Source organism: Camellia sinensis, chromosome 12 (assembly GCF_055761805.1).
Source record: "Camellia sinensis isolate YWXY chromosome 12, ASM5576180v1, whole genome shotgun sequence".
Taxonomy (NCBI): Eukaryota; Viridiplantae; Streptophyta; class Magnoliopsida; order Ericales; family Theaceae; genus Camellia; species Camellia sinensis.
Genome location: NC_138972.1, coordinates 25,904,955 through 25,977,043, shown reverse-complemented (window position 1 = coordinate 25,977,043; position 72,089 = coordinate 25,904,955). Strand labels below are relative to the sequence as shown.

General features: G+C 40.1%; 1 protein-coding gene and 2 long non-coding RNA genes across 3 annotated transcripts; 2 read left to right on the top strand and 1 right to left on the bottom strand.

Moving 5' to 3' along the window:
- The first annotated feature begins 15,461 nt into the window (after window positions 1-15,461).
- Window positions 15,462-18,626, top strand: LOC145804411 (uncharacterized). Its single transcript, XR_014346082.1, has 2 exons — window positions 15,462-17,383; window positions 17,491-18,626. It is a non-coding gene; the product is annotated as an uncharacterized LOC145804411 (long non-coding RNA).
- A 9,702-nt stretch (window positions 18,627-28,328) lies between these two features.
- LOC145803454 (uncharacterized) lies at window positions 28,329-35,011 on the bottom strand. The gene is made up of 9 exons (XM_082896725.1): window positions 33,439-35,011; window positions 33,159-33,300; window positions 29,922-33,069; window positions 29,403-29,726; window positions 29,215-29,305; window positions 29,039-29,133; window positions 28,619-28,951; window positions 28,446-28,507; window positions 28,329-28,353 (listed from the first exon to the last, which is right to left on the bottom strand). The coding sequence occupies exons 1-9, from the start codon at window positions 35,009-35,011 to the stop codon at window positions 28,329-28,331; spliced, it is 5,793 nt and encodes a 1,930-aa protein (XP_082752851.1).
- A 32,182-nt stretch (window positions 35,012-67,193) lies between these two features.
- LOC145804103 (uncharacterized) lies at window positions 67,194-71,021 on the top strand. Its single transcript, XR_014345704.1, has 2 exons — window positions 67,194-67,322; window positions 70,550-71,021. It is a non-coding gene; the product is annotated as an uncharacterized LOC145804103 (long non-coding RNA).
- The last annotated feature ends 1,068 nt before the right edge of the window (window positions 71,022-72,089 follow it).

The following is a 72,089-nucleotide window of genomic DNA, read 5'->3' as shown; positions in this document are numbered from 1 at the left end:
TTAGGCCCAGCACGTGCGGGACGCCGATTTAATAAAAAAAAAAAAAATTCACGAGGAGTTGCAAATCGCCGCATGTGCGGCCATGTGCGGAAAAGTTGTGCATCTGGTTTTGTTTTTCTTATTTTTATTATTATTTTTTTTTCTTTTCTTTCATTTTTAATTTGTTGAAGTAAATAAATACATAAATAAATTTTAAAAATAAATAAATAAATATACAATTATTTTATTTATAATTTTTTATATAAAAAAAAATTCGACTTTTATTTATTTTTATTTTCTATTTTCTATTTTCGAAAGAAAAAAAAAACTCAGAAAGCATGGTGCTAACAATAATCTTAATTTTGTTTTTTTTTATTTGCTATATTTGTTTAGTTTAAATTACTTCGTAGTAATTCTGGTTAGTTTAATTAGTTAGTCGATTTTGGTTTTATTTTTATTTTTATTATTATACTTGTGTAGTTAGTAATGTTATTTTTATTTTTCTTCTATACTGTAATTGTTCATTTAATGAATAAGCAGTTTAGTTTTTATTTTATTTTATTTTCTTCTCTTCTTTTAAGTAGTTTAGTTTATCATTTAATGAATAAGTCGTTTCGCTTAGTTTAGTTTACAATTTATTTAATTTATTTTAAGGTCATTTTCATTCATTTTTTTAAATTATTTTCGTTTTTATTAACAAAAAAAAAAGACAAAGAAAAGTGTAAGTGTATATATGTTACTCTCTGCCTACCTGGATGTGCACCTACAATTCTGGTAATTTTCTCTCATTTCTCTTTACTTTTCCATTGAGGACAATGTCATATTCAAGTTGGGGGATGAGGGTTATATTTTATTTTGTGCATTCCTATTTGGCTCATAATTCATGCTTATACCTGTTTCACTTGACTGCATTACTTCACCTGATGTGACTTTTTGCTAGTAGGGTGATGATATTTGCATATGTTATTTGGAGAGCATAGTAGACTTGTATGAAAAGGATTTATTGGGTAGATACTTGCATGCCATGTTTGCACGAGGAGAGTTGTCTATGTTTGTGGTATTAGTACACTTGTCATGAGTATGCCTTAATTCACATGAGCACACTATCATAGCAGTGATCTTTTTATTATAATCCCTGGTGTACATCATTGATAATAGCTAGAGTTGCAGAAAAGAATAAATGAGGAGCCAAGATTCTTAAAAAAAAAATAAAAAATAAAATGCTTGACTAGTTTGGGTCTGTAGCCTTTTTAACTCGAGTTATTAAGCCCGTAGGGGTGTCTCTACAACTAATGCCCTAAAACCGTCTGGTTTGGGAGTCATTGGCCCAATGCTTGTTACATGGGTTAATTAGAAAGCTTAAGGGACATGGACATTGCACAGTTAAGGAAAAATAAGAAGAATGACTTGTTCGGATTCGTAGCCTTTTCAACTCAAGTTATTAAGCCCGTAAGGGTGTCTTTACACCTAGTGCCCTAAAACCGTCTGGTTTGGGAGTCATTGGCCCAATGCTTGTTATATTGGTTGATTAGAAAGCTTAATGGATCAGGACATTGCACAGTCATTTAAAAAATAATAATAATAAAAAATAAATAAATAAATAAAATAAAAAATAAAAACAACTTTTGAAAATCTTGGCTGCAACAGGTTAGTTTTTCTGTATATGATAGGTGTTATTATGAGTTACACTGGGCTATTGTAGTGGATAGTTAACTAATATGGAGATTGCACTTTACACCGAGGGTACTCATGACTTGTCTACTAGCATGCACAAGTGTAGGGAACTTTACTTTTGTATTAACTGAATTGTGATTTTGACTCAATAGGTTCCTTCATGCTTGTCCACTGTGTCTTTAATGACTCATGATGTCTAAATATCACACTGTAGTGGCACATAAGTTGATTGTTAGGTGGAGTAGTGTGGTCATTTGTTATTGAGTATATATGAATATGTTAATGTTTGTGGGTATCATTTCTGGAAACCCCCACGAGACTTTACCCGTCTACCTGGGATAACCTTGTAGTTTAAAGGCTTGTTGCATATGCTAAATGCAACTGTTTTCCCACGAAAGAGGAAATAGATAGATTTTGTTTAATTTTATTTTATTTTACTTGCTTGAGGACTAGCAAGTGGTAAGTTGGAGGATGTGATTAAGGCTGAAATGTACATCATTGAGGCCGTTAATTAGAATCTCTTAATTTCACTTGTTGGTCAAATTGTATATTTTATGTGTATTGAGTGTCAATCGGGTTGTACATTACTATCGTCGGAGCATAAAATGAGCAAAAAGACAGAATTTGGGCAGAGTTGACTTTCCCGCACGTGCGTTAACTTTTTCCACACGTGCGTTGACTTTCCCGCACGTGCGTTGACTTTTTCTGGGAAAGTCAAACCGACGTTTTAAACCTATTTGGACGAGATTGAAAGTATAAAAAGGTAAGTAAAAGGCTGGATTAGGGTTCGGAAGTTGTTTTGACCTAAAGAGAGAGGCTAGGGTTTGAAAAAAAGATGAAGAAACAAGAAGCTTCAAAGATGTCTCCCATGGTGGTTCCTTCTCCATCTACCTCCTCCCACTCCTCCAAGAGTGGCTAGTCTCCTTTTCTAGGGTTTTGAAGAAACCCTAGCCATGTGATAGGTTTTACTTTTTTTATTTTATATTATATAAAGGTTTGAACCATTGTATGGTGTTTTAAAAATTCTTTATATATAATTTTCATTATCTTTTCAAATATTTGACTTTCTGTGATTGTTGAATATTATCCATACATGAGTTTTCTATTCCTTTACATTTAAGGTATGGGACGAACCATGCTACGAGAAACGAGTCGTATCACTACCCTAGTTTAGAGTGAACGATTCGTATTACTTGAGATGGTTCGTGCTCGTACATTGAATGTGATGATCTTCTTGTTAAATGTTTTGAGCTTGTAGTTGCGAAGCATTAATCCGTTCAAACCATAGCATAATTAATTTCAATTGCAAACCCTAATTATGTGGTTAGTGGTGAATTCTCTACCCTAGAATTTTTCCCTAATTTAGTAAACCCAATTTCATTTATTATTGATAATTTAATTCCTTAGTTTAATTTATTCGTTATTAAATTAGGTTATAAACAACCAATCTTTTTATCAAAATTAATTTAGGAATTTGACAATTAAATTAGTTTAATTTCACAATAGTCCCTGTGGATCGATACTTGGACTTGCCATTATTCTGATAGAATTTGGTATAGTTTAGTATTTAATTTTGGTGTGTTCAACGACCCATCAAATTTTGGTGTGTTCAACGGAATGCCGTCTTAAGAATATCCTCCTCCCTGACCCTCAACTGGTGGTAACCCGATCTCAAGTCTATCTTAGAGAAACAACGGGAACCCTTCAACTGGTCAAACAGATCATCAATACGGGACATAGGGTACTTATTCTTGACCGTAGCCCGATTCAACTTCCGGTAGTCTATACACAATCTCAAGGCACCATCTTTCTTTTTAGCAAAGAGGGCCGGTGCTCCCCACGGCAAAACACTAGGGCGAACAAAACCCTTATCTAGCAATTCCTAGAGTTAAATGGGACAGCCAAGGGATGGACTTCAGTTTTTTTGTTAACTATGGCTGCTGGAAATGCCCAGGACGTGATGAACCTTTTGTTTTTTATTTATTTTATTATTTGGTTGTCAAAGCCTGATGAATGCATGTTGTATTTTTTGGTCTTATGCTTTAACTGCGGGATGTGCATGTTTAAGCTGGTCTGTATGGTCCCGAACCTATCTGATTGTGTTCATCTATCCCATATGTTTATTATGGGACACATGAACATTTTTGTATGTTCGGGTCTGTGTCGTTGTGTGTGGACTGTTCATTAGGCTTGTTTGTTTTTTTGGTATTTTGGATCGCTTTCAGTTTCTTAGCTTGTTGATCTAGGTTGGTTTTGTTCCTTTGTTTTCTTTGCTTCTTTGGTTAGGGCCTGGGGCATGCCCCTTGTATATGTGTAATTTTCTGTGTTTTTAATTTATGACTTATTCACCCAAAAAAAAAGAATCTTCAACTCACTCAACTCGGCTGGGGCAAAAAGATAAGGTGCCATAGAAATCGGCGTTGTGCCGGGCACTAAATCAATAGAGAACTCTATCTCTCGATGAGGTGGTAAACTAACGAGATCCTCGGGAAAAACATCCGAATACTCACAAACCACCTTTGGTAATACAATCTGGGTCTCATCACACTCACCACTCATAAAGCTAGCAAGTAGACCACTAAGCTCATTTCGCCCTCGCGGATTATACATCGGTGGCAACACACTACCAACCCGATCCCCCAAGAAATGGAAACACTCCCCGCTCAAGGTACAAATCGTGACCCTCTGACGGTAGCAATCAATAACGGCCCGGTATGACGATAGCCAGTCCATACCCAAAATAACATCAAAATCCTTCATGGGCATGACAACAAAAGGAAAAGGAAGCCTATGGTCGGCGACCTCTATATCACAACCTCTAACACCTTGTTTCAAGATCAACTCACCTCCAACAGGCGATACTACACATATAGGAGATGCTAACTGTGCCAACTCCAATTCCAAAACAGATGCAAATGCTGCAAACACAAAAGAATGAGATGCACCTGTATCAATCAATACACTAGCAACCGAGTTGCAAAATACAAAAGTACATCTCACTACTGATGGAGCCGGCCTGAAGGCCCCTGATCTACCTGCTCACCTCTAGGAGCAAAGGACTGCTGTACTGACTGGGACGCCGAAGCTCCCAGATTTGCCCTCGAGGCCTGCACAGACTGAGCTGGCTGATAACTCTGCGTTTGCCTAGAACCAGACGCTCCTGAAGTAGCACTCAACTGCGGGCAATACCTCTTCAGGTGCCCAGACCACACTGATAGCAAGACAAAGACTGGCCTCTGCCCTGACTCTGGCCCTGAGGTCTAACTGAAGAAGAAGCAGCTCGCTGATCCCCTCCCTTCTGCGGGCAAACCGAAGACTTGTGACCCAGCTGGCCACACACAAAACAAATCAAGCCTCCCTGACTACCTCTCCCAGAGCCCGCATTCGGCACTGGAAAGGTCGATCTAGCCACACCACCCTGAGACTGCTGAGGGTTAGAACCCCTTTGTCTCCTGCCATCACCCTGACCATCTTGGCTCCTCTTAGAGCCTCTCCGCCCCTCATCCTCCTCCTGCATCATGAGCTCCATATGAGCTGCCACATCCATCAAACATTGGCCTTTCCCGGGTGATAGTGCATGTCATACCCACAACTCGCCCCTAGAAGTTTGGGCATGACCACTTCAGTAACGGACACTTAACCTGTTATATATATATATCATATGGGGCCTGAACGGAAGCATTAAAAATAAATAGATAAATAATAATGAACAATTAAACTCCATTGAGCTATTCCTACATGCCAGGATCTCATTCATCACATGCATTATACCGAATAAATAAAGTTCCAAACTATATCCCAGAGTATGTACATACACATTTACAGTTCTAGCCCTATAGTCGGGCGTATACAAAGACAAACATGAAAGGTATATACGACAACCTTAGATGGGACACTCACAAGCAAACCAACATCTTGACAACTTAAGAAATTAAATGACTTAAACAGTGCCTGAACATATGAAGGTTGACAAAAGGAAGCGGCGTCTTGGCTAGGACTGACCGCCTGATTGGTAACCTACAGAAACAGACATAACAGAGGGTGAGCTGGCTCAGTGAATAGTAATACATACATAAACCAATGCTTAACTTGAAACATAATTCATATCAATGAATAGAAAGGTGCAGAGTTCACATAGTTAGTCTGAATCTGTGCAAAGTACATAACGGCCTTAGGCCCAATCCTGCAACATAAACATAGTGACTAGAAAGCCTTTGAAACATGGTGGCACGAGGCCCTTGAAATGTGTGGCACGAGGCCCTTGCAACATGTGGCATAAAGCCCTTGTAAATGGCACTAAGGCCCTTGAAATGTGTGGCACAAGGCCCTTGTAACTTGTGGCATAAAGCCCTTGAAAATGGCATGAGGCCCTTGTAAATATATTGGCATTAAAGCCCTTGTAAATGGCATGAAGCCCTTGTAAACATGTTGGCATTAAAGCCCTTGAAAATGGCATGAAGCCCTTGAAAATATATTGGCATTAAAGCCCTTGTAAATATATTGGCATTAAATGTCACGCCCTCAAAATTTAACCCATAATGTACATAACATTAACATGCATTATTAAAAGAAAACGAATCTTTTGAATTATTCATCAGAGTACTTTTATTAAAAGTCATTACATGGAACATTAAAATAAATGCCCTAAGGGCTTACATCTTTCCAAGCTAACACTTGGACACAAAAGAATGAGTATTAACCCATTTACAAGTTAAGCCCTTGGCTTGAATGTTTACATGTAACCTTATTTAAAATAAACAACTAAAGACAAGTCTTCAAAATCCGCATCCTTCCAAACTAAGTCCTGGGAGGTTGCTTATCACCTGAACCTGAAAATGATGTTCCCATAAAGGGTGAGCCACAGCCCAGTAGAAATATACTAAACCACATATAAGCAATGAATAAAGCAATAGTATTTGACAGATGGTTAACCAAGATAATCAACCACTTCATTTTACAGTCTCATGACACTATTGTCAAAGATACAATTTACTCTCCAATTTTATCAACATGGCTCAGAACCTGGCCAACCTACTACAGTGAATTACATATACCATATTCACATCCTTCCAATAACAACAAACAAGTGAGACTCAAGCTCAATTCACAACACTTCATACTTCCAGATTGATACACATTTTAGTGTTGTATCAATAAAAACACTTCAATATAATAAGCACACATAAAAGTGATGCTAATGGAGTCCATCCCCTATCTCCTCCCAAACAAAATCCGGTTTAGAGGTCCATCCCCTATCTTCCCCTAAACCGTGGAGTACATCCCCTATCTCCTCCCACACAAAACAATGTATGCAAATGCAATGCTCAATCAATACACGTATTTTCTGTATTAATGCAATAGTCAAAATTAATGACTTAACCAATGTGATTAGTTTCAGTTATTCCTAATCCACATGCAATGTCTACAACAATCACGACTATCCTCCACCGATAGCCCAAAACAGTTATTTCTAAACAGGAAATAAATGTATCAACTAACATAATTCCAACATTCTCATAGGTGAGTGATTAAACTAACCAACTACACCATTAAATCAATAAATTCATTAATTTCATGAATTCAACTAAATTCCCCAATTTTCCCTGAATTGATTATATAAATTAATTTATTACAATAACTGGGGTTTTCCCAAAAATTACCAAAGTAACCCAACACATCAAAATACCAAAACTTAGAGCAAAACCTATAAAATGGAGTAGGAAATCCCTACCTCAAAGAAAACAACCCAAAAAGGTGAAGAAAGAGATGAATGCCCAAAATACCAAAGTGCTCCAAATCGTCAAATGCTCAGATTAAATGGTAGCCCTTGCCTCACTCTATCTTTTTAATGAAGGATCTAGGGTAGAAACACACCCTAAGTGGATCAAATCTAAGAAAGAAGGTGAGTAGGGAGAGAGAGAAGTCGAACCTGGGGTTTTGAATCAAAAGATTATGAAAAAGACTGATCAAATCCCGCTGCTGGGTATATAAACTGGACAGGCTCGCTCGAGCGAAGACTTGGTCGCTCGAGCGACCAGACACAGAGAAACTACGCTCGAGCCAAGGAAGCCTTGCTCGAGCCAACAACTCAAATGCTCGCTCGAGCGAAAGAAAGCTCGGTCGAGCGAAGAACTCAAACCCTCAGGTCTGAACCCAGACACACGCTCGAGCGAAGGAACTCAAACCCTCAGGTCTGAACCCAGACACACGCTCGAGCGAAGGAACTATAGCTCGAGCGAAGGATGAACTAACTCGCTCGAGCGAAGAAAAGCTCGCTCGAGCCAAGAATGCACAGCTACAGGTCCAAATCAAACACTACCTCTCGCTCGAGCGAACAACTCCTCGCTCGAGCGAAGAACCAAAAACCTGGACAGCAACTCTTGGTTTCTAAACCCAACCAACCTGAAACAAACCTGCCCAACACATCCTATAATTCCAAAAGAGAAAATAAGGAATAACAACAACAACCATATACAATGACAAAATCTACGGAACAGTCCGGATACAATAATTAAATGGGAAAAGACCAGGGTCGCTATATTAAAGCCCTTGTAAATGGCATGAAGCCCTTGTAAACATGTTGGCATTAAAGCCCTTGAAAATGGCATGAAGCCCTTGAAAATATATTGGCATTAAAGCCCTTGAAAATGGCATGAAGCCCTTGAAAATGCACTTGAAACTTGTGGCACAGGGCCCTTGAAATACACTTGAAACTTGTACATACGTAAACTTGTAACATAGCTTGTAACATACTTACGCTTGTATCGTACATAAACTTGTAACATACTTAAATTTATAGCATACGTGAACTTGTAACATGCTTATACTTGTCATATACTTGAACTTGTAACTTCCTCCGTCATGGCTTGGGATTAGTGGCTTGGATGTCACGGCTGTGAGGAGTGGGTTGCTTATTGGATTCCATGTTTTATCTGCAACAGAGACTGGGGGCTTGTGGGGTTGATTATTATCTTTGACTCGGCTTGAGGGTTGTTGTTTGGTCTATATCTGCTTTTGTTTATTAGCTTAATGGTGTTATTTTGTGTGTATCTCTGCCCATATATCCACCTCAAGTTCCCATCTATTATCTCTGATGGTAGGGGTTACTTGAGGATAAAGAGGATATATGGGCAGAGTTGGGGTTTTTTCTGTATTTTTATTGTTCTTGCTTGTCCTCCCTATTTTTAGGGGTTGCAGTGGTAGTTTATATTGGTTATATTTGTTTTTTTTATTTGTTGTTGGGCGTGCCTGGGGTATGCCCCTTGTAAACGTGTAAATTTCATTGTCTTTATTTTATGACTTACTTACCCAAAAAAACTTGTAACGTACATACAATTGTAACTTAATTATTTAAACCACGGTATTATTACCCCCGGGTAAGGGCCATGTGCTAAGGATATCATGAATTCATTAATTCAAACGTAACATATCATAACTAGAGCATTTCTTGATTATTTAAACTTGTTGGCCTTTAGCTCTTACATATATTGGCATTAAACTTGTTGGCATTTAGCCCGAACATTATCATAGAAAACTTAATTCAGAGTCTTACAGAATTCCAGAATCATAGAAGGGTTGTTTCATTCATTCTCTTACTTATGTACTTTCCTTGAATCATTTACACAAACACATAACATTTATCTTCCTTGAATCATTTATATACATATAACATTTATCTTCCTTGAATCATTTACATACATATAATATTTATCTTCCTTGAATCATTTATATACATATAACATTTATCTTCCTTGTATCATTTATATACATATAACATTTATCTTTCTTGAATCATTTACATACATATAACATTTATCTTTCTTGAATCATTTACATACATAAATAACATTTATCTTCCTTGTATCATTTATATACATATAACATTTATCTTTCTTGAATCATTTACATACATATAACATTTATCTTTCTTGAATCATTTACATACAGAAATAACGGAATTAACAGAATACTAGTGGCAAGCATTAGCGGTGGTAAAGTGTACTACTACTCACAGTGTTCAGGTGCGTGGTCCGTTCTTGTAGCTAATCCTACACAAGTCACGTAATTCAAACATAATTCATCATAGTACAACATCATTTAGTTCATTAACACCATTTGTAACTTCACATAGTTCGCAATAAATCTTTGAATCCTATTTCAACATTTTAAAACCAAGTTCATATCATCTATATCGTTAATAGATTATTTCTCTAATTTTCCTTTACATGATAGCATGAATTTCAACATTTATAACAAGATTCATTCGCAAATTCTAAACATAAGTTCCAACATTCCCAAACTCCAATTCAACTTGAACACATATACTTCAATACTTTAATTTCATTACTCTACTTTCAACTTGAGCCAATTTATTGGTTGTCATCATTAATCAACCTAGGGTTTCCAAGAAAATGAGGATTTTTAACAAAAAAATCAAACTTCTTAAATCATCACTTTTAATTCCAATTTTCCCAATGATTCTACATCTAGGATTCCCAATCCATCATTTAAACCCACAAATTTAACTCCCAACATCACAAACCCTAAAACCCCCAATTCTCATACCATACACTACATGCTCAAAATGGAAATTTGTACGTTTATATAATGAAAACACCATAAATCTATCTATCAATATAAGTATTGAAGAGTATTCAAACCCTTACCTCAATAATCAAGCAAAGAAGTGAGCTTGAGAAGAAGCCTTCACAAATCCAAGTTCTAATCGGGTAAAAACATCGATCCTCTCTTGTTCTCTATCCTTGATGCCAAAAACCATGGTGGATCATGAGCAAAGTAAAGGAATTCAAGGATTTGGGGCAAGGGTTTCAGACTTAGGCAAAGAGGAAGGAAGAGGGAAGAAGAAAAATGTGAGAAATGATCCAAAATCCCGTTTTTAAAGCTGCTGTCCCGAAAAACCTACTATTCCCGCTCGAGCGTCCCAATTCCCGCTCGAGCGGACCTGCTCCCATCACAGATTTCAAAACTTCCAACAGGTATAACTCCCCCATCCGGACTCCGTTTTAGGTCGTTCTTGTGCCCAAATTGAAGCCCCGGAAATAAGCTTTCCCATGGTTCTAACCTCACATCCAAATTCAAAGTGTGGAAAAAGAAAAGGACAAAAGAGTGACGGTTGGTCGCAGACAAATCATTCTAATTCAAGCTTTTAGTCCAATTTTACTTTACCATCATATTACCGCCTCAACCAATACTCCAAAATAAAATAGAAAGTTCCAAAACACTAATAAAAATGTCCAAAAACGAACCCCTGTGCGTCAGAAATACAACTCAACTTGGAAACCCGCTCGAGCGCCCAACCTTGTGCTCGAGCGCGAAGACCAACAAAGACGTCCGCTCGAGCGTCAACTCCCCCGCTCGAGCGGAAAATCACAACTCCCAGAATCTCAGGCCGTCTGCACAATTTGCTGGAAACCCCAAAAGTACGCTCGAGCGCCCACTACTCCGCTCGAGCGGAGGGAAAAAGTTCCAGATTCTATGGTAAAAGTCACAAATCCCAGTTTCAAAGGCATAACTCAACGGATCGTTCTTCAATTCCAATAGAAAACACATTAACCCCTAATTAAATAAGGCTAACTTTCTATACGCATTTTTGGGGTCGTTACATTCTCCCCACCTTAAGAAGTTTGGTCCTCCAAACTCTATTCACCTTGTCACAAGTCTAGTTTCGTCCTGGACATATAACATTTCTCAATCAGTTCATAAATCATCAAACATAATTCAAACTTGGCAAGTTTACTAGGAACTCCCATTATCATAATTCCTCAAAGGTATATGCTTCTTATAACAATTAGACCCAGAATAGCAATCAAGTGCTAAATCAACGACTTTGGGGCTCTTTACTCATTATCTGAATTAGGCTTATCAGTTTAGATCAAATCTCTAACAGGCTCCGATTTAACATTAAAACTGGCTTATCTCAAAGTAAACGTCTTGATATCAAACATATAATACATTTACCATGAAATTCTTATACTCTTGTCCCATAGGTAGTAAAATGTTTCTAACGTGGACAAAAACATTTTCTAAAAAAAATATGTAACACATAAAGTTCTTCAAACCCTTCATACGTACATACAATACGTTGTTCAGAGATATTACTCGGAAACTTATCAGGCCTTTCAAAGATATCAGATGATGGAATAATTCTCAATAGCATTAAACTTATTTAAACTTTAACAGAACAATCTTCGATTCAACTTATAACAGATAGGGCAGAATAGCTTGAAGCTCACATAGAGCTTTCATCAAATATGCAACAATAAATTATCAACTGAAGAACTCATTCTTGCACAGCAAAATATTTCTTTCAGAAATCTTGTCATATCTTGAACATTCGGAGCTTCGTAGCGTATCTAGTCATTTTGGAAAATTATCCAAAAAGCTTATCATGTCATAAACATGTCGGAAACTCATAACATTTTGATCACTTCGGAAAATACTTACTATTCAAACACATGTGATCACAAATCATCCTTATAGTATCAAAACAAAGAACATACAGTTTCGTAACTTCTCGTAACATATTAGACACTTGGTTATGTCGTCATAAGTTCAAATTGACTAGTTAGTCATAAACTTTACTTAACCCCTTTTTAAATACAGAATAGGGATTCGTTTAACAATTTGCATTAAAATACAAAAACAAACTTCCAATTTTTGTTGTAACTTATCAGCTTCTTTTTTTTTTTTTTTTTTTTTTTTTACCGGTATCATATGGGCAGACCCATCATATAGGTGGGGTTCTTCATATTATTCGACCATTCCTTATAAGAAATTCTGATTACAGATCACAGATTACGCATGAACAAAACAGAATCACCATGTGTATAACATGGCCAAGAGAAATTGTAGTTGTGTAAATTTTTTTGTTTTATTTATTTCTTATTCACCCAAGCCCCCCCCCCCCCCCCCAAAAAAAAAAGAAGTGAAGAGAAAGTTAGAGAAAAGAATGAAAATGAGGATGAAAATCACAGGGAATTCAAATTCAGCCTTTTAGACTTGAGAATTGAACACTTTGCTGATTTAGAAAAACTTGGATGAGGTACTTAAGTTAAACTAATATCGTTATGCTATAATTACTCAGAAAATTCTCTTTCTTAGAGGCTAAGCAAGGTTAGTTTGAGTTAAACTTGGCCACTTAAGCTAATGAAACAATTAACGGCCTAAGCTATTTAGTTCCTGGAACAGAACAGACCAGGAAGGAGACGGACGGAGAAAGTCAGAGAGGAACATTCCTTCTTGAGATCTAGAAGAGAGAGTTTGAAAAAAAAAGAAAGAGAAATAGGAAGAAAATCAAAAGGAATTCAAGTTCAACATTTTGGATTTGAGGATTGAATGCTTATATTCGCCCAAAAAAATTGAACGCTTAGCTGATTTAGATACCTTAAATGAGGTGTTTAAGTTGAACTAATTTCCTTAAGCTACAATGACTCATAAAATTCTCTTTCTTAGAGGCTAAGCAATGTTAGTTTGAGTTAAACTTGGCCGCTTAAGCAAATGAAACAATTAGCGGTCTAGGCAATTTTGTTCCTAGAACAAAATAGAGAATGATGGAGAAGGACTGAGAAAGGTAGAGAGAAACATTCTTCATCAGAGGTAGAAGAGAAAGTTAGAGGAAAGAAAAAATAATAGGAAAGAAAATCAAAGGGAATTCAAATTCATCCCTTTGGACTTAAGAATTGAACACTTAGTTGATTTAGAAAACCTTAAATGAGGTGCTTAAGTTTAACTAATATCCTTATGCTACAATTACTCAGAAACTTCTATTTCTTAGAGTCTATGCAAGGTCAGTTTGAATTAAACTTGGCCACATAAGCAACTGAAACAATTAGCGGCCTAAACCAATTGGTTCGTTGAACAAAACAGTTGATGGAGAAGGATAGAAAAAGGTAGAGAGAAACATTCGTCTTGAGAGGTGGAAGAGAAAGTCAGAGAAAAGAAACAGCAATAGGAAAGAAAGCAATGAGAATTCAAGCTCATCGTTTTGGACTTGTGAATTGAACACTTAAGTGAATTAGAAAACCTTAAATGAGGTGTTTAAGTTAATCTAATATCATTAAGCTACAATTACTCAGAAAATTCTCTTTCTTAGAGTGTAAGCAAGGTTAGTTTGAGTTAAACTTGGTTGCTTAAGCTAATAAAACAATTAGTGGCCAAAGCTAATTAGCTTCTTGAACAAAATAGAGAAGGATGGAGAAAGTTGGAGAGAAACATTCTTCATGAGAGGTAGAATAGAAAGTTAGATAAAAGAAAGAGTAATAGGAAGGAAATGAAAGAGAATTCAAATTCATCATTTTGGACTTGGGAATTGAATACTTAGGCGATTTAGAATACCTTAAAAGTACCCTCCTAAAAAAAAAAAAAAAAAAACACTAAACGAGTTGATTAAGTTTTAAACTAATATCGTTACTCAAAAAATTTTCTTTCTTAGAGGCTAAGCAAGGTTAGTCTGAGTTAAACTTGACCACTTAAGCTAAGGAAACAATTAGTGGCTAGGCTAATTAGTGCCTATATAGAGAAGGAGGGAGAAAGTTTGTGAGAAAAGAAAGTTATTCACCCAAAAAAAAAGAGAAAAGAAAGAGAAACGGGAAGAAAATGAAGGGGAATTCAAATTCATCATTTTGTACTTGACAACTGAACACTTAGGTCATTTTGAAAACCTTAAATGAGGTGCTTAAGTCAAACAACTAGCGTTAAGCTACAATTACTCAGAATTTTTTTTTGTTAGAGGCTAAGCAACGTTAGTTTGAGTTAAACTTGCCCACTTAAGCTAACGAAGCAATTAGGGGCCTAAGCTAATTAGTTCTCGAACAAAATAGAGAAGGATGGAGAACGTTACAGAGAAACATTCTTCTCGAGAGGTAGAAGAGGAAGTCATACAAAAGAAAGTGATATAGGAAGAAAATCAAAGAGAATTCAAATTCATCTTTTTAGACTTGAGAATTGAACACTTATGTGACTTAGAAAACCTTAAATGAGGTGCTTACGTTAAACTAATGTCGGTAAGATACAATTACACAGAAAATTCTATTTCTTGGAGGAGGCAAGGTTAGTTTGAGTTAAATGTGGCCGCTCAAGCTAATGAAACCATTAGTGGCCTAAGCTAATTAGTTCCTAGAACAAAATAGAGAATGATGGAGAAGGACAGAGATGGTTAGAGAGAAACATTCTTCTTGAGAGCTAGAAGTGAAAGTTAGAGAATAGAAAGTGAAGTATGAAGAAAATCAAAGGGAATTAAAATTCATCTTTTTGGATTTGAGAATTGAACATTTAGGTAATTTAGAAAACCTTAAATGAGATGATTAAGCAAAACTAATATCGTTAAACTACTATTACTTAGAAAATTCTATTTCTTGGAGGCTAAGTAAGGTTAATTTTAGTTAAACTAGGCAACTTAAGCTAATGAAAACAATTGGTGGCCTAAGGGAGTAGGTCCTAGAACAAAATAGAGTAGGACGGAGAAAGTTAGACAGAAACATTCTTCTTGAGAGCGAGAAGAGAAAGTTAGAGAAAAGAAAGAGAAATAGGAAGAAAATCATAGGGCATTCAAATTCACCAGTTTGGACTTGAGAATTGAACACTCAGGTGATTTAAAAAACCTTAAATGAGGTGCTTGCGTTAAACTACTATCGTTATGCAACAATTACTCTGAAAATTCTCTTTCTTAGAGGCTAAGCAAAGCTAGTTTCAGTTAAACTTGGCCACTTGAGCAAAAGAAACAATTAGTGGCCTAAGCTAATTAGTTCCCAGAACATAAAAGATAAAGACGGAGAAGGACAGAGAAAGTTATAGAGAAACATTCTTCTTGAGAGCTGGAAGAGAAAGTCAGAGAATAGAAAGAGAAATAGGAAGAAAATTAAAGGGAATTCAAATTCATCTTTTCGGACTTGAGAATAGAAAGAGAAAATCTGTTGCGCTTTGCCTGTGCAGGTTCGAATCCTGCTGTCGACGACTTACTATCTCCTTTTATGGGATTAGGTTGAGAGCTTCCGTTGTTACCCATGGAGCTTGAGGGTCCATTATCAGATTCTTTGTCTGGTTTGGATGGTGCTATGTGTTGTTGCTAAATCTGTTCTTTTTTGTCCAGATTTAGGAGGTTTTGTAATGCTTTTGGTGGTTCGTTGCTGGTGGGGCCTATGGTGCTGTTCTTTTGTATCATTTGTTACGGCCATATGTTGTCAAACATTGGTTGGTGTGTTATTATATTCATGTCTGTTCTTTCCAGCTTGGATTCTTCAAGATGGGAAGTTCTGATCATGTTGTGAAGGTGCTTGAAACTGGTCTTCTACATTGCCGGTGTGTGTTCTTGTTTGGAGTCCGTCCGTGGTTATGGGGGTGCACAGGAGTGCGTGAGATCAGGTTTTGGTGGCGTGCACTGTGTTGATGGTCTAAACCGCCGGTGGTGAACTCTGTTCAGGTGGCTTTGGTTCGAGGTGACTTAGCAACGCATTTTCGGTGTGTGTTTTGGATGGGTGCTGCTCCGTTGTCTCAGCATGCTTCACCGGAGTTGATTTATGGCCTCCACGGTGATCACGAGCTGTTCGAAGCTTGCCGCCATGCCTTGTGTTTCTTGAAGCAGAAGCGTGGACAACACGCATGGAGCGTGGATCTTTTTAGCGAGGCGCGTCATGCTAGTTTGATTTGTTTTTAGCCTCAGTTTCCCGCCTCGTTTTGTTAGGTAAGTAGCTGAGCTATTTTGATTTCGTGCATAGTGTAGAGATACACGTGATTGGTATTCTGGCCCATGGTTTTGTGCAAAACCAGCACATGGTTTTTGCCATGTATTGTGGGTTAGTGCTTGAGCAGCTGTAAAGCTTATTGATAAGCGTGTATAGTGCAGAGGTGGGACGTGTTTTGTGATGAGGTATGTCACTAGCTAGTTGATATTATATATATATTTATATATACTCGACTGCCAGTGCTTTTTTGAGTATGTGTTATATGCGAATGTGGGCTGGAATTTTGGCGGGCCCACTGGTTTGTTTTTGCTGGAGAAGCCGCTAATTACATTGGGTGGTGGGGCCACGGTGGTTACACGTGGGTGAATTTTGGCCCACGGTTTTGGGTTTCAAAACAAGCACATGGTTTGGTTTGGTGATCTTGACTTATGGTGGGGCCAGCCAAGTTTGATATTTTTTATTACCAACAATGAGGTTGTATAGTGGCTTGTTTGGAGATGGGGCCCGCCACTACACATTGTTGGTAAAGCCACATTTCAGGTGAAGCTTTGTTTATCCACGTGATTGCTTTGTTTGTTGGTTTTAAATAATATATATATATGTACATATATTTATATATATTCTGTATGTTGCAACAAAAGTGAGATGGAGGAGTAGTATGGATTGTCACGTGGGTCCGTCATTTAAGGAGGGATGTGATTATAAAATGGCTTTTGCAAGTGGTAGGGCCCACGGTGGTTATTTTTAAGTTGGTTTTGATGGTGTGGCCGTGGTTTTGAGTTGGAATGGGTGGGCCTACGGTGGTTATTTTTTTTAATTGGTTTTGATGGTGTGGGTGGGCCCACAGTGGACTTCTTAGTGGGTCTTTGGATTTCAAATCAGTGGGTTCTTTGGGCTTGTGCTGTAATTGGTTAGTAAAGGTTTTTTGATGCATAGCTCCGTGGTTTTCTTCAATCTCGCGCGATTTTGATTAGTGCAAGTGTGTGCTGTCCATGGCCTCCATTGTTTTTCTGGGTCCACGGCCAATTAAGGTAAAATAGAAATTTGTTTAGTCCATGAAGTTTGTTGTCTACTACATTTGGTTTTTCGTTATTTGGTTATTGATCCGTATATATTCATGTGATTCGACTTAGAGCAGTTCTCTGACCTCTTCTGGTGTGGAGTCAGTGGGACACTGCCATGGGGAATTGAGGTGTGGAATTTTGCCATTGCTGGAACTGGGAGATGTATGGTGAGTTAATTGGATTTTGATTGGCTCTTGTGTGGACAACATTTTGCATGGGCTATGCTTCTTTGTTGTTGATAAATCCAAGTGGGTGAGTGGTTTTGTTTGGAAATTGGTGGGCCTTTAATTTTTTATTAGCCACAATGCAGCGGACCTTTTGTAGTCGGTTATTTCATGATGATTGATTGTGTGATCCTCATGTGACTCGATATTAGGGTCGTTTTGAGCCATCTCCACCAAGAGTGATTGGGGAGTCACTGCTTTGGGGAATAGTGGTTCAATAACTAGCCGAGTTAGAGACTGGGAGATGAGCGGGAGGATAGCTACCGGTTTGCTGGTCGCTTCTTGTCTTCATGTGACCCATCGTAATTGATTGTATTGCCACGCCTGACATGGAGTGAAGGGGACACTGCCGTGGGGCTTGAGGCTTGTGATCTACCACGGAAGGGACTGGGGGATGTGATGATTGCTCTCATGTTTTGTTGGCTATGTATTGGTTTGTTGCAGCGGGGCTATTGCTTTTTCACTAAACTTCTCAAGACCGTTGATTATGGTGATTGACTATGCAGGCTTCATGTGACTTAGCCAGGATCTTTCATGGGATAGATTTTTTCCTTCGTCATAGCTTTGGTTGAGTGGCTAGGATGTCACGGCTCTGAGAAGCGAGATGCTTATTGGATTCCATGCTTTCATCCGAGGTAGAGACTGGGAGCAAGCGGGGGCAGTTATCATTCTCGATTGGTCTTGTTGGGTGTTTAGTTTGTTACATCTGTATTGTGTGTTTGTCTGTTATGTTTTTGAGTCTATGGTGTGTTTTTTGTTTATTTGCCCATATATCCACCCCAAGTTCCCATCTATTATCTCGGATAGTAGGGGTTACTACTTGGGGAAAATAAGGATATATGGGCAAAGTGGGGTTCTGTTTTTCTGCTGTTCTTTCGCTTTTTGCAAGTGTGGTTATATGTTGTAGGATGTCCAGTGGTAATTTGTGGTGTTTTTTGTTCGTCATTATTTGTTGTTGGGCGTACCTGGGGTATGCCCCTTGTAAACTTGTACATTTTACTGTCTTTATTTTATGACTTACTTACCCAAAAAAAAAAAACACTTAGGTGATTTAGAAAACCTTAAATGAGAAATGCCATTTGGGGGGATTAGGTTGAGAGCTTCTCTCTCTAAATTCTAGAGAGAGAAAGCTCCCTCCGTTGTTACCCAGGGAGTTTTAAGGGCTCCTTATCAGATTTTTGTCTGGTTTGGATGGTGCTGTGTGTTTGTGGCGGAATCTCTTCTTATTTTTATCCAGATTCGGGAGGGTTTGCGGAAGATTTATTGGGTTCTTGTTGTTTCAGTCCGACCATTTTACATGGGTGGTCTTGGGTTGTTGGTTGTCTCACACCAGGGTTCACCTCCTGGGTTCATGTGTTAAACTTGATTCGGTATGCGTTTGGGCTACCGGTGGGGATGTGTCACCGGCTGTGCTGGGTTTGTTGACTGCTCGAAGCTTCGCTTCTAGTTGTTGCGTGCCCGTCGTTACACTATTGTGGATGCAGGGTTCTCCAGCACCAGTTTGGTTATGTTCCTCCAGCGCCACTGCTACTATATTGAGTTAGAGGCAGCGTGTTGTTGGAGTCGGCGTGAGTTGCTCGTTTCTGGGTGCTTCGCTGGGTTCTGAAGCATTGTCTGTTTGTTTGCGGTTAAGTGATCTTTGGTTCAGGCCGTATTCTGCCGTTGGTGTCTAAGACCGCGATAGTTACGGGTGTGTTTTGGTGTGCCGCTGGTTTTCTTTTTCGGCAATGGTGTCCCTCTATTCCAGCGTCGGTGTTCTGGGTTCATCGGTGGTCTGTTTGTTGGTGATCTGAAGTGAAGTTCAATCTTCTTCGGCGCTGTTGCAATGGTTCTCGCCGGAGTATCCATGTTCGCCGGTTATTTGGCTTTGCCGCTGGTTTGGGGTATGATTATTATATATATATATATATATTATATATATTTGTTTTGTTGTTTCGTGTACTGTCAACAATGGTGGTGAGCTAGGACACATAAGTTGGAGATGGGTACACGCCTGGTCCAGGTTCAGCAGTGAACTGGGTTGGTACGTCGGCTTGAGAAGCGCTCTCATCTTCGGCGCGTTCTTGTTCTGGTTTCACCGGTGCTGGTGTTTATACACTGTGTCGGTGGTACAGTGACGTAGCCATCCACATTCTGGGTACCTCGCCGGATTTTGTTACGGCGTTGTATGGTTCTATTTGGGTTGGTATGTCGGTGGTTGTTGCAGGCAGTGGCTGTTCCAAGCTAGTCGGCCATGTCATTTTGTCCAGGATTGTAAGGAGCGTGGATGCACGGTCTGCTGTATGCGTGAGTTCACAACGGTGGTGCAGAGCAAATGTCATCCTAGTGGTGTGACAGATTTTTCCGTGGGCTGTATTAGTGGTTTTGCAGAGGTTCCGTGTAACGAAGGACTTGTTTGGGCAGCTGTAAAGCGTGAAATGGGTGTATGTGGGGGGGGATCATGCTGTGTGGTTCTGATGTATGGCATGTTGATGCTGATGAGTTGTATTACAGGTGGCTGTGATGCTTTGCTATTAGTGCGTTCGGTGCTTTGTTTTAGTGGGTGGTCCTGCTTGCTGTAACAATTTTTTGGGTCCGCGGGTTTCTTTTTCCACGTGGGTACTTCTTTGGGCCCACGGTGCAATTTTTATATGTCAGTGTGGACTATCCGTGGGTTGGTTTATTGGTGAAGACAGTGGGCTTATTCTTGGGCTCACTATTTTTTATGCCGCTTCTTTTAGTGGGCTTTTGATTATGGGTCTTTGATGACCACGTGTGGGCTTAATATTTTTGTGGCCCAAGTTTTTATACTGTCAAGTGGGGTGCTTTCACGAGGAAAATTTTGGGCAGCTGGTTTTTTATTTTCTTTTTAGTCACTTTGCAGCGGATTATATATAGTCAATTTTATCTTGATGATTGATCGTGTGATCCTCGTGTGACTCGATATGAGGTTAGTTTTGAGCCATCTCCGCCAAGAGTGATTGAGGGGTCACTGCTATGGGGAATAGTGGTTCGATGACTAGCCGAGTTAGAGACTGGGAGATGAGCGGGAGGATAGCTACCGGTTCCGGTTGCTTCTTGTCTTCATGTGACCCATCCTAATTGGTCGTATTGCCACGCCTGACATGGAGTGAAGGGCACACTGCCGTGGGGTTTGAGGCTTGTGATCTACTAAGGAAGGGACTGGGGGATGTGATGATTGATCTCAGGTTATTTTTTGGCTATGTATCGGTTTGTTGCTGTGGGGCTACCGTTGTCACTTTGACTCACAAGAATGTTGCTTATGGTTACTGATCGTACTAGCTTCATGTGACTCTGTCAGGATTTCTCATGGGGTAGATTTTTTCCTCTGTCATGGCTTTTGTTGAGTGGCTAGGATGTCACGGCTGTGAGAAGTGGGATGCTTACTGGATTCCATGTGTTGATCTACGGTAGAGACTGGGGGCGATTGGGGTTGGTTATCATTTTTGATTTGTCTTGAGGGTTGTTGCATTGTGAGTATGCTTGTTGTGGTTTTTAATTTTTTTTGGTGTTTGTTTGTATCTTTGCCCATATATCCATCCCAAGTTTTCGTCTATTATCTCTGATGGTAGGGGTTACTTGGGGACAAAAGGATATATGGGCAAAGTTGGGTTACTTTGTTTTTTCTGTTGTTCTTGTGTTTCTCCCCCAATCTTAGGGGGTGCAGTGGTAGGTTATATTGGTTATGTATTTGTTTATTTATTTGTTGTTGGGTATGCCTGGGGTATGCCCCTTGTAAACTTGTAAATTTCATTGTCTTTATTTTATGACTTACTTACCCAAAAAAAAAAACCTTAAATGAGGTGATTTTTTTTTTTTTTTGGGTAAGTCATAAAATAAAGACGATGAAATATACAAGTTTACAAAAATGAGGTGATTAAGCTAAACTAATATCATTAAAGTAATATTACTCAGGAAATTCTATCTCTAAGAGGCTAAGCAAGGTTCATTTGAGTTAAACTAGGCAACTTCAGCTAATGAAACAATTAGTGGCCTAAGTTAATTAGTTCCCAGAACAATGTAGAGAAGGACAGAGAAAGTTAGATAGAAGCTTTCTTCTTGAAAGCTAGATGACACAAAATTGTGGGTTGAGTGGAGTGAGATCCTATATTGAAGGCATTGTTTCTGTATTAAGGTCTAGTAGATTGTACCTTATTTGCTGGAGGAACTTACTCATGGCTGTTCTTTGGGTTGCATGGGTCGGCAGTGGTGTCCAGTTTTGGGGACTGCAGATTTGTTGCTCCAAAGGTTTCTGGCTATTTGGTTTTTTGGGTTACTTCAGTGTTCAAGGTCTGCTGGAAAGGCTTGGAAAGGGAGATTCTGTTCTCTTCCTCTCTTGGTGACTGCTGGTTTGCTGGCTCTTAGTTGGCTGGCAGCTCGCATGATTGATGGTACTGGTTTGTTGATGGCTGCTTGTAGCGCCTTTGTGGACACTTGTCTTTTAATTTATATTCATGTGTTGGATTTCTGTGTTTGGATGCTAGACGGTTTAGATGTGTTTTTGGCCTACCCGTGCGGGATGTGCATGGTTTTTTTGTTAGCTCTGTGTTTTTATTTCAGGTTGTGTCGTGTATGTGGACTGTTTTCCTGTTTCATCTTAGGGTTATCGCTTGGATGTGTTCATGAACCTCATTCGCATGTATGCGGCTTATGCACATAGCCTTTTTTGGTTTATTTCTTTTCAATGTAATGTTTTTCATTATTTCCTTTATTCTTGGTAGCCGTTTTTGATCCTGTTCTGTTGGGCTGGTGCCTTCGGGTTGTCCCTTCGTTTGTATAGTTCTCTGTTAGGTCCTGGGGTATGCCCCTTGTAGTTGTCTAGCTCTCTGTTTTTTATTTTATGTCTTATTCACCCAAAAAAAAAGAAAAAAAAAAAGAAAGCTAGATGAGAAAGTTGAAGCAAAGAAAGAGAAATTGTAGTTGTGTAAATTTTCTTGTTTTATTTATTTCTTATTCACCCACCCCCTTCCCCCCCCCCCTCCAAAAAAAAAAAAAAAAAAAAAGAAGTGAAGAGAAAGTTAGAGAAAAGAATGAAAATGAGGATGAAAATCACGGGGAATTCAAATTCATCCTTTTAGACTTGAGAATTGAACACTTTGCTGATTTAGAAAAACTTAGATGAGGTACTTAAGTTAAACTAATATCGTTATGCTATAATTACTCAGAAAATTCTCTTTCTTAGAGGCTAAGCAAGGTAAACTTGGCCACTTAAGCTAATGAAACAATTAACGGCCTAAGCAATTTAGTTCCTGGAACAGAACAGAGCAAGAAGGACAAGGACGGAGAAAGTCAGAGAGGAACATTCCTTCTTGAGATCTAGAAGAGAAAGTTTGAAAAAAAAGAAATAGAAATAGGAAGAAAATCAAAAGGAATTCAAGTTCAACATTTTGGATTTGAGGATTGAATGCTTATATTCGCCCAAAAAAATTGAACGCTTAGGTGATTTAGATACCTTAAATGAGGTGCTTAAGTTGAACTAATTTCCTTAAGCTACAATGACTCATAAAATTCTCTTTCTTAGAGGCTAAGCAATGTTAGTTTGAGTTAAACTTGGCCGCTTAAGCAAATGAAACAATTAGCGGTCTAGGCAATTTTGTTCCTAGAACAAAATAGAGAATGATGGAGAAGGACTGAGAAAGGTAGAGAGAAACATTCTTCATCAGAGGTAGAAGAGAAAGTTAGAGGAAAGAAAAAATAATAGGAAAGAAAATCAAAGGGAATTCAAATTCATCCCTTTGGACTTAAGAATTGAACACTTAGTTGATTTAGAAAACCTTAAATGAGGTGCTTAATTTTAACTAATATCCCTATGCTACAATTACTCAGAAACTTCTATTTCTTAAAGTCTATGCAAGGTCAGTTTGAATTAAACTTGGCCACATAAGCAACTGAAACAATTAGCGGCCTAAACCAATTGGTTCGTTGAACAAAACAGTTGATGGAGAAGGATAGAAAAAGGTAGAGAGAAACATTCGTCTTGAGAGGTGGAAGAGAAAGTCAGAGAAAAGAAACAGCAATGGGAAAGAAAGCAATGAGAATTCAAGCTCATCGTTTTGGACTTGTGAATTGAACACTTAAGTGAATTAGAAAACCTTAAATGAGGTGTTTAAGTTAATCTAATATCATTAAGCTACAATTACTCAGAAAATTCTCTTTCTTAGAGTGTAAGCAAGGTTAGTTTGAGTTAAACTTGGTTGCTTAAGCTAATAAAACAATTAGTGGCCAAAGCTAATTAGCTTCTGGAACAAAATAGAGAAGGATGGAGAAAGTTGGAGAGAAACATTCTTCATGAGAGGTAGAATAGAAAGTTAGATAAAAGAAAGAGTAATAGGAAGGAAATGAAAGAGAATTCAAATTCATCATTTTGGACTTGGGAATTGAATACTTAGGCGATTTAGAATACCTTAAAAGTACCCTCCTAAAAAAAAAAAAAAAAAACACTAAACGAGTTGATTAAGTTTTAAACTAATATCGTTACTCAAAAAATTCTCTTTCTTAGAGGCTAAGCAAGGTTAGTCTGAGTTAAACTTGACCACTTAAGCTAAGGAAACAATTAGTGGCTAGGCTAATTAGTGCCTATATAGAGAAGGAGGGAGAAAGTTTGTGAGAAAAGAAAGTTATTCACCCAAAAAAAAAGAGAAAAGAAAGAGAAACGGGAAGAAAATGAAGGGGAATTCAAATTCATCCTTTTGTACTTGACAACTGAACACTTAGGTCATTTTGAAAACCTTAAATGAGGTGCTTAAGTCAAACAACTAGCGTTAAGCTACAATTACTCAGAATTTTTTTTGTTAGAGGCTAAGCAACGTTAGTTTGAGTTAAACTTGCCCACTTAAGCTAACGAAGCAATTAGGGGCCTAAGCTAATTAGTTCTCGAACAAAATAGAGAAGGATGGAGAACGTTACAGAGAAACATTCTTCTCGAGAGGTAGAAGAGGAAGTCATACAAAAGAAAGTGATATAGGAAGAAAATCAAAGAGAATTCAAATTCATCCTTTTAGACTTGAGAATTGAACACTTATGTGACTTAGAAAACCTTAAATGAGGTGCTTACGTTAAACTAATGTCGGTAAGATACAATTACACAGAAAATTCTATTTCTTGGAGGAGGCAAGGTTAGTTTGAGTTAAATGTGGCCGCTCAAGCTAATGAAACCATTAGTGGCCTAAGCTAATTAGTTCCTAGAACAAAATAGAGAATGATGGAGAAGGACAGAGATGGTTAGAGAGAAACATTCTTCTTGAGAGCTAGAAGTGAAAGTTAGAGAATAGAAAGTGAAGTATGAAGAAAATCAAAGGGAATTAAAATTCATCTTTTTGGATTTGAGAATTGAACATTTAGGTAATTTAGAAAACCTTAAATGAGATGATTAAGCAAAACTAATATCGTTAAACTACTATTACTTAGAAAATTCTATTTCTTAGAGGCTAAGTAAGGTTAATTTTAGTTAAACTAGGCAACTTAAGCTAATGAAAACAATTGGTGGCCTAAGGAAATTAGTTCCTAGAACAAAATAGAGTAGGACGGAGAAAGTTAGACAGAAACATTCTTCTTGAGAGCGAGAAGAGAAAGTTAGAGAAAAGAAAGAGAAATAGGAAGAAAATCATAGGGCATTCAAATTCACCAGTTTGGACTTGAGAATTGAACACTCAAGTGATTTAAAAAACCTTAAATGAGGTGCTTGCGTTGGACTAATATCGTTATGCAACAATTACTCTGAAAATTCTCTTTCTTAGAGGCTAAGTGATTAAGGCCGAAATATACATCATTGAGGCCGTTAATTAGAATCTCTTAATTTCACTTGTTGGCCAAATTGTATATTTTATGTGTGTTGAGTGTCAATTAGGTTGTACATCGTCGGAGCATAAAATGAGCAAAAAGACAGAATTTGGGCAGAGTTGACTTTCCCGCACGTGTGTTGACTTTTTCCGCACGTGCGTTGACTTTTCAGCACGTGCGTTGACCTTTTCTGGGAAAGTCAAACCGACGTTTTAAACCTATTTGGACGAGATTGAAAGTATAGAAAGGCAAGTAAAATGCTGGATTAGGGTTCGGAAGTTGTTTTGACCTAAAGAGAGAGTTTGAATAAAAGAGGAAGAAACAAGAAGCTTCAAAGATGTCTCCCATGGTGGTTCCTTCTCCATCTACCTCCTCCCACTCCTCCATGAGTGGCTAGTCTCCTTTTCTAGGGTTTTGAAGAAACCCTAGCCATGTAATAGGTTTTTCTTTTTTGATTTTATATTATGTAAAGGTTTGAATCATTGTATGGTGTTTTAGAAATTCTTTATATATAATTTTTTTGGGTGAATAAGACATAAAATAAAAAAACAGAGATTACACAAATACAAGGGGCATACCCCAGGACCTAAAAGGAACTATACAAGAAAGAACAAATAAAAGGAAAACTGTGACAAAACCATAATAGAGGAGAATTCCAGCCCAAAATATGTTCATGAGCCGTATACTTTCCGAATGAGGACCATGAACACACCCAAACAACAGAGTCTTTATATATAATTTTCATTATCTTTTCAAATATTTGACTTTCTTTGATTGTTGAATATTATCCATACAAGAGTTTTCTATTCCTTCACATTCAAGGTATGGGACGAACCATGCTACGAGGAACGAGTCGTATCACTACCCTAGTTTAGAGTGAACGATTCGTATTTGGTTCGTGCTCGTACATTGAATGTGATGATCTTCTTGTTAAATGTTTTGAGCTTGTAGTTGCGAAGCATTAATCCGTTCAAACCATAGCATAATTAATTTCAATTGGAAACCCTAATTATGTGGTTAGTGGTGAATTCTCTACCCTAGAATTTTTCCCTAATTTAGTAAACCCAATTTCATTTATTATTGATAATTTAATTCCTTAGTTTAATTTATTCATTATTAAATTAGGTTATAAACAACCAATCTTTTTATCAAAATTAATTTAGGAATTTGACAATTAAATTAGTTTAATTTCACAATAGTCCCTGTGGATCGATACCTGGACTTGCCATTATTCTGATAGAATTTGGTATAGTTTAGTATTTAATTTTGGTGTGTTCAACGACCCATCAAATTTTGGCGCCGTTGCCGGGGACTTCTGGCAAAATTAGTTAATTTAAAGTTACATTCTTATTATAATTTTTAGTTTAGGATTTTATGCTTTTGGTGTTGCTAAGTGTGCAGAGCATTTGAAATTTGAGCTATCACTGAAGTGCAAGCGAAGCGCAGCCGAGCTTTAAAAAAAAAAAAAAAAAAAAAAACTGTAGCACTAAAGTGAGTAAACAGAAGCAAACACTCACAAGCAAACCACCAAAGTGCTAAAACGGAAGTCAAAGCTCAAACAAAGGTTGGAGACAACGTCTACACGTCAAGCATCCGTAAGACGAGTAAAGCGTTTTCGTTAAACCGCTGTGAGTATTTTTTCCTTTGGTATTTTTCTTTTATACTTAGTGCACAGAGTCGGAACTTGTGTGTGTGTTTGGGTAGTGTATGCACGGGCGTCGTTCTTGTCGCCCTGAATTGTGGAGTTTGGGCCTTGAACTAGAAAGGACCCTTAGGAGACTTAGGACCTCTGCTCGTATTCCTAGGTTTGAATATTCATACATTGAGCCATTAGAGATGGCAGATCCTAATGTTCCGAATGTGCCTAACCGGACACTTAAGGATTATTTTACACCCACCGCATATACATCACCATCATGCTCCCAACACCACTGCTGCTCATTAGGAGATTAAGTCTAGCACTATACAAATGCTCCCATCATTCCATGGACTAACTCATGATGACCCTTATAAGCATTTGAATGAATTTTTGGAAATTTGCTCGACAGTGAGGATCTAGAATTTCACAAATGAGGCTTTAATGTTGCGATTGTTTCCATTCTCGTTAAAGGATAAAGCCAAACACTGGCTAAATTCTTTACCTGCTAATTCAATCACAACTTGGAACCAATTACAGCAACGGTTCTTGGAGAAGTACTTTCCCATAGGTAAAACCAACCAGCTTAGGCGAGCCATCACAAACTTTGCTCAAAGGGATGGCGAGCTATTCCATGAGACGTGGGAAAGACTTAGAGACCTTCTCCAACAGTGTCCTCACCACCAAGTGCCTAATTGGCAACTTGTTCAAACATTTTATTATGGCTTAACTGAGCCGCACCGCCAAATGGTGGATTCGTCCTCTGGTGGGACATTTATGTTTAAAAATGATGCCGAGGCATGGCAATTGTTTGAGAACCTAAGTGATAATTCCCTTCACCATGCATCCGCAGCCCGGCAAGTCCAGCAACCCGTAGTTGGAGCCCCGAAAAGAGGGGGCATTTATGAGGTCGAGCAAAACCTAGAGTTTTTTTTTTTTTTGGGTGAATAAGAAATAATATAAAACAGAAGATTTACAAAAATACAAGGGGCATACCCCAGGCCCTAACAACAGAAGACAACACAAGCCACAGCCCACAAGCACCGAGGCCCAAAGGATCACTAACAAAATCTAAATCAAACCTAAGAGCTACATCCGAAAATAGAGCCAAAAGAAAAAAACGTTGCCAGGCAGATTTGTACAAAAGCCATATCCTATGATGGATAGGGACCTTGTACAAGGACAAACCAGCAACCAAAAAGCACCATTACAATAGTCCAAAAACTCCCTACACAACCCGTAGGGATGGGCACCAATACACCCACACGCCTCCCTACACAGCCCGTAGGGATAGGCACCTGTAACCAATATATGTAATACAAAATTGTAACTCAAGCAAGCCGAAGAGATATACCAAGAGGGGCTCATCCTACCGAGTTGCTCAAGAAACCTGTTACACAAGATACCCAAGTACACATAAAACCTTCTACTCAGCCCGTAGAAATAGGCAAGCTGCAAATTACAACTGTGACCAAATAAAAATAAAAGTAAAGACCACTGATTTGCTCTCATTTGTAGCATAGCGAGGCGCTTGAAGCAGCCATCGCTATGGAACGTACACACCCTGCCAACAGCCATCCAAATCTGAATAGCAATCAGCCACCACTCCTTCACAGCAGGAAAGAGATAAAAGAAATGAAGATAGCTAATAATCCCATTGAAATGCCTAGGCAAGGCGCTGCTAGCAACCATCACCGAAGGGTAAATCCACATAGCATATAGGCCCAAAGATGTGCGCTGATTGCAACCATCTTCACACCACCAGACAAACCCCAACACAGTTAGCTGCCAGAGCACAATAACCAGCGGCAGACCACTTGCATCCAACGTCCAAATCCAATGACCATCCGAGATAAGCTGCCAGAAGCAATCCCACCTTACAAGCTGCTGCTTAACCTGTGCAGCATATAAGTCATACAGGAGAAGAAACAACAACCATACAATATAGGACCTCCCCTCACTCGACCCACAATAAAATAGAACTCTCCACTCAATGTAAGGGCTCCCATCACTCGACCCACATATTCTGTGCTCTCTCATTCCAGCCAGCTGGACAATGAACTTGATATACCATAAACCTGCACAAAGAATTATATAATATATAGTACATGTTAGCAAAAGAAATGTATACTTCCTCCCAACACTCAACCCACATTTACAAGATGAATTGTGCTGGCACACATCACTCAACCCTCCCTTCATAAGCTCCAGAATTTGTGAATGTTTGGGATCCATAACAGCTGATAGAATCTAATAATAACACCATCTGCAAGACAACACAAATTATTAGTCAAAAACACTCCATATCTGCTCACCATCACTCAACCCTCAATGTAGTGAAGCTCACACCACTCGAATTCCTTTCAGCTGCAGCAGTTTGGGACTGTAACAGGATTGTAGAAGGAATATTCCATTGTTCCATATACCAGTTGTCACCTGCAAAAGCTTTCACATTTTCCATAGAAAGGAGTCTACCCCTAATCATTTGGATGATAGAGTTAGTAACAACCTCTTCAGGTTTGAAGACCTTACTAAAGATTCTACTATTTCTCTCCATCCAAATATGGTAGACAGTGCAGAGAAAGGAGAGTTTCATAATCATAGATTTCAGAGATTTACCAGTGATGGATTTAGTAACAAACTCAACAAGTTCCAACCAGGGCAAAGGAGGCTAGTGGGAATTACACTTATCTTGGATAACAGCCCAAATCCTAGAGGAGTAGTGACACCTAAAGAACAGATGGGAATGGTTTTCCTCAGGGGCACAACATAAAGGGCAGCAAGGGTTGGTAAGAAGACCAAAGGTTTGGAGTCTATCCCCAGTGTTAAGTCTCTCATGGATGGCTAACCATACAATGAAACTAACCCTAGGGATGACAGGAGGACCCCAAACAAGATTAGACCAAGTAACCTTAGGGCCCTTGTCCCTCCAACAATCCCAAGCAGAGTGAATAGAAAAGGAACCATCAGAAGTCAAACTCCACACAGGAACATCGGGGGAACCAATGGAAGGATTAAGAGAAGAAGGGGTGGCCGTGATCCATTCCTGTATCTCCCATGAGTTAGGAAAAGGCCAGTTCCAAGAATCATTAGAGATGATTGAACTAACCTTAGAATTGTCAGGAAGGTTGGTATCATACATAATTCTAGGACCATACCGAAGCAAGAGCGAACCAAAGGGATGCCAGTTATCATGCCAGAGGAACACATTATCACAATTGCCAAGTTTGAATTTAATAATAGGGAAAATTGAATCCCTAAGCGATAAAAGTTTCCTCCAAACCCAGGAAGGATCACTGGGCAACTTAATACCCCAGAAACTCTTACCCTTAAGCAAGTAGGACTTAACCCATTGACACCACATTGAACACTCCCCACCCGAAAACAGATACCAAACATGTTTGGCTATAGCCGCTCTATTCCAAACCTCCATATCCTTAAAACCAAGCCCACCCTCATTTTTTTTTTTGCAAACCTGCTTCCAAGCAATTTTAGCACTATGCTTTTTCAGATCCGTCCCAGACCAAAGGAAAGATCTGAGCAGATTTTCAATGTCGCGGATAACCCTCTTAGGAAGAATAAAAATAGAAGACCAATAAACTTGCATCGAGAAGAGAATAGACTGGATGAGTTGGGCTCTACCAGCATAAGATAGCAATTTATTGGTCCAACTTTTAATCCTTTTAGTCATCCTATCAACCAAAACTTGGCAGTCAGACGCTTTGAGCTTAGTGGTGATCAAAGGCACACCCAAATATTTCACAGGGAGGGAGCCCTCAGTGAATTTGGCAATTTGTAAGATGTCAGCTCTAAGCTCATTACTACAACCAGAGAAATAAATGTTACTCTTATTAGGGTTAGGAGTGAGACCGGACAAGTTCCTAAATTCCTCCAAACCTTGCATGATGAGATTGACAGTCCCCGGATCCCCTCTACAGAAGATCATAAGATCATCAGCAAAACACAAATTAACAATTTTAGTCTTCTCACATCTCCAATGGAACTTAAATAGGGGGTTTCTGGATTTTTCAGCAAGAATTCTAGCCAAAACCTCCATAGCCAACACAAAAAGATAAGGGGACATAGGGTCCCCTTGCCTAAGGCCCCTAGCCCCTTTAAAGTACCCATGAAGACTACCATTGATGCAAATAGAGAATGAAGGGCTAGTCATACAAGCATTGATCCAATTTATCATGCAAGGAGGAAAGTCCATAGCTGTGAGGATGTCAATAATAAACTCCCATCTCACAGTATCATAGGCTTTCATGATGTCCACTTTCATAGCACACTTCGGAGTTTTGGAACTCCGGTGGTAACCTCTCATAATCTCTTGGGACAGAAAGATGTTGTCCGAGATTCTTCTACCCTGGACAAAAGCAGATTGCACAGGGTCAATGAGGTCAGGAAGCACCAATTTAACTCTATTGGCTATTATCTTGGCAATGCATTTGTAGATGGTGTTGCAGCAAGAAATAGGCCTATAGTCACCAACATTCATAGGATTAGGAATTTTGGGAATAAGGGCAATGATGGTGCTATTGATCTCCGAGAGGAGTTTACCAGAGTCAAAAAATGACTTAATGGCAAGGGTAACCTCCTTCCCAACAATATCCCACGAGCTTTTGAAGAAACCAGCTGAATACCCATCAGGGCCAGGAGCTTTATTGGCTTTGAGAGACCAAAAAACCTCCTTGATTTCAGCCTCCGAAATAGGTTTAGCCAAAAGAGCCGATTGAGAAATAGAAACCTTATTTTTCACCAACGATTTAATGCGCTCAAGACCATTGTAATCCCCCGAGATAGGGGTACCAAACAACTTGGTATAGAACTGGACAAAAGTATCATGAATATCCGTTATCTTAGAGGACTTAGTACCATCTTCCATAACCACACTCATGATTTTACCTCTATTAATGTTACTCTTAACAGACCTAAAAAAGAAGCTGCTATTCCTATCCCCAAGACCAAGCCATTGGACTCTGGATTTTTGACGAGCAAGACACTCTTCCAAGTTGCTAAGGTCAATGTATCTTTTCAGCTCCTCTCTCTCCTTAGATTGAAGCTCACAGTTCAAAGGATCCTTATCAAGGTTAATTTGAGCAAGATCCAAACTAGCCTTAGAGATGAGGACACGAGTGGACAAATCACTGAAATCTTTTTTATTAAGAAGCTTAAGGCTGGCTTTGAGTTGTCTTAACTTCTGACAAACTCTGAACATAGGGACACCACGAATATATTGAGACCAGGTATCTGAAACAGTGCTAAGAAAATCTGGGTGATGGGACCAGGAGTCAAAATATTTGAAAGGTTTCTTAAAGGAGCTACTGTCATCACTGATGTTGACCACAACAGATGAGTGATCAGAAATACCAGCCGGGAGAAAAGTAGCCGTAGACTCAGGAAACTTATCCAGCCAGGCCTCATTAACCAGAACTCTGTCAATCTTGGTGGCTATAAAAGCTCCCTCACTTCTTTTATTAGCCCATGTGAATTGGCATCCACCATAAGATAGATCAGCCAATTCAGATGCGTTAATATAAGTGTTAAACTCCTCATTTTCAGAAGTCCAGGAAGGAGAACCCCCAATTTTTTCCTGTTGGTATCTTATAGCATTAAAATCACCCAAGAAAACACAAGGAATTTTGGACTTAGCACGGGAGATGTTAAACATTTTATCAAAAAATACTTTCCTCAAAGTGTGCTTGTTTGCAGCATAGACAAATACAGCAAAGAAAAATTCATTTGTAGCCAAGTCAAGAATTTTACACAAAATATGCTGATTTGACATGGAAATCAGTTGAAGATCACAAAAATCATTGTTCCAGCACACCCAGACTCTCCCAGTTTCAGTTGGTTGTGAATTGGAGAGCATAGACCAGTTACCAAAACATTTACCACAAATTTTCCTCTCATTGACTTGCTTTATTTTAGTTTCCAAAACTCCTATGACATGAACATTTTCTTTAGCCACAAAATTCCTAACTTCTTTTTGTTTAGAGGGATCATTCAGACCTCTAACATTCCATGAAGCAATTTTTACAGTCATTAGGATACAAAAAGAGAGGTGACAAAAAAACAACCACAACCAACTGAAACTGGTTACTTCTTCTTCTTCCTCTGGCTGCTGCTACCTTTGCCAGAGGACTTGTTCTTTATGTGCTGGTTTACCTGAGATACAGTAGGTGACTTCTTAACCTCTTTCAGAGCTGACTCTATCATTTCAGCAGCATTTGGTATAACCAGCTCTGTAAGTTCAAAAAGCTTCTTTTGAAATATATCCACATCACTACTGTCAGAGCTGGTTTCTTCCACAGAGGAACTTTTCCCAGCCGAATCCTCCTGTATCACTTGAGTATGAACTGGATCTGCCTATGGTTCTACACCTGAAGTGGGTATAGGCTCCGTATCTGTTTCAGGGGATTCCACCACTTCAAGTATAGTCTCTAATTCAGGATCCCCCACTTTCCTTTTACCCTTCGCTTGAACAGTGGTCCAACCTTCTTCCTGAGGGTTAACATTCTCTTCGGTTACCTTTTGCAAGGAAATCAACTGGGCCACTTGTTTGGAAACACATTTCTCAGTACTGTGTCCAAAGATCTGACAGTGTTGACAAACGGAAGGCAGCCCCTGATATTCTGCTTTGATCAAGACAGCATCATCACCACACCTGATTTGGAAATAAGAAAGTAGCTTTGATGTAGCTTCAATCTCCATGCAGATTCTAGCAAAGGCCACCCTACTACCTCGGGCCGTAAGCTGATCCATAAAAAGGGGGTTGCCAATTGCACTAGCAATCCTGCTAAGACCATCAGGATCCCAGTATTCCAGAGGGACATTAAAGAATTTCACCCAAATTGGGATTTTAGTGGATTTCTCCTTGGCAAGCTTCATCATTCTCTTCCACTGTTTCAAGATGAGGAGGTAGCCCCCAATATACCAAGGGCCTCCCTCTAGAACGTCTCTACAGCATACAGGGGTATCAAATATGAAGAACATGAAGCCATCCCCATTTGTGAGAACTTCCTTAAGGCCCTTAGTCTTCCACAACCCAAACGCACTATTCCGAAGATAATTATACCCAACTCCTTTATCAATAAAGTAGCCAACGAGACAGGAATCCCACTTCTCCAAAGGATCAGGTCTAGCTGGCATTTCTACCACAATACTATCTTCTACAGCTGTTGGAGGGACATACCTGAGCTTGATGTTTGATCGAGTAGATGTAGCAGTAACATTGGCCCATGATCGTTGGTCCATTTGCTCTACTGCTCTGCTACCACTAGGGCCCCCGCGGCCTCCTCTCCCACCCCGATAACTGTTTCCCCCCCTTCCTCCCCCCCCGAGAGTAGACTCCCCGAGAGGAATCTGGATGTCTGAGTTAGGAGCCATAATAGGATCACTCAGAGTGTTCTTGGTTCCCCCCCTATTACGCGCGATCTCCAGGCTATCGGGGAGATTAAGGAAACGATTTTGCTCTTCCTCGACGATTTCAGACCAACTCATACCAATCTCATTACCAATCGGCGTAGATGGATCCTGACCAAAACCTGGGATCAACGGGGCCTTCATTTTATCCAAACTCTGCGCTGCAACCTTAGATACGTCATCGGTTAGGGATTTAGATAGATCTGAACCCACTGATTCCGAGATCGGAACCGTAACAACCATTTCTTCAGAAAGATTCGCTTCAGCATTAACTACCACTGCCTGATTTTGAGCCTCCACACTGGGCAGATCCTCCATCGGAGGACCGACAACGCGATCTACCGTTAAACCACCTTCACCACGGGTTGTAGATGGATCAGATTCAGAGGCCATGACGTCGTCACACAAAGCCATAAAACGATTTTTAGTAAACCCTAGCTTCCGATCGACAGGATCAGAAGTTTTAACCGACTCACCCTTAGTATTTTCCCCCACCTTTCTCTCATTAATGGTAGCATTAACTCCAGACATCGGCAATCAATGAGATATTGAACCCTAGAAAACCAGAGTTTTCTAGAGAGATGTCAGAGCTTATCTATCAAAACCTAGAGTTAGCCCAACAAGTAGAGGCACTATCCCGCAAGATAGACCACTTATTAGCTACGAGACATGCCCCTACCCAGCAAGATCAACCTCAATTCCGTGAGGCATGTGTTAAATGTGCGAGCCCTACTCATGACTTGAGTGAGTGCCCTTCGGCATCACAATTTTCGGAGTTAGTCCAAGAGCATGTGAATGTGGCTCAAGGATTCTCCAACCCAGGTAATGACCCATACTCCAACACATATAATCCGGGATGGAGAAATCACCCTAACCTCTCATGGAGACCCCCTTCACAAGGCACTTCTTATAATCCTCCACCACCAAGGCAGAATTTCAATAATTTTGCCAACCAATCATTCTACCAACCACCGCAACCTTATCGACCCCCACAACTGTACCGGCAACCACAACCCCCGCCTGTTCCTCAGGGCAACTTTGTCTTTGAGACTCAGGTGCTGGAAGTTCTCTCAGAACTTAAGGGGTTAGCACCAACAGTTCACTCCCACACTCACTCTATTGCCAAGATAGAGACCCAATTGGGTCAAATAGCTAACTACATGAATCGGAGAGAGGAGGGAAAATTACTAAGTCAAACTGTGGCCAACCCTAAGGGAAAATACGGGGCAGAGAGTTCGGGTGGGAATGGTAAGCAACATGAGCAAGTGCAGGCGGTGGTTGCTTTGAGAAGTGGTAGGGAGTTAGAGCCTCAGTCGGTTGCGCCAGATGCAACTAGAGTTAAGAAGGGTGACATTGGGGGTACACCTAATGAGAGCAAGAGTGAGGGGGAAACACTTAAGAGGGATAAGTTAGTCCCTAGCACTCCATATGTGCCTAAGGCACCTTTTCCCCAATGCCTCGATACACCGTCCCCTTTTAATAAGAAGGCGGCATCTATGGAGGCAATGATGGATGTTTTTAAACAGGTAAAAATCAACTTCCCTCTGTTGGAGGCGATTAAGCAAGTACCATCATATGCCAAATTTCTGAAGGACCTTTGTGCGCAAAAGCGTAAATCTAGGACACATGTGTCCCAAAAGGTCCTACTCACGGAGCAAGTAAGCTCCATCTTGTTGAATGACACACCTTCTAAGCTTAAGGACCCGGGTGCCCCAACCATTGCATGCATTATAGGGGACCATTTCATTGATAAGGCCTTATTAGATTTAGGGGCTAGTGTCAATTTATTGCCGTACTCTGTGTACGAGGAATTTGGGCTTGGCGAGTTGAAGCCCACTACTGTCACTCTTCAATTGGCTGACCGGTCCCTCAGAGTGCCACGTGGCATGATTGAGGATGTGCTAGTTAAGGTTGATAGGTTCTACTTCCCTGTTGACTTTTTGGTGTTAGATATGGAATCGGTAACCAGTTCTAAGAAACAAATCCCGGTGATCTTAGGTCGACCTTTCTTGGCTACAGCCAATGCATGCATAAATTGTCGGACCGGGGTTATGGAAGTTTCATTTGGCAACATGCAAGTGAAACTTAATGTTTTCCAAGCATCCCAACAACCTCATGAGAGAGAGGAGTGCTTATTAGTGGATGTTGTGGATGAGATTGTGGAGGAGGCTTTGCCCTCCATTCTTGTAGAGGACCCTTTAGAGGCTTGTCTCGGTCATTTTGGGTTTGAAAATTTTGATATTGATGGGTCAGTTAAGGAGGTTTTGAAATTGTTGGATGCGGGTATCATATACCCCATCTCAGATAGCAAGTGGGTGAGTCCCACACAAGTGGTGCCCAAGAAATCGGGCATCACTATTGTTGAGAATGAAGGAGGAGAGTTAGTCCCCACACGAACCACTACTGGGTGGCGAGGCTGCATTGATTATAGGAGACTAAATTCATCGACTAGGAAGGATCATTTTCCTTTACCCAGGGGTTTGATGGACCCATTTTATTATGATTGATAGATTGATTCCTTATTCTCTTTTCTTTCCCTTCTATGTTATTTTGTTTTTCTTTGTTCTCGTCATGCTTTATTTGCGTCTAGGAGACTTTAAATCCTCTAAAGGTGTAATTCCTTTGATGTTAGCCGTGCCCGAACGACATCTGACGGTCTGGTATAGCCACCTAACCGTGTTTGTAGTGAGTTCCTAGGAGACCAACTGAAACGGTGGAAACTAGAGTTCGAATGGCAAAGCCTAGAACACAAAGGTTTGGGATTTCCGAGACTAGAGTCTGGTTTAAATACCCAGGGGTGTGGAGATTGCTTCAAAACTACCTCGGCTTGAACTCTGTATGGCAGCCCCATAGGTTGAGGTAGCTTTATGCGCCTCGATTCTGGATACCGAATCAACCTAGTCTGTCACCATGTTGGAAAATAGGGAAAGTTACAAACACAGTTAGGGAGAAAAGTAGTACCCGTGGTTTTCACGTGAAGATTATACCTTTAGTAGGCATTCCGTTATTTTCTTATGTGCTATATTTATTTTGGATGTCAATTGAAGGTAGAAATGCGTAGTTTTGACTTAAAAAATAAAATAAAACAAAAAAGAAGGGTTATACTTGTTCAATTTAAAAATATAAAAAAATAAATAAATAAACAATAATAATAGTTTTCATACTTGTTCAATTTTACAAAGTAAAAAAAAATAAAAATACAAAAATAAAAAAAAAATTGTGTTATACTTCAAAAAAAAAATAAAAAAATAAAAAATAAAAACAAAAAGATGGCCCGCATGTGCGGCACTGAGCACACATATGGGGAAAAAAATTTCACCAAAACATAGTTGCACTCTGCTTAATAAGCAGGTGCGGAGGGCAGCTGCGTTGACCAAGCTGCACGTGTGGCTTAGGCCCAGCACGTGCGGGACGCCGATTTAATAATAATAAAAAAAAAAAAAATTCACGAGGAGTTGCAAATCGCCGCATGTGCGGCCATGTGTGGAAAAGTTGTGCATCTGGTTTTGTTTTTCTTATTTTTCTTATTATTTTTTTTTCTTTTCTTTCATTTTTAATTTGTTGAAGTAAATAAATACATAAATAAATTTTAAAAATAAATAAATAAATATACAATTATTTTATTTATAATTTTTTATATAAAAAAAATTCGACTTTTATTTATTTTTATTTTCTATTTTCTATGTTCTAAAGAAAAAAAAAACTCAGAAAGCATGGTGCTAACAATAATCTTAATTTTGTTTTTTTTTATTTGCTATATTTGTTTAGTTTAAATTACTTCGTAGTAATTCTGGTTAGTTTAATTAGTTAGTCGATTTTGGTTTTATTTTTTTATTTTTTTTTGGGTAAGTAAGTAATAAAATAAAACAAAGGAAATTTACAAGTTTACAAGGGGCATACCCCAGGCACGCCCAAACAACAAATAACTAAAAACACAAGAACCCAACTTTGCCCATATATCCTTTTTGTCCTCAAGTAACCCCTACCATCAAAGATAATAGAAGGGAACTTGAGGTGGATATATGGGCAAAGAAATACAAAACATCACAAAATTTTAAGAAATAAAACGCACACACTGAAAAAGCAACAACCCTCAAGCCGAAACAAAGATGATAATCAACCCCACAAGCCCCCAGTCTCTACTGCAGATAAAAACATGGAATCCAATAAGCGTCCCACTCCTCATAGCCGTGACATCCAAGCCACTTAACCAAAGCCACTTATGCAGTTTAGTTTTTATTTTATTTTATTTTCTTCTCTTCTTTTAAGTAGTTTAGTTTATCATTTAATGAATAAGTCGTTTCGCTTAGTTTAGTTTACAATTTATTTAATTTATTTTAAGGTCATTTTCATTCATTTTTTTTAATTATTTTCGTTTTTATTAACAAAAAAAAAAAGACAAAGAAAAGTGTGAGTGTATATATGTTACTCTCTGCCTACCTGGATGTGCACCTACAATTCTGGTAATTTTCTCTCATTTCTCTTTACTTTTCCATCGAGGACAATGTCATATTCAAGTTGGGGGATGAGGGTTATATTTTATTTTGTGCATTCCTATTTGGCTCATAATTCATGCTTATACCTGTTTCACTTGACTGCATTACTTCACCTGATGTGACTTTTTGCTAGTAGGGTGATGATATTTGCATATGTTATTTGGAGGGCATAGTAGACTTGTATGAAAAGGATTTATTGGGTAGATACTTGCATGCCATGTTTGCACGAGGAGTGTTGTCTATGTTTGTGGTATTAGTACACTTGTCATGAGTATGCCTTAATTCACATGAGCACACTATCATAGCAGTGATCTTTTTATTATAATCCCCGTAGGGGTGTCTCTACAACTAATGCCCTAAAACCGTCTGGTTTGGGAGTCATTGGCCCAATGCTTGTTACATGGGTTAATTAGAAAGCTTAAGGGACATGGACATTGCACAGTTAAGGAAAAATAAGAAGACTTGTTCGGATTCGTAGCCTTTTCAACTCGAGTTATTAAGCTCGTAAGGGTGTCTTTACACCTAGTGCCCTAAAACCGTCTGGTTTGGGAGTCATTGGCCCAATGCTTGTTATATCGGTTGATTAGAAAGCTTAATGGATCAGGACATTGCACAGTCATTTAAAAAAAATAATAATAAAAAATAAATAAATAAATAAAATAAAAAATAAAAACAACTTTTGAAAATCTTGGCTGCAACAGGTTAGTTTTTCTGTATATGATAGGTGTTATTATGAGTTACACTGGGCTATTATAGTGGATAGTTAACTAATATGGAGATTGCACTTTACACCGAGGGTACTCATGACTTGTCTACTAGCATGCACAAGTATAGGGAACTTTACTTTTGTATTAACTGAATTGTGATTTTGACTCAATAGGTTCCTTCATGCTTGTCCACTGTGTCTTTAATGACTCATGATGTCTAAATATCACATTGTAGTGGCACATAAGTTGATTGTTAGGTGAAGTAGTGTGGTCATTTGTTATTGAGTATATATGAATATGTTAATGTTTGTGGGTATCATTTCTGGAAACCCCCACGAGACTTTACTCGTCCACCTAGGATAACCTTGTAGTTTAAAGGCTTATTGCATATGCTAAATGCAACCGTTTTCCCACGAAAGAGGAAATAGATAGACTTTGTTTAATTTTATTTTATTTTACTTGCTTGAGGACTAGCAAGTGGTAAGTTGGAGGATGTGATTAAGGCCGAAATGTACATCATTGAGGCCGTTAATTAGAATCTCTTAATTTCACTTGTTGGTCAAATTGTATATTTTATGTGTATTGAGTGTCAATCGGGTTGTACATTACTATCGTCGGAGCATAAAATGAGCAAAAAGACAGAATTTGGGTAGAGTTGACTTTCCTGCACGTGCGTTAACTTTTTCCGCACGCGCGTTGACTTTCTCGCACGTGCGTTGACTTTTTCTGGGAAAGTCAAACCGACGTTTTAAACCTATTTGGACGAGATTGAAAGTATAAAAAGGCAAGTAAAAGGCTGGATTAGGGTTCGGAAGTTGTTTTGACCTAAAGAGAGAGGCTAGGGTTTAAAAAAAAGATGAAGAAACAAGAAGCTTCAAAGATGTCTCCCATGGTGGTTCCTTCTCCATCTACCTCCTCCCACTCCTCCAAGAGTGGCTAGTCTCCTTTTCTAGGGTTTTGAAGAAACCCTAGCCATGTAATAGGTTTTACTTTTTTGATTTTATATTATATAAAGGTTTGAACCATTGTATGGTGTTTTAAAAATTCTTTATATATAATTTTCATTATCTTTTCAAATATTTGACTTTCTGTGATTGTTGAATATTATCCATACATGAGTTTTCTATTCCTTCACATTTAAGGTATGGGACGAACCATGCTACGAGGAACGAGTCGTATCACTACCCTAGTTTAGAGTGAACGATTCGTATTACTTGAGATGGTTCGTGCTCGTACATTGAATGTGATGATCTTCTTGTTAAATGTTTTGAGCTTGTAGTTGCGAAGCATTAATCCGTTCAAACCATAGCATAATTAATTTCAATTGGAAACCCTAATTATGTGGTTAGTGGTGAATTCTCTACCCTAGAATTTTTCCCTAATTCAGTAAACCCAATTTCATTTATTATTGATAATTTAATTCCTTAGTTTAATTTATTCGTTATTAAATTAGGTTATAAACAACCAATCTTTTTATCAAAATTAATTTAGGAATTTGACAATTAAATTAGTTTAATTTCACAATAGTCCCTGTGGATCGATACTTGGACTTGCCATTATTCTGATAGAATTTGGTATAGTTTAGTATTTAATTTTGGTATGTTCAACGACCCATCAAAGTTTGGTGTGTTCAACGGAATGCCGTCTTAGGAATATCCTCCTCCCTGACCCTCAACTGGTGGTAACCCGATCTCAAGTCTATCTTAGAGAAACAACGGGAACCTTTCAACTGGTCAAACAGATCATCTATACGGGACATAGGGTACTTATTCTTGACCGTAGCCCGATTCAACTTCCGGTAGTCTATACACAATCTCAAGGCACCATCTTTCTTTTTAGCAAAGAGGGCCGGTGCTCCCCACGGCAAAACACTAGGGCGAACAAAACCCTTATCTAGCAATTCCTGGAGTTGAATCTTAAACTCACTCAACTCGACTGGGGCAAAACGATAAGGTGCCATAGAAATCGGCGCTGTGCCGGGCACTAAACCAATAGAGAACTCTATCTCTCGATGAGGTGGTAAACTAACGAGATCCTTGGGAAAAACATCCGAATACTCACAAACCACCCTTGGTAATACAATCTGGGTCTCATCACACTCACCACTCATAAAGCTAGCAAGTAGACCACTAAGCTCATTCCGCCCTCGCGGATTATACATCGGTGGCAACACACTACCAACCCGATCCCCCAAGAAATGGAAACACTCCCCGCTCAAGGTACAAACTGTGACCTTCTGGCGGTAGCAATCAATAACGGCCCGGTATGACGATAGCCAATCCATACCCAAAATAACATCAAAACCCTTCATGGGCATGACAACAAAAGGAAAAGGAAGCCTATGGTCGGCGACCTCTATATCACAACCTCTAACACCTTGTTTCAAGATCAACTCACCTCCAACAGGCGATACTACACATATAGGAGATGCTAACTGTGCCAACTCCAATTCCAAAACAGATGCAAATGCAGCAGACACAAAAGAATGAGATGTACCCGTATCAATCAATACACTAGCAACCGAGTTGCAAAAGAGAAAAGTACATCTCACTACTGATGGAGCCGGTACTAGGTCCTGTGCGGTAATAGCATACACGCGCCCTGAAGGCCCCTGATCTACCTGCTCACCTCTAGGAGCAAAGGACTGCTGTACTGACTGGGACGCCGAAGCTCCCGGATTTGCCCTCGAGGCCGGCACAGACTGAGCTGGCTGATAACTCTGCATCTGCCTAGAACTAGAAGCTCCTGAAGTAGCACTCAACTGCGGGCAATACCTCTTCAGGTGCCCAGGCTGACCACACTGATAGCAAGACAAAGACTGGCCTCTGCCTTGACTCTGGCCCTGAGGTCTAGCTGAAGAAGAAGCAGCTCGCTGGCCCCCTCCCTTTTGCGGGCAAACCGAAGACTTGTGACCCAACTGGCCACACGCAAAACAAGTCAAGCCTCCCTGACTACCTCTCCCAGAGCCCGCACTCGGCACTGGAAAGGTCGATCTAGCCACACCACCCTGAGACTGCTGAGGGTTAGAACCCCTCTGTCTCCTGCCATCACCCTGACCATCTTGGCTCCTCTTGGAGCCTCTCTGCCCCTCATCCTCCTCCTGCATCATGAGCTCTATATGAGCTGCCGCATCCATCAAACATTGGCCTTTCCCGGGTGATAGTGCAACTCAAAATCATAGTCCTCAATGAACTCCATCCACCTTCTCTGCCTCAAATTCAAGTCTCTCTGTGTAAACAGATACTTCAAACTCTTGTGGTCCGAGAACACCTCGAACCTCTCACCATAAAGGTAGTGCCTCCAAATCTTCAAGGCAAAGATCACTGCTGCTAACTCTAAGTCGTGTGTAGGGTAGTTCTTCTCGTGTATTTTCAACTGACGTGAGCCATAAGCTACTACTTTCCCCTCTTGCATCAACACACAACCCAAACCCTTTCGTGAGGAATCAGAATAAACCGCATAGCCCAACCCTCTCTCCGGAATAATCAAAACCGGAGCGGCGGTCAATCTAACCTTCAACCCTTGGAACGACTTTTCGCAAGTCTCACTCCACACAAACTTAACCCTTTTTGCGTCAATCTAGTCAATGGCGAAGCTAGCCTGGAGAAATCTTTCACAAACTGACGGTAATACCCAGCTAATCCCAGAAAACTGCGGATCTCGAACACGCTCTTAGGCTGTGCCCAATCTTGCACTGCCTCGACCTGGGATGTATCAACAGACACCCCTTCCCCGGATACCACATGGCTTAAGAAGTTCACCTCTCCTAGCCAGAACTCACACTTCCCAAACTTGGCATACGGCCTATGGGCTCTAAGCAACTCAAGCACCACTCTCAAGTGTTCCTCGTGCTCCTCCTCAGAAGGCGAATAGATAAGAATGTCGTCCACGAAAACGACTACAAATCGATCCAAGAATTCCCGGAAGATCTGGTTCATCAAGTCCATAAAGACTGCCGGTGCATTGGTAAGCCCGAATGGTATCACCAAAAACTCATAATAGCCATACCGCGTACGGAATGCCGTCTTAGGTATATCCTCCTCCCTGACCCTCAACTAGTGGTAACCCGATCTCAAGTCTATCTTAGAGAAACAACGGGAACCCTTCAACTGGTCAAACAGATCATCTATGCGGGGCATAGGGTACTTATTCTTGACCGTAGCCCGATTCAACTTCCGGTAGTCTATACAAAATCTCAAGGCACCATCTTTCTTTTAAGCAAAGAGGGCCGGTGCTCCCCACGGCAAAACATTAGGGCGAACAAAACCCTTATCTAGCAATTCCTGGAGTTGAATCTTAAACTCACTCAACTCGGCTGGGGCAAAACGATAAGGTGCCATAGAAATCGGCGCTGTGCCGGGCACTAAATCAATAGAGAACTCTATCTCTCGATGAGGTGGTAAACTAACGAGATCCTCGGGAAAAACATTCGAATACTCACAAACCACCTTTGGTAATATAATCTGGGTCTCATCACACTCACCACTCATAAAGCTAGCAAGTAGACCACTAAGCTCATTCCGCCCTCGCGGATTATACATCGGTGGCAACACACTACCAACCCGATCCCCCAAGAAATGGAAACACTCCCCGCTCAAGGTACAAACCGTGACCCTCTGGCGGTAGCAATCAATAACGGCCCGGTATGACGATAGCCAGTCCATACCCAAAATAACATCAAAACCCTTCATGGGCATGACAACAAAAGGAAAAGGAAGCCTATGGTCGGCGACCTCTATATCACAACCTCAAACACCTTGTTTCAAGATCAACTCACCTCCAACAGGCGATACTACACATATAGGAGATGCTAACTGTGCCAACTCCAATTTCAAAACAGATGCAAATGCAGCAGACACAAAAGAATGAGATGCACTCGTATCAATCAATACACTAGCAACCGAGTGGCAAAACAGAAAAGTACCTCTCACTACTGATGGAGCCGGTACTAGGTCCTGTGCGGTAACAGCATACACGCGCCCTGAAGGCCCCTGATCTACTTGCTCACCTCTAGGAGCAAAGGACTGCTGTATTGACTGGGACGACGAAGCTCCCGGATTTGCCCTTGAGGCCTGCACAGACTGAGCTGGCTGACAACTCTGCGTCTGCCTAGAACCTGACGCTCCTGAAGTAGCACTCAACTGCGGGCAATACCTCTTTAGGTGCCCAGGCTGACCACACTGATAGCAAGACAAAGACTGGTCCCTGCCCTGACTTTGGCCCTAAGGTCAAGCTGAAGAAGAAGCAGCTCGCTGACCCCCTCCCTTCTGCGGGCAAACCGAAGACTTGTGACCCAGCTGGCCACACGCAAAACAAGTCAAACCTCCCTGACTACCTCTCCCAGAGCCCGCACTCGGCACTGGAAAGGTCGATCTAGCCACACCACCCTGAGACTGCTGAGGGTTAGAACCCCTCTGTCTCCAGCCATCACCCTGACCATCTTGGCTCCTCTTGGAGCCTCTCTGCCCCTCATCCTCCTCCTACATCATGAGCTCCATATGAGCTGCCGCATCCACCAAACATTGGTCTTTCCCAGGTGATAGTGCAACTCAAAATCGTAGTCCTCAATGAACTCCATCCACCTTCTCTGCCTCAAATTCAAGTCTCTCTGTGTCAACAGATACTTCAAACTCTTGTGGTCCGAGAACACCTCGAACCTCTCACCATAAAGGTAGTGCCTCCGAATCTTCAAGGCAAAGATCACTGCTGCTAACTCTAGGTCGTGTGTAGGGTAGTTCTTCTCGTGTATTTTCAACTGACGTGAGCCATAAGGTACCACTTTCCCCTCTTGCATCAACACACAACCCAAACCCTCTCGTGAGGCATCACAATAAACCGCATAGCCCAACCCTCTCTCCGGAATAATCAAAACCGGAGCGGTGGTCAATCTAACCTTCAACCCTTGGAACGACTTTTCGCAAGTCTCACTCCACACAAACTTAACCCCTTTTTGCGTCAATCTAGTCAATGGCGAAGCTAGCCTGGAGAAATCTTTCACAAACTGACGGTAATACCCAGCTATTCCCAGAAAACTGCAGATCTCGAACACGCTCTTAGGCTGTGCCCAATCTTGCATTGCCTCGACCTTGGATGTATCAACAGACACCCCTTCCCCGGATACCACATGGCCTAAGAAGTTCACCTCTCCTAGCCAGAATTCACACTTCCCAAACTTGGCATACGGCCTATGGGCTCTAAGCAACTCAAGCACCACTCTTAAGTGTTCCTCGTGCTCCTCCTCAGAAGGCGAATAGATAAGAATGTCGTCCACGAAAACGACTACAAATCGATCCAAGAATTCCCGGAAGATTCGGTTCATCAAGTCCATAAAGACTGCCGGTGCATTGGTAAGCCCGAATGGCATCACCAAAAACTCATAATGGCCATATCGCGTACGGAATGCCGTCTTAGGAATATCCTCCTCCCTGACCCTCAACTGGTGGTAACCCGATCTCAAGTCTATCTTAGAGAAACAACGGGAACCCTTCAACTAGTCAAACAGATCATCTATACAGGGCATAGGGTACTTATTCTTGACCGTAGCCCGATTCAACTTCCGGTAGTCTATACACAATCTCAAGGCACCATCTTTCTTTTTAGCGAAGAGGGTCGGTGCTCCCCACGGCGAAACACTAGGGCGAACAAAACCCTTATCTAGCAATTCCTGGAGCTGAATCTTCAACTCACTCAACTCCGCTGGGGCAAAACGATAAGGTGCCATAGAAATTGGCGCTGTACCGGGCACTAAATCAATAGAGAACTCTATCTCTCGATGAGGTGGTAAACTAACGAGATCCTCGGGAAAAACATCCGAATACTCACAAACCACCCTTGGTAATACAATCTGGGTCTCATCACACTCACCACTCATAAAGCTAGCAAGTAGACCACTAAGCTCATTCCGCCCTCGCGGATTATACATCGGTGGCAACACACTACCAACCCGATCCCCCAAGAAATGGAAACACTCCCCGCTCCAGGTACAAACCGTGACCCTCTGGCGGTAGCAATCAATAACGGCCCGGTATGACGATAGCCAATCCATACCCAAAATAACATCAAAACCCTTCATGGGCATGACAACAAAAGGAAAAGGAAGCCTATGGTCGGCGACCTCTATATCACAACCTCTAACACCTTGTTTCAAGATCAACTCACCTCCAACAGGCGATACTACACATATAGGAGATGCTAACTGTGCCAACTCCAATTCCAAAACAGATGCAAATGCAGCAGACACAAAAGAATGAGATGCACCCGTATCAATCAATACACTAGCAACCGAGTTGCAAAACAGAAAAGTACCTCTCACTACTGATGGAGCCGGTACTAGGTCCTGCGCGGCAACAGAATACACGCGCCCTGAAGGCCCCTGATCTACCTGCTCACCTCTAGGAGCAAAGGACTGCTGTACTGACTGGGACGACGAAGCTCCCGGATTTGCCCTCGAGGCCTGCACAGACTAAGCTGGCTGAGAACTCTGCGTCTGCCTAGAACCAGACGCTCCTGAAGTAGCACTCAACTGCAGGCAATACCTCTTCAGGTGCCCAGGCTGACCACACTGATAGCAAGGCAAAGACTGGCCCCTGCCCTAACTCTGGCCCTGAGGTCTAGCTGAAGAAGAAGCAGCTCGCTGACCCCCTACATTCTGTGGGCAAACCGAAGACTTGTGACCCAACTGGCCACACGCAAAACAAATCAAGCCTCCCTGACTACCTCTCCCAGAGCCCGCACTCGGCACTGGAAAGGTCGATCTAGCCACACCACCCTGAGATTGCTGAGGGTTAGAACCTCTCTGTCTCCTGCCATCACCCTGACCATCTTGGCTCCTCTTGGAGCCTCTCTGCCCTTCATCCTCATCCTGCATCATGAGCTCCATATACTGCCGCATCCACCAAACGTATATACTCCCGGATGAAAGATCCACTAACCCTCAGCTTGAGACCTCGCCTCAACTTCCGCTCAAACTCAAAGCAACGGCGTTCCTCGGATGCCACCAGTTCAGGTGCAAACCTGGACAGACTGGTAAAAGTAGCCTCAAACTCGGCCACTGACAAGCCCTGCTGTCTAAGCTGGCAAAACTGCTCTCTCAGCTTCTCTCTTGCAGCTGAAGATAAAAATTTTCTCTTCTAACTCTCAAGAAGAAGGGAAAGAAAGTAGAGCCTCTCTCTCTAGAATCTAGAGAGAGAAAGCTCCCCCCAGAGTGAAAATGGTGCACTGTCTGATTGTCTTTCTCACCCTGTGAGGGAGAATGTGTACTGTGTGAGTTATTAGTCCGATGAACTCTTTTCGGCTGGTTTGTTATCCGTATAGTGAGTTATGTGAGTCTGGGTTATGGTGCTTTTTCAGTGCCTCATTTGTTACGGCCATATTCCATTTATTGGCTGGAGTGATATTCTATTCATGTCGTTTCTGTCCAGCTTGGGTTTTCAAGATGGGTAGTTCGGATCATGTTGTGAAGTTGGTGCAACCGGTCTTCTCCATAGTCGGTGTGTGTTCATGGCTGGAGTCCATCCATGGCAGCGTTTCGGCATTTCATTTCCGGCTCTGGTCTGTTCTCCGATGCTGGTTTTGGGCTGTCCAAAGTTTTTTAGTCGATGATGGGCGCCGTTGGTGGTGTGGTGTTTTCGGCAGAGTTGGGTTTTGGTGTTTAAGATTAAGCTTCATTAAGTTTTGATGTTGCTACTGTAATGGGCCCTTCGGCATTAGCTACATATTTTTCTGGTTGCGTCGCTGGGTTTCTGAGATTCTTGGGTTGTGTCGCTTGGCTGCTGGAGTTTTTTTTTGCTCCGGTGCTAGCGTGGAATTTTTGCTTCGGTGCCGGTGTAACCAAGCCGTGAGCTGTGTGTATGGAAGAAGAAGTAGTGTGCAGACGCGCCTAGTTGCGGTTGGGTGTAATTACGTGAGTGGAGTGTGTTTTGGGGCAGAGGGACGCACGAGCAGTGTGCTGATGTTGCCGTGTGCATTGGTGGGCAAGAGTGTAAGTGGTATATATAAATATATTATATATACTTTTTGTATTGTTGGGAGTACCACGTGGGGCCAACCTATATTATTTTCAAAAACCAGGTTCCATGGCCCATGGTTTTCAATTAGCAGGTTGTGGTATTGCCATCGCATGCAATTTCTTATTGTGGGCCCACGTTGCTTAAGGTGTACCATGTGCGTGAAGATCAAAAAGGCTGTGCTAAGGTAATGCCGTGTGGGTTATAAATAAATGGTGGGCCCACGGATTGGTTTTCTTTTGGGCTACCCATGGGTCACTATTTTGGGGGAAGATGGGCTTTATTTGGTCAATATATGTGATTGTCTATTAGTGGCCATTGTTTATTGGTTTTATTTGTAAACTTCTCTTGTTTAGACTTTTTGCAGCGGAACTTATATAGTCAATGATTTTATGATGATTGATTGTGTGATCCTCATGTGACTCGATATGAGGGCGGTTTTGAGTCATCTCTGTCAAGAGTGATTGGGGAGTCACTGCTTTGGGGAATAGTGGTTCGATAACCAACCGAGTTAGAGACTGGGAGATGAGCGGGAGGATAGCTACCGGTTTTTTGGTCGCTTCTTATCTTCATGTGACCCATTCTTATTGATCATATTGCCACGCCTGACATGGAGTGAAGGGCACACTGCCGTGGGGGCTTTTGATCTACCAAGGAAGGGACTGGGGGATGTGATGATTGATCTAAGGATTTTGTTGGCTGTGTTTTGGTTTGTTGCTAAGGGGCTATTGTAGTTTCACTTCAACTCCCTAGACCGTGGCTTATGGTTTTTGACCGTGCTAGCTTCATGTGACTCTGCTGGGACTTCTCATGGGGTATATTTTATCCTCCGTCATGGCTTTGGTTAAGTGGCTTGGATGTCACGGTTGTGAGGAGTGGGATGCTTATTGGATTCCATGTTTTATTTGCAGTCGAGACTGGGGGCATGTGGGGTTGACTATCATCTTTGACTCGGCTTGTGGGTTGTTGTTTTGTCAGTGTGTTTGTTTTGTTTTTGCTTTGTGATGTTATTTGTGTGTATCTTTGCCCATATATCCACCTCAAGTTTCTATCTATTATCTCTGATGGTAGGGGTTACTTGAGGGCAAAAGGATATATGGGCAAAGTTGGGATTTTTTGTGTTTTCTGTTGTTCTTGTTTGTCCCCCCTTTTTAGGGGGGTCCAGTGGTTGTTTATGTTGGTTATACTTGTTTTTATTTGCTGTTGGGCGTGCCTGGGGTATGCCCCTTGTAAACTTGTATATTTCATTGTCTTTATTTTATGACTTACTTACCCAAAAAAAAAGATAAAAATTTCTCCTGGAAAGCATTCACAAACGCCACCCATGCACCACTAACACTGCCCTTCTCGTACTTCCACCATTGACCCGCATCTCCCTTCAGCTGGAAGGATGCCAGGGTCACCTTCAAAGCCCCGTCCTCGATGCCCAGCATCTCGAATGTCTTCTCCATTTGTACCACTCGTCAGCTTTAAGTGGCTCCTTCGGATCCCCAACAAACTCGTCTGGGTTAGACCGGAAGAATTCCCTCTTCAAGAAAGAAGGCCCTGCCTCAGCAACTTGATTGTCAGCTCTGAGAATACCCAAAGCTCCCGCTATCTCTCGGGCCAAGGCGCCCATAGCCTGCTGACCCGCTGGCTCGGCCACGTTGGCCTGACCAACTCCCTCCTGCATTGCCGGAACGTCATCCGGTAAAGGCACCTCCTGCCTACCATGCCTGCCACGCCTACCACGCCTTCGTCCTGACATCCTAATAAAGGTAACCAAGACTATTAGCACATCCACAAATGTGCCGAAGCTATAACACCCTCGTCCTAATGCATGGACAACTGTAATTCACTCCACGTAAGCACATAAACACATAAGCACTTACGAATTTCATTTTCGGATAATGATAGTCCCGAGGCGTTACTAGAGTTCCGGTTAGAAACAGCATTGATCAAGTGCCTTTCCAACAAGACTCACAGAAACCCAAGGATCCAATCAACATCCTAGAAACTAAATCCCATACCCACATAGTCACATAAGCATGTTATCAATTAAGCACATAGCATATGACACTACATCTAAGTCTCTATCAAGCGAGACAAACCCATTGTGATCTTAATCACTTCCCACATACCCAAAGTATTCGAACCCGGTACGTTCTGATACCAAGTTGTAACGCCCTCAAAAAAATACATAAAATCCATCATTTTAGACATGCATTGAAAGAAACCGACCATTTCTATTCATCAGAGTAATTCTTACAACTGTATTACATGTGAACAACAAAAACAAATGCCCTACGGGCTTACAGCTTTCCAAGTTAACACTTGGTTACAAAAGGGAGTACTAACTCAATACACATAAAGCCCTTGGCTTGAATTTACATGTAATACACCAAAAGAAAATAAGCAAAACAATCCGCCTGCCTCTAGCCTCCCAAGCTATGTCCTTGGAGGTGGCATGCTACCTGTACCTGAAAATGATGTCCCATAAAGGGTGAGCCACAACCCAGTAGAGATATGCTAAACACAGTATGAGCAATGACTAAGACATTACCAATTGATAAATGTTCAATTTCCATAAACCGATTCATAACCCATTTCCATTCCATTCCACTTTCCATTTCTTATCAATTTCATAATTTACATCAACGGCTCAGAACCTGGCCAACCACTTATATGAGACAATGACTCATATTAAACATTTCCCATTATACAATAGATAAACACACTGGTTATATCAATATCTCAACAGATAAGCATACAAGCTATATCCACATTTCAACAGATATGCATATTAGCTATATCAACACTTCCAATGACAAGCATATGAGCTGTGTCAACACTTCCAAAGATAAGCATATGAGCTATATCAACACATCATCTGACAAGCATATGAGCTGTATCAGTCGAGTCCATCCCCTATCTCCTCCCACACAACATCCGGTTTAGAGGTCCATCCCCTATCTTCCCCTAAACTGTGGAGTACATCCCCTATCTCCTCCCACACACACAACATATATACACAAAGGTCATATACGCAATCAATCAATACATAACGTTAATGTATTCTATCAACCGTCATACTCTATGACATCCAATTGATTAGTTTTAGTTTGCCTAATCATCATGCATTGTCTACAACAATCAAAACTACCATCCACAGGTAGTCCAAGCAATTATTTCTAAACAGATAATAAAAGCTCCAACAGATAAAATATCAATGTTTTCCAAAGTGAGCGATTAATAAATCTAACTCCACAATTCAACCATATAATGAACCAATTTCATTATTTCCAACTCAATTCCATATAGCTACAATTTTTCCAAATTAATTATACCAATTAATTTATTCCACAAATTAGGGTTTTCTACCCCATTTCCCAATATTGACCCAATGGCCTATATATCCATAACTAACAACAATATCATTATTTTGGAACCTAAAACACATATTTTTGAATCAAAATAACAAAACCCCTTTTTAACATTTTCAAACCCTAACTTCCCAAAATCTACCATTTAACAAAATACCCAAATATCTAGGTCAAAACCCATAATTGTGAGTAGAAATCCCTACCTCAAAAGATGACACCCAACGAAGAAGATGGTGAAAACGAAATTGCTCCAAACCACGAGTTTCTCGGATCAAAAGATAGCCCTCGACGATCAACAACTCTTTTGTAAAGGCCAAAGGTGAGGAAAACACCCTAGCTAGATCAATACTTAGAGAGAAGTTAAGGTTTTAGAGAGAGGAGCTCTCAAATGGCTTTTTCGGAAAAGTAAGAGAGAGAAAGAATGAGAAAAAGTGATTTAAAACTGCCCCACAGCCAACTGATATATGACATTCCCGCTCGAGCAAGAAACACAACGCTCGAGCGTCAAGAACAAAAACTAGGTCCGCTCGAGCGCAAAAAGGTCCGCTCGAGCGCCAAGGCACAAGAATAAAGCACATCCGCTCGAGCGCGAAAACCAGTCCGCTCGAGCATAGATTTCCCCCTCCCAGAACTTACACCGAGAAGGTACTACCCGCTCGAGCGCCACCGCTCGAGCGTAAAGAAACCCGCTCGAGCGTAAAAATCACACCTGCAGAAGTTTTGTAGGGACACAAAATACTGGGGGTGTGCAATACGCACTCGAGCGCAAGAAGACCTGTAACGCCCTCAAATAAATAGCATTAAACCCATCAATAGAGACATACATTTATATACAAAAGATCCACATTCTTCAATTCATCAGAGTACTTCATTACAAAAGTATTACATGTTAACAACAAAAGCAAATGCCCTACGGGCTTACAGCTTTCCAAGTTAACACTTGGTTACAAAATAGAGTACTAACTCAGTTACATATTAAGCCCTTGGCTTGAATTTACATGTAATACATCAAAGAAATAAGACAACAAAAGTGTACCCGCCTCTAGCCTCCCAAGCTATGTCCTTGGAGGTGGCATGCTACCTGTACCTGAAAATGATGTTCCCATATAGGGTGAGCCACAGCCCAGTAGAGATATACTAAACCAAATATGAACAATGACTAAAAGATTAGCAATTGATAGATGGCCAACACCGATACATCCACATATATCACATCGCAGTTTCATAACATACAAGTCTATGTCACTTTTCATTCTCCACCTTTATTTAATAGATAAGCATATTAGCTATATCAACATCTCAACAGATAAGCATATTACACATCATCAGATAAGCATATTAGCTATCCACACTTCACTAGACAAGCATATGAGCTGTATCTACACTTCTCAAAGATAAGCCTATGAGCTGTATCTTCACTTCTCTAGACAAGCATATGAGCTGTATCTACGGAGTTCATCCCCCATCTCCTCCCAACACTATCCGGTTTAGAGGTACATCCCCCATCTTCCCCTAAACCGCGAAGTACATCCCCCATCTCCTCCTCTACACACAATGCATATAAACACAAAGGTTCTATACACAACCAATCAATACATAAAATTAATGTATTCAATCCACCGTCATACTCTATGACACATTCAATCGATTAGTTTTAGTTTGCCTAATCATCATGCATTGTCTACAACAATCAAGACTATCCTCCACCGATAGCCCAAAGCAGTTATTTCTAAACAGAAAATAAATGCACAAAATGGATATTAAATCAACATTTCAATTCGGTGAGCGATAAGTGATCCAACTACACTCTTTAATCCCTTCCCTTTCCAATTCCCAACAATTAATTGTACAAATTAATCCATCAATGTAATTAGGGCATTTTCCATAATTAACATTTCAACCCTACACGATTTCATTTTCATCAATGTTTCAACATTTACTTCATTCATTCATGCCAAACATGCATTTAGGTTTTATAGAATTAAAACCCTAACTTTTGTAAAATTACACAAAGGCCCAAACTCTCTCAAAATTACCCAACAACTCCCAACATATCGAAAAGCCAAAATTTAAAGACAAAACTCATAGAGAGGAGTAGGATATCCCTACCTCAAAGGATGACTCCCAACCAAGAAGGTGAAGAAGACGAAAATGCTCCAACCCAAGAATTTCTCGGATCAAAAGATAGCCCTCGACGATCAACAACCTTTTTGTAAAGGCCAAAGGTGAGGAAATCACTCCTACTAGATCAATACCTAGAGAGAAGTCAAGGTTTTAGAGAGAGGAGCTCTCAAAATGGGTTTTAGAAAAAGTAGGAGAGAGAAAGAAAAGTAAAAAGTGATTTAAAATCACCCAGCGGATAACTCATATACGCATGACCCGCTTGAGCGGAGAACACAACGCTCGAGCGCCAAGAACAAAAATCTGGACACGCTCGAACGCAATAAGGCCCGCTCGAGCGCCAAGACACAAGAATAAAGCACTTCCGCTCGAGCGCGAAAACCAGTCCGCTCGAGCGTAGATTTTCCCCTCCCAGAACTTATACCCAGAAAGTACTACCCGCTCGAGCGCCAACAGATCCGCTAGAGTGCTACCGCTCGAGCGTAAACAAACCTGCTCGAGCATAAAAATCACATCTGCAGAAGTTTTGCAGGAACATGAAATACTGGTTTTGTGCAATCCCCGCTCGAGCGGAACGCCTAAAAACTGGACAACAAGGAATTGAAACCAAGGCCTAACCAACCTGTAACAACCCTGCCCAAAACATCCTAAAACTCAACCAAGCGGAATTAAGGGACGACAACAAGATAGATACAACTACTAACATCACGGAACCGAGTCCGGAATACAACAGAACAGTAAAGGGACGACCGGGATCGCTATAACCTCCCCCCCTTAAAGAATTTCGTCCCCGAAATTAAACACAAGTTTTTCAAAAACAAGTTTTCTCCATTCTCAACAATATTACAACATAATATTAAATAACCCGACCCATTACCGGTCAATCCCATCTCTTTTCAAGAGGCATTACTCATTACACGTAACAACCTGCATTATCAACATGCATTCCTTTGAAATCTACCAATTTTAACCTGTTTCTCACAATTTCTTAACACATGCAACATTAATATTATGCTTGCATTTCCACAATATACTTAACAGAAACATTCTTCATGAGAGGTAGAATAGAAAGTTAGATAAAAGAAAGAGTAATAGGAAGGAAATGAAAGAGAATTCAAATTCATCATTTTGGACTTGGGAATTGAACACTTAGGCGATTTAGAATACCTTAAAAGTACCCTCCTAAAAAAATAAAAAATAAAAAAAAAACACTAAACGAGTTGATTAAGTTTTAAACTAATATCGTTACTCAAAAAATTCTCTTTCTTAGAGGCTAAGCAAGGTTAGTCTGAGTTAAACTTGACCACTTAAGCTAAGGAAACAATTAGTGGCTAGGCTAATTAGTGCCTATATAGAGAAGGAGGGAGAAAGTTTGTGAGGAACATTTTTCTTGAGAGCTAAAAGAGGAAGTTAGAGAAAAGAAAGAGAAACGGGGAGAAAATGAAGGGGAATTCAAATTCATCCTTTTGTACTTGACAACTGAACACTTAGGTCATTTTGAAAACCTTAAATGAGGTGATTAAGTCAAACAACTAGCGTTAAGCTACAATTACTCAAAAAATTTTTGTTAGACGCTAAGCAACGTTAGTTTGAGTTAAACTTGCCCACTTAAGCTAACGAAGCAATTAGGGGCCTAAGCTAATTAGTTCTCGAACAAAATAGAGAAGGATGGAGAAAGTTATAGAGAAACATTCTTCCCGAGAGGTAGAAGAGGAAGTCATACAAAAGAAAGTGATATAGGAAGAAAATCAAAGAGAATTCAAATTCTTCCTTTTAGACCTGAGAATTGAACACTTATAAGAAAACCTTAAATGAGGTGCTTACGTTAAACTAATGTCGGTAAGATACAATTACACAGAAAATTCTATTTCTTGGAGGAGGCAAGGTTAGTTTGAGTTAAACTTGGCCACTCAAGCTAATGAAACCATTAGTGGCCTAAGCTAATTAGTTCCTAGAACAAAATAGAGAATGATGGAGAAGGACAGAGAAGGTTAGAGAGAAACATTCTTCTTGAGAGCTAGAAGAGAAAGTTAGAGAATAGAAAGTGAAGTATGAAGAAAATCAAAGGGAATTAAAATTCATCTTTTTAGATTTAAGAATTGCACACTTAGGTAATTTAGAAAACCTTAAATGAGATGATTAAGCAAAACTAATATCGTTAAACTACTATTACTTAGAAAATTCTATTTCTTAGAGGCTAAGTAAGGTTAATTTGAGTTAAACTAGGCAACTTAAGCTAATGAAAACAATTAGTGGCCTAGGGAAATTAGTTCCTAGAACAAAATAGACTAGGACGGAGAAAGTTAGACAGAAACATTCTTCTTGAGAGCGAGAAGAGAAAGTTAGAGAAAAGAAAGAGAAATAGGAAGAAAATCATAGGGCATTCAAATTCACCAGTTTGGACTTGAGAATTGAACACTCAGGTGATTTAAAAAACCTTAAATGAGGTGCTTGCGTTAAACTAATATCGTTATGCAACAATTACTCTGAAAATTCTCTTTCTTAGAGGCTAAGCAAAGCTAGTTTCAGTTAAACTTGGCCACTTGAGCAAAAGAAACAATTAGTGGCCTAAGCTAATTAGTTCCCAGAACATAAAAGATAAAGACGGAGAAGGACGGAGAAAGTTATAGAGAAACATTCTTCTTGAGAGCTGGAAGAGAAAGTTAGAGAATAGAAAGAGAAATAGGAAGAAAATCAAAGGGAATTCAAATTCATCTTTTCGGACTTGAGAATTGAACACTTAGGTGATTTAGAAAACCTTAAATGAGGTGATTTTTTTTTTGGGGGGTAAGTAAGTCATAAAATAAAGACGATGAAATATACAAGTTTATAAAAATGAGGTGATTAAGCTAAACTAATATCATTAAAGTAATATTATTCAGGAAATTCTATCTCTAAGAGGCTAAGCAAGGTTCATTTGAGTTAAACTAGGCAACTTCAGCTAATGAAACAATTAGTGGCCTAAGTTAATTAGTTCCCAGAACAATGTAGAGAAGGATAGAGAATGACAGAGAAGGACGGAGAAAGTTAGATAAAAGCTTTCTTCTTGAAAGCTAGATGAGAAAGTTGAAGCAAAGAAAGAGAAATTGTAGTTGTGTAAATTTTCTTGTTTTATTTATTTCTTATTCACCCACCCCCCCCCCCCCCCAAAAAAAAAAAAAAGAAGAAGTGAAGAGAAAGTTAGAGAAAAGAATGAAAATGAGAATGAAAATCACAGGGAATTCAAATTCATCCTTTTAGACTTGAGAATTGAACACTTTGCTGATTTAGAAAAACTTAGATGAGGTACTTAAGTTAAACTAATCTCGTTATGCTATAATTACTCAGAAAATTCTCTTTCTTAGAGACTAAGCAAGGTTAGTTTGTGTTAAACTTGGCCACTTAAGCTAATGAAACAATTAACGGCCTAAGCAATTTAGTTCTTGGAACAGAACAGAGCAGGAAGGAGAAAGACGGAGAAAGTCAGAGAGGAACATTCCTTCTTGAGATCTAGAAGAGAAAGTTTAAAAAAAAAAAGAAAGAGAAATAGGAAGAAAATCAAAAGGAATTCAAGTTCAACATTTTGGATTTGAGGATTGAATGCTTATATTCGCCCAAAAAAATTGAACGCTTAGGTGATTTAGATACCTTAAATGAGGTGCTTAAGTTGAACTAATTTCCTTAAGCTACAATGACTCATAAAATTCTCTTTCTTAGAGGCTAAGCAATGTTAGTTTGAGTTAAACTTGGCCGCTTAAGCAAATGAAACAATTAGCGGTCTAGGCAATTTTGTTCCTAGAACAAAATAGAGAATGATGGAGAAGGACTGAGAAAGGTAGAGAGAAACATTCTTCATCAGAGGTAGAAGAGAAAGTTAGAGGAAAGAAAAAATAATAGGAAAGAAAATCAAAGGGAATTCAAATTCATCCCTTTGGACTTAAGAATTGAACACTTAGTTGATTTAGAAAACCTTAAATGAGGTGCTTAAGTTTAACTAATATCCTTATGCTACAATTACTCAGAAACTTCTATTTCTTAGAGTCTATGCAAGGTCAGTTTGAATTAAACTTGGCCACATAAGCAACTGAAACAATTAGCGGCCTAAACCAATTGGTTCGTTGAACAAAACAGTTGATGGAGAAGGATAGAAAAAGGTAGAGAGAAACATTCGTCTTGAGAGGTGGAAGAGAAAGTCAGAGAAAAGAAACATCAATAGGAAAGAAAGCAATGAGAATTCAAGCTCATCGTTTTGGACTTGTGAATTGAACACTTAAGTGAATTAGAAAACCTTAAATGAGGTGCTTAAGTTAATCTAATATCATTAAGCTACAATTACTCAGAAAATTCTCTTTCTTAGAGTGTAAGCAAGGTTAGTTTGAGTTAAACTTGGTTGCTTAAGCTAATAAAACAATTAGTGGCCTAAGCTAATTAGCTTCTGGTATTTCTTACTTACCCAAAAAAATTAGCTTCTGGAACAAAATAGAGAAGGATGGAGAAAGTTGGAGAGAAACATTCTTCATGAGAGGTAGAATAGAAAGTTAGATAAAAGAAAGAGTAATAGGAAGGAAATGAAAGAGAATTCAAATTCATCATTTTGGACTTGGGAATTGAATACTTAGGCGATTTAGAATACCTTAAAAGTACCCTCCTAAAAAAAAAAAAAAAAAAAAAAAAAAAACTAAACGAGTTGATTAAGTTTTAAACTAATATCGTTACTCAAAAAATTCTCTTTCTTAGAGGCTAAGCAAGGTTAGTCTGAGTTAAACTTGACCACTTAAGCTAAGGAAACAATTAGTGGCTAGGCTAATTAGTGCCTATATAGAGAAGAAGGGAGAAAGTTTGTGAGGAACATTTTTCTTGAGAGCTAAAAGAGGAAGTTAGAGAAAAGAAAGAGAAACGGGAAGAAAATGAGGGGGAATTCAATTTCATCCTTTTGTACTTCACAACTGAACACTTAGGTCATTTTGAAAACCTTAAATGAGGTGCTTAAGTCAAACAACTAGCGTTAAGCTACAATTACTCAGAATTTTTTTTGTTAGAGGCTAAGCAACGTTAGTTTGAGTTAAACTTGCCCACTTAAGCTAACGAAGCAATTAGGGGCCTAAGCTAATTAGTTCTCGAACAAAATAGAGAAGAATGGAGAAAGTTACAGAGAAACATTCTTCTCGAGAGGTAGAAGAGGAAGTCATACAAAAGAAAGTGATATAGGAAGAAAATCAAAGAGAATTCAAATTCATCCTTTTAGACTTGAGAATTGAACACTTATGTGACTTAGAAAACCTTAAATGAGGTGCTTACGTTAAACTAATGTCGGTAAGATACAATTACACAGAAAATTCTATTTCTTGGAGGAGGCAAGGTTAGTTTGAGTTAAACTTAGCCACTCAAGCTAATGAAACCATTAGTGGCCTAAGCTAATTAGTTCCTATAACAAAATAGAGAATGATGGAGAAGGACAGAGAAGGTTAGAGAGAAATATTCTTCTTGAGAGCTACAAGAGAAAGTTAGAGAATAGAAAGTGAAGTATGAAGAAAATCAAAGGGAATTAAAATTCATCTTTTTGGATTTGAGAATTGAACACTTAGGTAATTTAGAAAACCTTAAATGAGATGGTTAAGCAAAACTAATATCGTTAAACTACTATTACTTAGAAAATTCTATTTCTTAGAGGCTAAGTAAGGTTAATTTGAGTTAAACTAGGCAACTTAAGCTAATGAAAACAATTGGTGGTCTAAGGAAATTAGTTCCTAGAACAAAATAGAGTAGGACGGAGAAAGTTAGACAGAAACATTCTTCTTGAGAGCGAGAAGAGAAAGTTAGAGAAAAGAAAGAGAAATAGGAAGAAAATCATAGGGCATTCAAATTCACCAGTTTGGGCTTGAGAATTGAACACTCAGGTGATTTAGAAAACCTTAAATGAGGTGCTTGCGTTAGACTAATATCGTTATGCAACAATTACTCTGAAAATTCCCTTTCTTAGAGGCTAAGTGATTAAGGCCGAAATGTAATTAAGGCCGAAATGTACATCATTGAGGCCGTTAATTAGAATATCTTAATTTCACTTGTTGGTCAAATTGTATATTTTATGTGTGTTGAGTGTCAATCAGGTTGTACATCGTCGGAGCAAAAAATGAGCAAAAAGACAGAATTTTGGCAGAGTTGACTTTCCCGCACGTGTGTTGACTTTTTTCGCAAGTGCGTTGACTTTCTGCACGTGCGTTGACCTTTTCTGCGAAAGTCAAACCGACGTTTTAAACCTGTTTGGACGAGATTGAAAGTATAGAAAGGCAAGTAAAATGCTGGATTAGGGTTCGGAAGTTGTTTTGACATAAAGAGAGAGGCTAGGGTTTGAAAAAAAGAGGAAGAAACAAGAAGCTTCAAAGATGTCTCCCATGGTGGTTCCTTCTCCATCTACCTCCTCCCACTCCTCCATGAGTGGCTTGTCTCCTTTTCTAGGGTTTTGAAGAAACCCTAGCCATGTAATAGGTTTTTCTTTTTTGATTTTATATTATGTAAAGGTTTGAACCATTGTATGGTGTTTATGGTGTTTTTCTGTTGGAGGCGATTAAGCAAGCACCATCATATGCCAAATTTCTGAAGGACCTTTGTATGCAAAAGCGTAAATCTAGGACACATGTGTCCCAAAAGGTCCTACTCACGGAGCAAGTAAGCTCCATCTTGTTGAATGACACACCTGCTAAGCTTAAGGACCCGGGTGCCCCAACCATTGCATGCATTATAGGGGACCATTTCATTGATAGGGCCTTATTAGATTTAGGGGCTAGTGTCAATTTATTGTCGTACTCTGTGTACGAGGAATTTGGGCTTGGCGAGTTGAAGCCCACTACTGTCACTCTTCAATTGGCTGACCAGTCCCTCAGAGTGCCACGTGGCATGATTGAGGATGTGCTAGTTAAGGTTGATAGGTTCTACTTCCCTGTTGACTTTTTGGTGTTAGATAAGGAATCGGTAACCAGTTCTACTTCCCTGTTGACTTTTTGGTGTTAGATATGGAATCGGTAACCAGTTCCATCTACCTCCTCCCACTCCTCCATGAGTGGCTAGTCTCCTTTTCTAGGGTTTTGAAGAAACCCTAGCCATGTAATAGGTTTTTCTTTTTTGATTTTATATTATGTAAAGGTTTGAACCATTGTATGGTGTTTTAGAAATTCTTTATATATAATTTTTTTGGGTGAATAAGACATAAAATAAAAAAAAACAGAGATTACACAAATACAAGGGGCATACCCCAGGACCTAAAAGGAACTATAGAAGAAAGAACAAATAAAAGGAAAACTGTGACAAAACCATACAGAGGAGAATTCTAGCCCAAAATATGTTCATGAGCCGCATACTTTCCGAATGAGGACCATGAACACACCCAAACAATAGAGTCTTTATATATAATTTTCATTATCTTTTCAAATATTTGACTTTCTGTGATTGTTGAATATTATCCATACATGAGTTTTCTATTCCTTCACATTCAAGGTATGGGACGAACCATGCTACGAGGAACGAGTCGTATCACTACCCTAGTTTAGAGTGAACGATTCGTATTACTTGAGATGGTTCGTGCTCGTACATTGAATGTGATGATCTTCTTGTTAAATGTTTTGAGCTTGTAGTTGCGAAGCATTAATCCGTTCAAACCATAGCATAATTAATTTCAATTGGAAACCATAATTATGTGGTTAGTGGTGAATTCTCTACCCTATAATTTTTCCCTAATTCAGTAAACCCAATTTCATTTATTATTGATAATTTAATTCCTTAGTTTAATTTATTCATTATTAAATTAGGTTATAAACAACCAATCTTTTTATCAAAATTAATTTAGGAATTTGACAATTAAATTAGTTTAATTTCACAGTAGTCCCTGCGGATCGATACCTGGACTTGCCATTATTCTGATAGAATTTGGTATAGTTTAGTATTTAATTTTGGTGTGTTCAACGACCCATCAAATTTTGGCGCTGTTGCCGGAGACTTCTGGCGAAATTAGTTAATTTAAAGTTACATTCTTATTTTAATTTTTAGTTTAGGATTTTATGCTTTTGGTGTTGCTAAGTGTGCAGAGCATTTGAAATTTGAGCTATCACTGAAGTGCAAGCGAAGCGCAGCCGAGCTTTAAAAAAAAAAAAAAAAAAACCGCAGCGCTAAAGTAAGTAAACAGAAGCAAACACTCACAAGCAAACCACCAAAGTGCTAAAACGGAAGTCAAAGCTCAAACAGAGGTTGGAGACAACGTCTACACGTCAAGCATCCGTAAGACGAGTAAAGCGTTTTCGTTAAACCGCTGTGAGTATTTCTTCCTTTGGTATTTTGCTTTTATACTTAGTGCACAGAGTCGGAACTTGTGTGTGTGTTTGGGTAGTGTATGCACGGGCGTCGTTCTTGTCGCCCTGAATTGTGGAGTTTGGACCTTGAACTAGAAAGGACCCTTAGGAGACTTAGGACCTCTGCCCGTATTCCTAGGCTTGAATATTCATACATTGAGCCATTAGAGATGGCAGATCCTAATGTCCCGAATGTGCCTAACCGGACACTTAAGGATTATTTTACACCCACCGCATATACATCACCATCATGCTTCCAATTACCCAACACCACTGCTGCTCATTATGAGATTAAGTCCAGCACTATACAAATGCTCCCATCATTCCATGGACTAACTCATGATGACCCTTATAAGCATTTGAATGAATTTTTGGAAATTTGCTCGACAGTGAGGATCCAGAATTTCACAAATGAGGCTTTAATGTTGCGATTGTTTCCATTCTCGTTAAAGGATAAAGCCAAACACTGGCTAAATTCTTTACCTGCTAATTCAATCACAACTTGGGACCAATTACAGCAACGGTTCTTGGAGAAGTACTTTCCCATAGGTAAAACCAACCAGCTTAGGCGAGCCATCACAAACTCTGCTCAAATGGATGGCGAGCAATTCCATGAGACGTGGGAAAGACTTAGAGACCTTCTCCAACAGTGTCCTCACCACCAAGTGCCTAATTGGCAACTTGTTCAAACATTTTATTATGGCTTAACTGAGCCGCACCGCCAAATGGTGGATTCGTCCTGTGGTGGGACATTTATGTCTAAAAATGATGCCGAGGCATGGCAATTGTTTGAGAACCTAAGTGATAATTCCCTTCACCATGCATCCGCAGCCCGGCAAGTCTAGCAACCCGTAGTTGGAGCCCCGAAAAGAGGGGGCATTTATGAGGTCGAGCAAAACCTAGAGTTAGCCCAACAAGTAGAGGCACTATCCCGCAAGACAGACCACTTATTAGCTACGAGACATGCCCCTACCCAGCAAGATCAGCCTCAATTCTGTGAGGCATGTGTTATATGTGCGAGCCCTGCTCATGACTTGAGTGAGTTCCCTTCGGCATCACAATTTCCGGAGTTAGTCCAAGAGCATGTGAATGTGGCTCAAGGATTCTCCAACCCGAGTAATGACCCATACTCCAACACATATAATCCGGGATGGAGAAATCACCCTAACCTCTCATGGAGACCCCCTTCACAAGGCACTTCTTATAATCCTCCACCACCAATGCAGAATTTCAATAATTTTGCCAACCAATCATCCTACCAACCACCGCAACCTTATTGACCCCCACAACTGTACCGGCAACCACAACCCTCGCCTGTTCCTCAGGGCAACTCTGTCTTTGAGACACAGGTGCTGGAAGTTCTCTCAGAACTTAAGGGGTTAGCACCAATAGTTCACTCCCACACTCACTCTATTGCCAAGATAGAGACCCAATTGGGTCAAATAGCTAACTACATGAATCGGAGAGAGGAGGGAAAATTACCAAGTCAAACTGTGGCCAACCCTAAGGGACAATACGGGGCAGAGAGTTCGGGTGGGAATGGTAAGCAACATGAGCAAGTGCAGGCGGTGGTTGCTTTGAGAAGTGGTAGGGAGTTAGAGCCTCAGTCGGTTGCGCCAGATGCAACTAGAGTTAAGAAGGGTGACATTGGGGGTACACCTAATGAGAGCAAGGGTGAGGGGGAAACACTTAAGAGGGATAAGTTAGTCCCTAGCACTCCATATGTGCCTAAGGCACCCTTTCCCCAATGCCTCGATACACCATCCCCTTTTAATAAGAAGGCGGCATCTATGGAGGCAATGATGAATGTTTTTAAACAGGTAAAAATCAACTTCCCCCTGTTGGAGGCGATTAAGCAAGTACCATCATATGCCAAATTTCTGAAGGACCTTTGTATGCAAAAGCGTAAATCTAGGACACATGTGTCCCAAAAGGTCCTACTCACGGAGCAAGTAAGCTCCATCTTGTTGAATGACACACCTCCTAAGCTTAAGGACCCGGGTGCCCCAACCATTGCATGCATTATAGGGGACCATTTCATTGATAGGGCCTTATTAGATCTAGGGCCTAGTGTCAATTTATTGCCGTACTCTGTGTACGAGGAATTTGGGCTTGGCGAGTTGAAGCCACTACTGTCACTCTTCAATTGGCTGACCGGTCCCTCAGAGTGGCACGTGGCATGATTGAGGATGTGCTAGTTAAGGTTGATAGGTTCTTCTTCCCTGTTGACTTTTTGGTGTTAGATATGGAATCGGTAACCAGTTCTAAGAAACCTGTTGACTTTTTGGTGTTAGATATGGAATCGATAACCAGTTCCATCTACCTCCTCCCACTCCTCCATGAGTGGCTAGTCTCCTTTTCTAGGGTTTTGAAGAAACCCTAGCCATGTAATAGGTTTTTCTTTTTTGATTTTATATTATGTAAAGGTTTGAACCATTGTATGGTGTTTATCGTGTTTTTCTGTTGGAGGCGATTAAGCAAACACCATCATATGCCAAATTTCTGAAGGACCTTTGTATGCGAAAGCGTAAATCTGGGACACTTGTGTCCCAAAAGGTCCTACTCACGGAGCAAGTAAGCTCCATCTTGTTGAATGACACACCTCCTAAGCTTAAGGACCCGGGTGCCCCAACCATTGCATGCATTATAGGGGACCATTTCATTGATAGGGCCTTATTAGATTTAGGGGCTAGTGTCAATTTATTGCCGTACTCTGTGTACGAGGAATTTGGGCTTGGCGAGTTGAAGCCCACTACTGTCACTCTTCAATTGGCTGACCGGTCCCTCAGAGTGGCACGTGGCATGATTGAGGATGTGCTAGTTAAGGTTGATAGGTTCTACTTCCCTGTTGACTTTTTGGTGTTAGATATGGAATCGGTAACCAGTTCTAAGAAACCTGTTGACTTTTTGGTGTTAGATATGGAATCGGTAACCAGTTCCATCTACCTCCTCCCACTCCTCCATGAGTGGCTAGTCTCCTTTTCTAGGGTTTTGAAGAAACCCTAGCCAATGTAATAGGTTTTTCTTTTTTGATTTTATATTATGTAAAGGTTTGAACCATTGTATGGTGTTTATGGTGTTTTTCTGTTGGAGGCGATTAAGCAAGTACCATCATATGCCAAATTTCTGAAGGACCTTTGTATGCAAAAGCGTAAATCTGGGACACATGTGTCCCAAAAGGTCCTACTCACGGAGCAAGTAAGCTCCATCTTGTTGAATGACACACCTGCTAAGCTTAAGGACCCGGGTGCCCCAACCATTGCATGCATTATAGGGGACCATTTCATTGATAGGGCCTTATTAGATTTAGGGGCTAGTGTCAATTTATTGCCGTACTCTGTGTACGAGGAATTTGGGCTTGGCGAGTTGAAGCCCACTACTGTCACTCTTCAATTGGCTGACCGGTCCCTCAGAGTGCCACGTGGCATGATTGAGGATGTGCTAGTTAAGGTTGATAGGTTCTACTTCCCTGTTGACTTTTTGGTGTTACATATGGAATCGGTAACCAGTTCTAAGAAACCTGTTGACTTTTTGGTGTTAGATATGGAATCGGTAACCAGTTCCATCTACCTCCTCCCACTCCTCCATGAGTGGCTAGTCTCCTTTTCTAGGGTTTTGAAGAAACCCTAGCCATGTAATAGGTTTTTCTTTTTTGATTTTATATTATGTAATGGTTTGAACCATTGTATGGTGTTTTAGAAATTCTTTATATATAATTTTTTTGGGTGAATAAGACATAAAATAAAAAAAAACAGAGATTACACAAATACAAGTGGCATACCCCAGGACCTAAAAGGAACTATACAAGAAGGAACAAATAAAAGGAAAACTGTGACAAAACCATAACAGAGGAGAATTCTAGCCCAAAATATGTTCATGAGCCGCATACTTTCCGAATGAGGACCATGAACACACCCAAACAATAGAGTCTTTATATATAATTTTCATTATCTTTTCAAATATTTGACTTTCTGTGATTGTTGAATATTATCCATACATGAGTTTTCTATTCCTTCACATTCAAGGTATGGGACGAACCATGCTACGAGGAACGAGTCGTATCACTACCCTAGTTTAGAGTGAACGATTCGTATTACTTGAGATGGTTCGTGCTCGTACATTGAATGTGATGATCTTCTTGTTAAATGTTTTGAGCTTGTAGTTGCGAAGCATTAATCCGTTCAAACCATAGCATAATTAATTTCAATTGGAAACCATAATTATGTGGTTAGTGGTGAATTCTCTACCCTTTAATTTTTCCCTAATTCAGTAAACCCAATTTCACTTATTATTGATAATTTAATTCCTTAGTTTAATTTATTCATTATTAAATTAGGTTATAAACAACCAATCTTTTTATCAAAATTAATTTAGGAATTTGACAATTAAATTAGTTTAATTTCACAGTAGTCCCTGCGGATCGATACCTGGACTTGCCATTATTCTGATAGAATTTGGTATAGTTTAGTATTTAATTTTGGTGTGTTCAACGACCCATCAAATTTTGGCGCCGTTGCCGGGGACTTCTGGCGAAATTAGTTAATTTAAAGTTACATTCTTATTTTAATTTTTAGTTTAGGATTTTATGCTTTTGGTGTTGCTAAGTGTGCAGAGCATTTGAAATTTGAGCTATCACTGAAGTGCAAGCGAAGCGCAGCCGAGCTTTAAAAAAAAAAAAAAAAACCGCAGCGCTAAAGTGAGTAAACAGAAGCAAACACTCACAAGCAAACCACCAAAGTGCTAAAACGGAAGTCAAAGCTCAAACAGAGGTTGGAGACAACGTCTACACGTCAAGCATCCGTAAGACGAGTAAAGCATTTTCGTTAAACCGCTGTGAGTATTTCTTCCTTTGGTATTTTGCTTTTATACTTAGTGCACAGAGTCGGAACTTGTGTGTGTGTTTGGGTAGTGTATGCACGGGCGTCGTTCTTGTCGCCCTGAATTGTGGAGTTTGGACCTTGAACTAGAAAGGACCCTTAGGAGACTTAGGACCTCTGCCCGTATTCCTAGGCTTGAATATTCATACATTGAGCCATTAGAGATGGCAGATCCTAATGTCCCGAATGTGCCTAACCGGACACTTAAGGATTATTTTACACCCACCGCATATACATCACCATCATGCTTCCAATTACCCAACACCACTGCTGCTCATTATGAGATTAAGTCCAGTACTATACAAATGCTCCCATCATTCCATGGACTAACTCATGATGACCCTTATAAGCATTTGAATGAATTTTTGGAAATTTGCTCGACAGTGAGGATCCAGAATTTCACAAATGAGGCTTTAATGTTGCGATTGTTTCCATTCTCGTTAAAGGATAAAGCCAAACACTGGCTAAATTCTTTACCTGCTAATTCAATCACAACTTGGGACCAATTACAGCAACGGTTCTTGGAGAAGTACTTTCCCATAGGTAAAACCAACCAGCTTAGGCGAGCCATCACAAACTTTGCTCAAATGGATGGCGAGCAATTCCATGAGACGTGGGAAAGACTTAGAGACCTTCTCCAACAGTGTCCTCACCACCAAGTGCCTAATTGGCAACTTGTTCAAACATTTTATTATGGCTTAACTGAGCTGCACCGCCAAACGGTGGATTCGTCCTGTGGTGGGACATTTATGTCTAAAAATGATGCCGAGGCATGGCAATTGTTTGAGAACCTAAGTGATAATTCCCTTCACCATGCATCCGCAGCCCGGCAAGTCCAGCAACCCGTAGTTGGAGCCCCGAAAAGAGGGGGCATTTATGAGGTCGAGCAAAACCTAGAGTTAGCCCAACAAGTAGAGGCACTATCCCGCAAGACAGACCACTTATTAGCTACGAGACATGCCCCTACCCAGCAAGATCAGCCTCAATTCTGTGAGGCATGTGTTATATGTGCGAGCCCTGCTCATGACTTGAGTGAGTGCCCTTCGGCATCACAATTTCCGGAGTTAGTCCAAGAGCATGTGAATGTGGCTCAAGGATTCTCCAACCCGGGTAATGACCCATACTCCAACACATATAATCCGGGATGGAGAAATCACCCTAACCTCTCATGGAGACCCCCTTCACAAGGCACTTCTTATAATCCTCCACCACCAAGGCAGAATTTCAATAATTTTGCCAACCAATCATCCTACCAACCACCGCAACCTTATCGACCCCCACAACTGTACCGGCAACCACAACCCTCGCCTGTTCCTCAGGGCAACTCTGTCTTTGAGACACAGGTGCTGGAAGTTCTCTCAGAACTTAAGGGGTTAGCACCAATAGTTCACCCCCACACTCACTCTATTGCCAAGATAGAGACCCAATTGGGTCAAATAGCTAACTACATGAATCGGAGAGAGGAGGGAAAATTACCAAGTCAAACTGTGGCCAACCCTAAGGGACAATACGGGGCAGAGAGTTCGGGTGGGAATGGTAAGCAACATGAGCAAGTGCAGGCGGTGGTTGCTTTGAGAAGTGGTAGGGAGTTAGAGCCTCAGTCGGTTGCGCCAGATGCAACTAGAGTTAAGAAGGGTGACATTGGGGGTACACCTAATGAGAGCAAGGGTGAGGGGGAAACACTTAAGAGGGATAAGTTAGTCCCTAGCACTCCATATGTGCCTAAGGCACCCTTTCCCCAATGCCTCGATACACCGTCCCCTTTTAATAAGAAGGCGGCATCTATGGAGGCAATGATGAATGTTTTTAAACAGGTAAAAATCAACTTCCCCCTGTTGGAGGCGATTAAGCAAGTACCATCATATGCCAAATTTCTGAAGGACCTTTGTATGCAAAAGCGTAAATCTAGGACACATGTGTCCCAAAAGGTCCTACTCACGGAGCAAGTAAGCTCCATCTTGTTGAATGACACACCTCCTAAGCTTAAGGACCCGGGTGCCCCAACCATTGCATGCATTATAGGGGACCATTTCATTGATAGGGCCTTATTAGATTTAGGGGCTAGTGTCAATTTATTGCCGTACTCTGTGTACGAGGAATTTGGGCTTGGCGAGTTGAAGCCCACTACTGTCACTCTTCAATTGGCTGACCGGTCCCTCAGAGTGGCACGTGGCATGATTGAGGATGTGCTAGTTAAGGTTGATAGGTTCTACTTCCCTGTTGACTTTTTGGTGTTAGATATGGAATCGGTAACCAGTTCTAAGAAACCTGTTGACTTTTTGGTGTTAGATATGGAATCGGTAACCAGTTCCATCTACCTCCTCCCACTCCTCCATGAGTGGCTAGTCTCCTTTTCTAGGGTTTTGAAGAAACCCTAGCCAATGTAATAGGTTTTTCTTTTTTGATTTTATATTATGTAAAGGTTTGAACCATTGTATGGTGTTTATGGTGTTTTTCTGTTGGAGGCGATTAAGCAAGTACCATCATATGCCAAATTTCTGAAGGACCTTTGTATGCAAAAGCGTAAATCTAGGACACATGTGTCCCAAAAGGTCCTACTCACGGAGCAAGTAAGCTCCATCTTGTTGAATGACACACCTCCTGATTCGGGGTAGATTGTTGTCTATCACAAATGATCCTAGAAATGCAGGTGATAACTGGTACATTGACCATTGGAATCTGCCTGCTACTGTCCTGAAGCCCCATGCTCTCGGCACTGGGAGGGCTGCTGAGTGATGTGAGTTCACTATATGAGGGTTGAGTGATTGTAAGCAAACAGAGTGTTTCTTTTCTAACTGTTTTCTTCATGTGTAGTAATGAGGAGTGCTTGGATCAGTGTGGGTTGAGTGATGTGAGTCCAAAATTGACAACTGACAGAATTGTGGGTTGAGTGAAATAGCTTCTCATAAATGTTTTATCTAATGTTTTTTTGGGTGAATATATAATTTTTTGGGTGAATAAGTTTTATCTAATGTTTATATATATTGTAAGTTTTATGTGCAGGCTATGGAGTAATGCTTTGCTGTGTGGGTTGAGTGATGAGAGTTTATATACTGTGTGCTAAATTCCATCTGAGTGAAGTGAGGTTATTGAGGGTTTAGTGATGTGAGACATATATTGTGGTTATCTGTTTACTGGAATCTTTCAGGATCCCTAATGAATGTGTTTACTCAATTCTGGCAGGAAGTTCTATATGGTCTAGTGGAGGTCTACATCTTGGTTTTGATTCTTGGGATACTCGGCTTGAAGCTGGCTGCTGAATGCGCCGCTGGTTGTTTCATCAGGGATATAAGCTGTTTTCTTTTCTGTTTTAACATCTTAGCTATTTTACCTATCCTAGCGGGGTGTGCTAGGAAGTAACTGGTCCATCTTTGACCTATCTTTGTTTTTATTACTTTACTGTTGGTTTTGGATTTGGCAGTCCACAGGTTATATTTTGTTTTGCTATTATGGGGCTGTTTACCCCTCGGCTTTGGGCTATTCTCTAGCAGGGTTTTTTGTTCACCGTTCCGGTTTCTCGGTTTTGGTGCCGTTGTTTTGTGTTGCTATGGGTTTGTTTTGGTCTCGGTTTTTAGTAGTCCTTCGCAGTGTTCATTATCCCTATCTCTCTTGATATGGCTGCTGAACAGTGTATGTTTCTTTTGGGTTTTGTTTTCGCTTTGCGTTAGCTTTTTGGTTTTTCTGGGTTTCTGTTTCTCCTGTATAGTTGCTGTAGGGCCTGGGGTATTCCCCTTGTAATCTTGTATATCTTTTGTCTTTAATTTATGTCTTATTCACCCAAAAAAAAAGGACCCGGGTGCCCCAACCATTGCATGCATTATAGGGGACCATTTCATTGATAGGGCCTTATTAGATTTAGGGGCTAGTGTCAATTTATTGCCATACTCTGTGTACGAGGAATTTGGGCTTGGCGAGTTGAAGCCCACTACTGTCACTCTTCAATTGGCTGACCGGTCCCTCAGAGTGCCACGTGGCATGATTGAGGATGTGCTAGTTAAGGTTGATAGGTTCTACTTCCCTGTTGACTTTTTGGTGTTACATATGGAATCGGTAAACAGTTCTAAGAAACCTGTTGACTTTTTGGTGTTAGATATGGAATTGGTAACCAGTTCCATCTACCTCCTCTCACTCCTCCATGAGTGGCTAGTCTCCTTTTCTAGGGTTTTGAAGAAACCCTAGCCATGTAATAGGTTTTTCTTTTTTGATTTTATATTATGTAAAGGTTTGAACCATTGTATGGTGTTTTAGAAATTCTTTATATATAATTTTTTTGGGTGAATAAGACATAAAATAAAAAAAAACAGAGATTACACAAATACAAGGGGCATACCCCAGGACCTAAAAGGAACTATACAAGAAGGAACAAATAAAAGGAAAACTGTGACAAAACCATAACAGAGGAGAATTCTAGCCCAAAATATGTTCATGAGCCACATACTTTCCGAATGAGGACCATGAACACACCCAAACAATAGAGTCTTTATATATAATTTTCATTATCTTTTCAAATATTTGACTTTCTGTGATTGTTGAATATTATCCATACATGAGTTTTCTATTCCTTCACATTCAAGGTATGGGACGAACCATGCTACGAGGAACGAGTCGTATCACTACCCTAGTTTAGAGTGAACGATTCGTATTACTTGAGATGGTTCGTGCTCGTACATTGAATGTGATGATCTTCTTGTTAAATGTTTTGAGCTTGTAGTTGCGAAGCATT

Bases quoted from the DNA above. Each gene is read 5' to 3' on its own strand.
- LOC145803454 (XM_082896725.1), bottom strand. From the start codon at position 35,011: ATGTCTGGAGTTAATGCTACCATTAATGAGAGAAAGGTGGGGGAAAAT. The intron at 29,306-29,402 runs GTGAGCTTCACT...TGTTATTATTAG, and splicing joins CTGAAAGGAATTCGAGTGGT to ATTCTATCAGCTGTTATGGA. The intron at 29,134-29,214 runs GTAAATGTGGGT...TTCTTTGTGCAG, and splicing joins GTGCCAGCACAATTCATCTT to GTTTATGGTATATCAAGTTC.